This window comes from Wyeomyia smithii, chromosome 1 (genome assembly GCF_029784165.1).
Source record: "Wyeomyia smithii strain HCP4-BCI-WySm-NY-G18 chromosome 1, ASM2978416v1, whole genome shotgun sequence".
In the NCBI taxonomy this organism is placed as follows: domain Eukaryota; kingdom Metazoa; phylum Arthropoda; class Insecta; order Diptera; family Culicidae; genus Wyeomyia; species Wyeomyia smithii.
Genome location: NC_073694.1, coordinates 52,589,584 through 52,650,531, shown reverse-complemented (window position 1 = coordinate 52,650,531; position 60,948 = coordinate 52,589,584). Strand labels below are relative to the sequence as shown.

The window sequence follows — 60,948 nt, the reverse complement described above, 5'->3', positions numbered from 1 at the left end:
TCTGAATATCCAAGTTTTTGTATCAAACTAAGCCCAATGAGAAACCGAAATATCCCACTGTGAACAATTCTAACTGGACACCCATTCTACTCACGCGCTGGCGTTCGTCTCACTGCGCATTCCGTTAGTTCCGTCTTCGAAGGCTTCTGCACCTTCTGCATGAATTATGAATGAACAAAATAAAGCGAATGCACGCACACATTATACCGAATTCTAATAAGAAAACCAGTAAGGGCACGTACCCGTGTTTTTGCGAGAATAATCAGCTGCTTTTGACAGTGGCTTTTGCGCGTTCATCAACGTCGGTTGTTTATTTTATTTTTGTGTTTTATTTCCTAAACTCGTAATGAAATTTGATTCCATCTATCTGGTGGCCAACCTGGCCGGATATGATTTCAACAACGTAATTCTTCTAGCGGATGACGTAAATGCAATCGTGTCGGAGCTTCTGCGGGCGACGGGTGACGAACGGGAATGTTTGGAGCATTGTGAAAAGCTGCTCTTTCTTGGGCACCTGTTGGAACGGGCCCTCGAAGCTAGCCGGCGGGTGGTGAAGAACTACGCTGCGCTGGAAGAGTTGCTACGGGTGAATTGGTGCGACGAAAGGTCCACCGAACAGAAGTGGGAGCTGGTGCAGAGTGCGGCAGCGACAGCGGACGGTGATGCCGGTCGATCGGTTGCGGACTGGGTGGCGAAAAGGATTTTGCTGGTTAAGAATGGCGAAAAGTGCTTGGGCATCGTCAAGGCATTCTATAAAAAGTTTTCCAGTAAAGAAGCGTTTAGAAAAGTTATCGGTGAGGTGCACAAGGCGGCAGTTTGGAAGCAAACTGCTTGGGATTATTTCAATCTAAAAAGTAGTGTGGATCCGGAGATAAAACAACGACTAAACGATGTTCGTCAAGTTAATGGTCTGTCAACCAGTGACCCCAAAGTGATTTTGGAAAATTGTCTTCAGTTGAGCTTGCCATCGCTGGCGAATTTATCCGGCACCAATTCTGTTTGCAATGAACTTCTCAACAAAGCTTTAGCCGGTATCGCAACTCACATCGCAACGGAAAATGATGAATTCATCCATCGACAGTTATGTGCCATTAGAAGAATGACAAAGAACCAAGTTTTAGTTGATCGGTATCAAGATCTTATGAAGGTTCAATCTTTCTACGAGGTAAATGTACAACTTTTGAGGGTGCATCATAAGAAATTGCAAACCAGGGAACTGCTCTACGATTCCAGCACCATACTGATGTGTCATTTGATATACCGTAAAACCCAAAAAGGACAATTCCTAGAAGATTTCCTGAACGAACAGGTTCTGGGGGGAGCATCCAACCTGGAACTGATTCTGGCCGAGATGCAAAACTTCAAGTAAATAATGTTTTGTAAATGATTCACGTTTTATAACGGTGATCCCACAAACACCACGAACTGGAGAACTGACAACGGTTCATTTCGCTCGTGCTCATGACCGGTGAATACGAATCAATGAGCTTTTTGACTGTGAATGACTGCTGCTGGAAGAGGGAGTCATCAGCCGTCAACTTTATACGTGCGTGTCTACCATTGCGGCCGACGCAAGACGTGTTAGTCAAGTGAGGTAAAAATCGGATATTTACAGTGGAAATTAGTACTTTCTTATCGTGGCCGTCTTATCAGTGCACAGGGAAGATACAAACCGGTTTACGGTTACTTCAGGTGGCTAAGAAGAAGTGCGACGTTTTATCGAATTCCTACGGAATCAACATAAAGAAGTAAGTCTTTTTTCTGTATCAAAATGATAGATTCATTCAGGCAGAGACCGGTTTGTTAGACCCTATTCTTCGCTTCAGACTAGTTGAGAACAAACTATTTTTAGCTTCTAAAGATTCGTATTGCGTTTGATCAAGTTGACAATTGACTATCATGTTTTAAAGCGCAAATGTTGAACTTCGTAGCCTCGACAGAAAGTGGTGATGTCATTTTTTCCAGATACTTTTTGAAGGTTTCATTTCCCATACTACATCATCCTCAACCGGGGCTACATTCTCATCTGGGTGGTTTTGCTGGTGGTTGTCGTTGTGAGAATATGAACTTGTATGACTTGAGAGCGCCAGCTTATTTAACACCGACAAACTAAACGACTGCTAGCGGATATTACAATCAATTGTGATGATTCAAGCCGATCAGGTTTCTCCACTTTTAGGTTTTAATTAGCAACTTGTCAGTCCGTGTTTGTTGGTTCCATACAAAAAAGTGGCGAACAGTTTTGTTGTCTATCTGTTTTATCTCTCTAGCCCTTGTTTGGATATTTGTAATCACTTATCAATTGATGAACGGTGGATCTAACTTTGTTAATTTAAAGTCACCATCGAGAGATATAAAAAAGCGTCATTCGGGTACAGTTAATTGATTGTTTGATCAACTTGTCAGCGATCCAATGCTAGGCAAGGTCAAAATGGGGAAGGTTGAGAAACCCATCAATTAACATCGTCAGAGTGATTTCGTGCGCTACAATATTGCGTATCTTCTGGTTGGTAATTTCTCGCAAGCATTTTAGCTCGCAGTTCCGTTGATTAAATTCATGGAAAAGACGAATACAGATTTGGCACGTTTGGTTAGCATCAATACCGGGTTTTCCGGGAAGTTAAAAAATTCAAAATTCAATCAAAATTATTGTCGATTGGTTCTTGTTGGAAATTCGATGTGGTTGTGTCTTGGTAATATTAGATAGATTACACCAAAGAAATTTTGCATAAAAAATATGATTGAACAATGTATAAAAATTTAAAGCTGCATACTAGATCCATTGCCCGACGGTTTTCAACTTCCCGGGATTTCTATTATTCGAATTCTGTTTAGCAGTAGGACTCAATAATTTTGTTGTCTCGAAAAAATTTTCATTCAAATTAAAAAAAAATAGCAAATATTAGTTTATGATATCGAGATCTTGTGTTAACCATAATTTTTGTTTTTAAATACCTGTGACTTGGGCCTGGGAAACTATCCCAGCTCGAAAATTTCTTTGGTCTTTCGATTCAATAAATTGTATATACTTCAAAAACGTTTGGCATAAAAAAAAGTTTCTGATTTCGACAATTTCACTAACTGCATCCTGTGCATTTTCTATCGGTCAAAAAAGTTAAACTTCGACCGATTAGGGGCTCCACTTCCCAAAATCCGATAGTCGAAAATCAAAATTTCCTCATACGATTCCCCGAATGTAACATTTCCCCGAAATTTGATTCTCCGAGTGTGAAATTTTCTCGAAATTTAAAAGTGCGTTCTAAGCAATACTAGGATTTTCCCCCAAGAAATTCGGTTTATTGTTTTTTACGCAGGGTTTTTCACGCGACTGTTTTTACGCGAATTCCGGATTTTACGCGGTTTTTTTACGCGGATTCCGAAATTTACGCATTTTTTACGCTGGTTCTTTTAACGCGGCACGTATCCCCCGCGTAAAAAGCGACTTTGTTATATAAGACAGAACAAAAAGTGACTTTGTTATATAAGACATTTGCACGCATACCAATGCGGTTCTGCGAAGAATCGACGGCCTAGTCTTTAAACCTCACCAACCTTAGGCAATTTACCGGTTCGTATGTCCATACTCATAGGTATGCTCGTACCCATAGGTGTTTACCTGATGCGGCTTTGCCGCATAATCGAGGGCAAGGGACTGTGGTGGCCCCCAAGGCCGGCACTGCTCCCACAGCCCGAGCCGGCCGCCGACTCGCCGTCGTTGATTTTCCAATTTTTACTGAATTTGAGTAAGTTTTCAAGTAGTTATTGTCTTTGAAATTTAGGCCAATATGTTCTTAAATAAACATATCTTTAAGAATAAACATATCTTTAAGAATATTGCATCGATTTTAATGAAATTTTCACAGCAGATGCATCCTAAGTTGTAGTTTCTGAAAATATCAATGTTTGGACAAAAAATATTTTTAATAGTAATTATTTGAAACAATATGTTGAAAAACAATGTTCTGGGGCACTGAAAAATCTGAAAAAAAATCACAAGTATTTTCGACCAAATTTCGAAACTGTCCTGAAAATTTCGAGTTTGTGATATTTTTTGTTCAAAAGATAAGGGGTTTCAAAGTTGGTGCCGCCACGCATTTTCAAGCGAGAAAGGCCCCTAAACCCACCTTTCTTTAGTTTTCGTATCAAAATATGCAGCATATTTACCAAAAGCAATAGTATGGGCGCTCCTGATCCGCTGGGGCGTTTTGTACGGTAGTTCTTTAACTAAATTTCGCATTGTTTTTAGTAAAGTGTGTAGATAGACTGGCGAGTTGTTTGGAGCATTAAGTTTATTGTCTTCGTCGTTAAATCGGCTTAAAACCAACCTACCCCCCCCCCCCCCCTACGTAACAATAAGTAACGCAGACTCAACCCCTCTCCCCCTTTCATGGAAAATGATGCATTATTTTTCGGGAAAATGTTACATTCGGGGAAGTGTTTCATTCGGGGAAATATTTTTCGGGGAACTGTTACTTTCGGGGAAATAATTTTCGGGGAATTGGTACATTCGGGAAAAAATCTTCCGGGGAAATGATCTTCGGGGAATCGGTACATTCCGGGAAATATCTTTCGGGAAAATGGGTTTCGGGAAAATGGTTTTCGGGGAATTGTTATACAATCAAGAAAAACGCTTACTTTTGCGAATAATTTTTTTTTCAAACGGATCATGAAATAAAAAAATTGAAATGTCCCGAAAATAGATGCTCTTGAAATGTTGATCACTCCATGATGCTTAATGATTCGGAATGACCTGTAGAATCAATCAACATAATTGGACGATTGTTCTTAAGAAAAGTTGAAATTTCAAAAAACTCTCTGAAACTTCACCTCGAAGAATAAAAGGATCTTAAACCAATTTTATTGGCATAATTTCCAGTTCACACACACGCACACATTTTTTTATGAAATGCGATCAGAAACATTGATTTATTGTGATGTTACCTGGGTGTCTGCTATATTCCGCACTACTATTTTCAGTAACGCCACCTATTTATCCATGTTTGTGTGTATGCTTTTATCCTTTTTTACTTTTACTGCTTTACGATACAGGGTCTCGGTCCCAATTATAATTCTCTGGAGATATTTCCGCTGTGTGTTCCTATGGCCACTTTTTTAAAAGAGGAACTTATTTTATCAAGAGGAAGTACTCAATGTTATAGAATTCAATGTGCAGGACGGATAAGTGAGGAGCCCCAAAGACCCATACTTGATGTCCTTTGGGCATCCAATTTTGTGTTCAATGTTTGGTGTTCATTCATGCTTCGACACTTTTTTACGCAACCAAATCTTTCTGAGCTACACGCAAAAGTTCAAGCTTTAATCAACCAATGGTCCTCTCAAAACGCACAATAAATGCTCTGGCTTTGCACAACAAATGTATCAAAAGGATAACGCAAACAAAAAACGGGCAACCAATTGAATCGACCTTTTTTAATTTGCCTGTAACTTTGCCTAGACGTTTCTATAGGCAAAAGATGGTTGAATTTTTTGGAGCATGACTCATTTTTGGGAAGCTATTGAAAAATGCTATTTTGGGAAGGTATTGATGGTTACAAATATTTAAAAATAATAAAATGGTTTGTTTAATCGGTGTGATGTCTTCGGCAAAGTTGTGGATAGCAGTTTTGTCTTCCCGAAAAAAAATACACTCAAAAAAATCTTTTTCTACAAAAAAGTTAGTAGAAAAATTGAAAATTATTTATCGAAAATTATTTTTTAAAAATCTATTTTTTTATAAAAACTACAAAATGATTAACTAAACAATGCAACCGGTCCGATCATAGAGATATTAAGAAAAAAAGTTATGATTTTTTGAAAAAAAAATTCTTTTTTCAATTTTTTTTCGGGAGACATATTTTTTTTGGAAGGACAAAATTGTTATCTACAACTTTGCCGAAGACACTATGCCAATCATTCAAACCGTTTTGGCTGTAGAAATATTTTCAATTTCCAGTAGAGCACTCTATGGGAAGGTAAAAATATTTTTTACAGTCAAAACGGCTTGTTTGATTGGAATAGTCTCTTTGGCAAAATTGTAGATAATAGTTTTGTCCTTTCTCAAAAAATGTATTCTGTGAAAAACATTAAATCAATTATTAAAACTGGGATATTTTTTGTGGAACTGCTCAACATTTGCGTAATAAATACATTGACAGAGATCGAAATCAGAATATGTATAATACACACAACATCGTGATGTTTCGGTAAACTTTGGTTTCGGGCAAACGATCAGTTTTGGGGGCACTTTAAAACCGCTGGTACCTTTCGCGAGTCGGTGTGTATCAAAGGCTCATGCATTCCTTATCACCGTCAGCAACCGAAACAGCCAATGGCGAGCCTTGTTACAACAGTATCCACTGACGCTGGTGCCCGTAACTAAATGCAAATGCATAAAACCAGAGTCGTCGTTAAATGCAAAATGTTTTGAACAAACCCAATGTCTTTTTAATTGCTATTGATTCGATGATGTTTTTGAATGACCGGATTCATGATAGTGAATCGATCAGTTCATATTTGCATTAACCTGGTCAATATCATAATCATCAGCTTTTATTACTGGTTGCACTGCTTTAACGGCTGCAGCATTCTGAAAAATTTTACCAATACTAGTACAAATCATCATGGCAATACTAGCACCGGTTAATATTTCATATGTCTACATTGCACATTGCACATTGATTCGCCCATACGCCAAAAATAGGACCGAAGTTTTTTTGTTTCCTGGTTATGATCGATTATGAACCTAAGAATGGGAGGAGAACTGTTTTTGTCTGCCTATTTTGTGAACAGTTCTTTTTTGAGCACGATAAGTGGAGGTGTTTGACACTTGTAAAACCAGCTTAAACCATTCCTCGTGGGTGATGCCATATGGTGTCACCTGACATCTAAACTTTCATTACAGTTCAACAAATATACTTGAGCTTTTTAACGATGAAATTATTTTAATACGGATAGAGAACCGATCGATATTCAACACGCAATAGAGTTTGTGCCAATTGCGCATGTGGTTGTTGAGTAATAGGATTTTGAATATCATTCTTAAACCAATTTTATTGGCATAATTTCCAGTTCACACACACGCACACATTTTTTTATGAAATGCGATCAGAAACATTGATTTATTGTGATGTTACCTGGGTGTCTGCTATATTCCGCACTACTATTTTCAGTAACGCCACCTATTTATCCATGTTTGTGTGTATGCTTTTATTCTTTTTTACTTTTACTGCTTTACGATACAGGGTCTCGGTCCCAATTATAATTCTCTGGAGATATTTCCGCTGTGTGTTCCTATGGCCACTTTTTTAAAAGAGGAACTTATTTTATCAAGAGGAAGTACTCAATGTTATAGAATTCAATGTGCAGGACGGATAAGTGAGGAGCCCCAAAGACCCATACTTGATGTCCTTTGGGCATCCAATTTTGTGTTCAATGTTTGGTGTTCATTCATGCTTCGACACTTTTTTACGCAACCAAATCTTTCTGAGCTACACGCAAAAGTTCAAGCTTTAATCAACCAATGGTCCTCTCAAAACGCACAATAAATGCTCTGGCTTTGCACAACAAATGTATCAAAAGGATAACGCAAACAAAAAACGGGCAACCAATTGAATCGACCTTTTTTAATTTGCCTGTAACTTTGCCTAGACGTTTCTATAGGCAAAAGATGGTTGAATTTTTTGGAGCATGACTCATTTTTGGGAAGCTATTGAAAAATGCTATTTTGGGAAGGTATTGATGGTTACAAATATTTAAAAATAATAAAATGGTTTGTTTAATCGGTGTGATGTCTTCGGCAAAGTTGTGGATAGCAGTTTTGTCTTCCCGAAAAAAAATACACTCAAAAAAATCTTTTTCTACAAAAAAGTTAGTAGAAAAATTGAAAATTATTTATCGAAAATTATTTTTTAAAAATCTATTTTTTTATAAAAACTACAAAATGATTAACTAAACAATGCAACCGGTCCGATCATAGAGATATTAAGAAAAAAAGTTATGATTTTTTGAAAAAAAAATTCTTTTTTCAATTTTTTTTCGGGAGACATATTTTTTTTGGAAGGACAAAATTGTTATCTACAACTTTGCCGAAGACACTATGCCAATCATTCAAACCGTTTTGGCTGTAGAAATATTTTCAATTTCCAGTAGAGCACTCTATGGGAAGGTAAAAATATTTTTTACAGTCAAAACGGCTTGTTTGATTGGAATAGTCTCTTTGGCAAAATTGTAGATAATAGTTTTGTCCTTTCTCAAAAAATGTATTCTGTGAAAAACATTAAATCAATTATTAAAACTGGGATATTTTTTGTGGAACTGCTCAACATTTGCGTAATAAATACATTGACAGAGATCGAAATCAGAATATGTATAATACACACAACATCGTGATGTTTCGGTAAACTTTGGTTTCGGGCAAACGATCAGTTTTGGGGGCACTTTAAAACCGCTGGTACCTTTCGCGAGTCGGTGTGTATCAAAGGCTCATGCATTCCTTATCACCGTCAGCAACCGAAACAGCCAATGGCGAGCCTTGTTACAACAGTATCCACTGACGCTGGTGCCCGTAACTAAATGCAAATGCATAAAACCAGAGTCGTCGTTAAATGCAAAATGTTTTGAACAAACCCAATGTCTTTTTAATTGCTATTGATTCGATGATGTTTTTGAATGACCGGATTCATGATAGTGAATCGATCAGTTCATATTTGCATTAACCTGGTCAATATCATAATCATCAGCTTTTATTACTGGTTGCACTGCTTTAACGGCTGCAGCATTCTGAAAAATTTTACCAATACTAGTACAAATCATCATGGCAATACTAGCACCGGTTAATATTTCATATGTCTACATTGCACATTGCACATTGATTCGCCCATACGCCAAAAATAGGACCGAAGTTTTTTTGTTTCCTGGTTATGATCGATTATGAACCTAAGAATGGGAGGAGAACTGTTTTTGTCTGCCTATTTTGTGAACAGTTCTTTTTTGAGCACGATAAGTGGAGGTGTTTGACACTTGTAAAACCAGCTTAAACCATTCCTCGTGGGTGATGCCATATGGTGTCACCTGACATCTAAACTTTCATTACAGTTCAACAAATATACTTGAGCTTTTTAACGATGAAATTATTTTAATACGGATAGAGAACCGATCGATATTCAACACGCAATAGAGTTTGTGCCAATTGCGCATGTGGTTGTTGAGTAATAGGATTTTGAATATCATTTTTCGAGGTAAAAACTAATTTCTATCCGCGGGGATAGGGTCAAGCAGTACGGGTTTTTAATTGCTTTATCTGCTTATTTTCATCATGAACCTTTAGAAAACCGGTATATTTTGCTATCACGGTGTTGTTTGGAAAGGTGTGTTCTAAACTGTAATCATAATTAGCCGTAAAAGGAAACGCAAAAATGAAGCCAAAGAGCACCACTCATACTAAAATTTATGTAAACTTTTAAATGTGTCCGCTAGCGATACTATCACCAAACTACCACCAAACGAAAGATTCGGGACCAATTGATATTTTGTGTTGAAATATGCGAAGTGTACGAGTTTAATACGTGAGACAATATCAGATTTGTCTTCAGTTGAACTTCTGAAAAGCTTCAATAAGAACTTAAAAAATGTTTTTAATGCTTCATAGTGATTTTTTCGAAGACCGTCTAAAAAATAATTTGGGCACTAGAGGGTTAAGGTTTTTCCAATGGTATGAAAATCAAACTTTGAACACTTTGAAGGTTCACTTAATGAAGCCAGATTGAGCTTAAATTTTTGCTCCGAACCCTTTTTCGAGAAGGTAAAACTTCTAAAAGCTGCTGCATTTTGAAAGTCAATGGTCAAACTTTTTCCCTATATTCTATTGGCACACTATTATGCACAACAGTGGGGATGTCAGAAAATTGATGTAAGTTGGATAATAGCAGTCCCGGAAAAGCTTGTTTCAGTCAAAAAACACTTAATTCTGTCGATGTCAGTAGTTTTCAAGAACACTTTCGTACAAAAATGATTTATGACCGCCCTTGCCATACATTTCGAACCACTGTGCCTTGCTTATCCATGCATTTCCTGCTGTTTAACGAGTGTTTTTCATGCTTAAATATTAATTAATAAATAAAGTGCATTTTTGGCGATTTTGGCTGCATACAAACAATCAGTTGAAGCAGATTCAAAAACAACAATCTGCAACACGTGAAATTTTTTTTTTATTTCGTTTCTCGTTTAGTCCTTAAGACAAACAAATATTGTAATAACGATTTTCATTATTATTTCAGCAAGTTTTTCCTCGAAGGTAATGTTGAGTCCTAATAATCTCCACAGCGTATTTCATATTTTCTTCTTAACAACAGCGTAACATGCAAATTCGGGCTATTGCATCAGCCATATTCCACGTGGACTAGTTTTTGATAATTTTATATCATCTTCCTTTTCCGTGAATAATTTTTCATATATATATATATATATATATATATATATATATATATATATATATATATATATATATATATATATATATATATATATATATATTCATAAAATTTTGTATGAAATTTGGACATTCGCCACCATAAACTGTCTCACGTATAATGTGATTGGCCCTCAAATTGCTTTCCATATTTATAAACCCATTTAAATCGTTTTAGGTTGTTCAAATTTGTTAAAGCAGTGAAGTTCTACTCCAAATTCACTAAAATAATGAAGTGATCGAAGTTACCCCGAAATAACTTCCACCAACCTCCACGTGGTGCCGACCGTGATACGAGTAACCTTAGCGGAGATCGGGTAACCAAACCCGGTGGAAACTTTGGTCGTATGCTGACTGGGAAGGGGGAACGTACGCGGCTGTTTCCACATGTTAGGGGCGGCGTACAACGGCGTCTGATCCGGAGCGGGCGGCTCAATCATGAAACGGGGTGTCTCGCTAGCTATACCAAAGACGGTAGTCCCGTCGCGAGACAAGGTAACGCAGCCCTAGTAAGGCAGCATACCGAATATTAAATACTACGAACAATCCAAATATACATACGGAACGGAATAATCGGCTGTGACTCGTCAGAGCATGGGTAGATATCGTGATGCTAGAGCCGCTGAAAAGAGACTCCATCGCCGGAAGAAACGACAGCATTGGGAGCGTATTCTTGCGGAGGCGGAAGGTTGCTTCTCCAGGCACGATGCGAGGAACTTCTACAAAAAGGTCAACGGAATCAGGAATCGAAACGTGTCAGCCCCTGTCATGTGCAACGATAGGGAGGGGAACCTGATAACCGATAAAACAGGTGGCCAGGCGTTGAAAGGAACACTTCAGTGTGCTGTTGAACGGTGAGGGAAACAGTGGAGTCGCAAGGAGCAGGATGACTATTGAGAATGATGGTCAAGCTGTGGATCCACCATCCATGAACGAGGTGAAGAAAGCAGTGAAAGAGCTGAGAAACTGCAAGGCAAGTCGGGAGCGAACAGCTGTATCTTGCTATCCATCAGATCATCGGATCCATCGAAGAGTGTGGTCTGATGAAGAATTGCCCTCGAACTGGTTGGAGAGTTTCATATGCCCGATCTACAAAAAAGGTCATCGCCTGGACTGTAGCAATTATCGGGGCATAACTCTTGTCAATACCGTGTACAAAATTCTCTTCCGCATCCTGTTTCACAGACTGAGGCCGTTGCAGGAGACCTTTGTTGGCGAGTACCAATGCGGTTTTCGAAGGGGACGCTCCACGACGGACCAAATGTTTACCTTGCGACAAATCCTCGATAAATTTCGAGAATTCAACTTGCGGACGCACCATCTGTTCATAGACTTCAGGGCAGCGTATGATTCAGTTAAGAGAAATGAGTTATGGCAGATTATGATCGAACATGGCTTCCCAACAAAGGTGATTAGGCTGATACGTGCCACCCTTGAAGGTTCTACATTAAGCGTCAGGATAGCCGGACTCGTTCGTGACGTTAGATGGTTTGAAGCAGGGTGACGGGCTGTCGAACTTATTGTTCAACATCGCATTGGAAGGTGCTATACGGAGGGCTGGTGTGCAGAGAAGTGGCACCATCATTACGAAGTCACACATGCTTCTCGGTTTTGCGGACGATATCGACATCATTGGTATCAACCGTAGAGCTGTGGAAGAGGCCTTCGGACCTCTCAGGAGGGAAGCTGCGAGATTAGGGCTTGTCATAAACTCTGCCAAAACGAAATACATGGTGGCTGGCAGAGTGCGTGATAGTCCGTCGGAGGTTGGTGTTGCGGTGGTGCTAGATGGGGAAACATTTGAAGTAGTCGACGAATTTATTTACCTGGGAACATTAGTGACATGTGATAACGAGGTTAGCCGTGAGATAAAGAGGCGGATAGCAGCCGCAAACAGGTCCTTTTACGGATTACGTAACCAGCTAAGGTCCCGCAGTCTGCAAATCCGTACTAAACTTGCACTCTATAAAACACTGATTCTTCCGGTGGCTCTCTACGGCCATGAATCATAGACGCTGAAAGAGGCTGATCGGCGAGCTCTTGGTGTTTTTGAGCGTAGGGTTTTGCGTTCAATCCTCGGCGGCAAACTAGAGAATGGTGTTTGGCGCAGACGCATGAACCATGAACACACCACACACCAGGCATACAAATCGGCGGATATAGTCAAGCGGATAAAACACGGCAGGCTTCAGTGAGCTGGGCATGTAACGAGAATGCCGGATGAGCGTCAAGCGAAGGCTACATTTAGCAGGAATCCCGATAGAGGTCGTCGACTTCGGGGTAGACCCCGCACTCGTTGGATATGTGCTGTCGACGAGGATGCATGCGAAATAGGTGTCAGGGGCGATTGGAGGATAGCAGCCCAAAACCGAGGGACATGGCGACGTATTCTGGATTCGGCACTGGATCGATAATCGGTCTGTCGCCTTAAAAGTAGAGAAAAGTAAAGCACATTCATTTCAACACGTAGAAACTGTATCTAGTAGAAAATTTTCTAGGCTTTCAAATTCAAATTAAACCAATGAAATTACTCTAAGTCGTATGCACTTAAAGTCAAAGCCACTTTTGCTTAAACCAATCAGTTTACTAGTTGATGGTCAATAGGACGGTCCCATGGAAAATAGGCAATTTTTGTCCATTTTTGTACCGCAAACGTTACGTTGTGGCTTTGCATACATACAGCAGCGGATAGCGTTTCGTTCGTTGAAGCAGCAGCAGTAGCGGTTTGTTGCAACAGCATTGTTGCATTCGTGAGTGATCGCGAATTTTTTAAATGATATACGCTAAGATTACGGTAGACTTTCTTCTCAATGTTAATTACTTTTATTCAACACTATTTATCAGTGTAAATCTCTGGAAATAATGTGGTGGCCCAGAAAAAATTCAAAATTGCAACTGGGATCGATTTCATTAGTGTTGGAGATAGTTATTGTGATTGATTACTCTGGAATACAACAATGCAGGTGATGTAACAAACAACCTTATGTAGTTCTAACGTTGGCGGTAAAAAAATTGACTTTTTTGAAATGGTGATAAAAACATAACAGAGACAGATAAATGGGTTTGATAAATTTCCCATGGAAGGTTATTATGTTAGCTTACTTGCAAAAAAATTTTGAGTCCGAACAAAGAAATTTTTTAATTAACAAAATTGTGAAGTAGATCTTACGCTCTAAGTTTGCCCTGAAATCCTCGATAGGACGCAACTTAGGGACGTTGGGCGAGCTCACTAACTTGGGTATCATATCGATATTCAGCCGCTCCATCTCCAACGATCACTTCAAGTATTGGGCCGACGTCAAATCCAGTTAAAACAACGCGTTCTCGACCTTATGGTTTTCCTTGATAAACGACGTAACGTCCGGCAGGCACTTCATACTATAAATTCCCCGTTCACGGCCCGTCTGGAGCGAAAGAAGAGCGACTTTGACATCCCCTTCTCACTGATTGCCAGCCACAGCAGCACCTTCCTGGAGAACTTGGTGTGTGAAATGAACTTTACCTCGGTGCTCACTTCCTGCGTGCGGAAAGTAAAATAGGAAGTGCCCTGCCAGTCGTTGCCATCCGAGGTGAGGCAGGCCTTGTCGTCCATCACCAGGCCACGTCGTGGTTTGCCTGGCAAATCGACTTGACCATCTTATTCAGGCGCTTCCGCAGCGTCATTGCCTGCAGCTCCGAGACCAACGGACGGGACTGCCGCTTCCTGACATGTATGTCCATGTTCGCTAGGTACTTTTTCACTGTTTGGCAGATTGCACCGACCTCCCGGCTAAGCGCACGCAGCGATGTAGCCACTTTTTTCTCGGTCTTCCTCTTCAGCATCCTTCGGAGCTTCTTGTCGCCCTGGGTCGGCGGCCGGCGGCCAAAAAGTGCCGCACGTTGTCCCTTTTCGACGCGACGGGGTACCGTTTTTAGAACTCGCACACTTCAGAACGGAGTAGCTTCACTGTTTTCGCCATCACGGTTAGAGCTTGACTGATAGAGCTGTCATTTTTTTTTTTGCTGACTTATGTGTTATTATGATTGAAGCTGCACAAGAAGTTTCGTCGTGTAGTTTTCGTGAAGTCAAATCCATGAAAAATAGGCAATTTTTGTACGCAAACGTTACGTTGTGACTTTGCAACAAAACCAATCAATTGACGGGAGAATAAATACAACAACAGTGTGGAAGTAAGAAAGTGTATTTGTTCTATTTTTAATTTGTTATTAATCCACATAAAATGATCATTCTCTACCTCAAAATCAAAAATAAGTTCTATTTTGATACCCAATTTCGGTTTATTCTCCAATTTTCACAAATTCAACACAAGAATTTGTTTGGGGCCTTTCGATAAGTTCATGAAAAATAACCCTTCTTGGTCAGGAGTCCCAAAGGAGTGTTTCCCGATTCCAGAATGCAGCTTCAGTGATGGTTTGGTTTGGTGCAAGTGAGGTAAGCTTCCACTGGTTTTCATCGACAAAGGCGTCAAAGTCAATGCGCTTGTTATATTACGGAAGTTTTGGAGAAAATTGTTGCCCCGAGTCTACGAAAACTCTATGAGTTCCAGCAGGATGATGCATCAGCGCATACTATGAACTTGATTCAAGACTGCTGTGAATCCGTGCATACTTGAAGTTTGAAGTTAATGAAGCTTACTAAGAAAAGGGTTATTCCAAATCTGCTGTAGATGTTCACTATGAAAACTACTTTTAAAAAAATAGTTTAACAACCTACATTTTATGTCCAATCCGTCCGCCATTACCACTCGTGGAAAGTTGAACAGTGAGATTAAATTTCTTACTAACGTTTTGATGATACCTTCTTCAGAAATATAACTTCTGGAACAACTTTCGTAGGTACATATGATTGTGCGAAATTGCAAATTTCATTTATTTTGTATTGACCAAATTTTATTGCTATTCCTCATAAGCTTGGACTATAGCGTGCAACCACTCTGCGCTGAAACGTCATCTAAATCGACACTGCTACCAGGTCGGCAATCATCAGTTCAGAACCCCACTTCGAGATTTAACCGGCAGCCGGGTGGAAGCTCACTACCGGCCCATATTCACATCGTACTTCTACCCCTTTTTTGGAAAAAATAGTCCACCAGTGCGGCCGCTATCGTCTCACTATCACCGTTTTTCGCCGTCATCGTCATCATCATTCGTTGGTGAACTACAACAAAAACAACACCGAAAACAATAAACACGTTATGATGGTGAGAGCACCGCAAGCAAACCCCATAAATCCCCCCACTACCATCTTGCTGAGGCAGGTTTGGTAGCAGTTCCTAGCGCGCGCGGCGTGTATTATTGATAATGCGCGTCACATTCGGATGGAAGCGCTTCGCGTCCCCAGGCCCAGTGCTTGCCGTTTCATCGACCCACTCCAGCCGTTTTGGATTAAAAAATAAAAGTTAACATCATCATCAATCGGAATCGGACCGCGAACGCGCTCGGTTGTGCCTCCGGTGGGCGCTCTCTTCGCTAAAGGCTGCCCTTTTTCTATCAGTTCAGTCGATCGTGGTGTGGAAATCGAGTTGCTGCTATTCCTGTTACGCTTTTAGTGGTATTAATTTTAGGTTTGATAAAAGCAAAAAAGGGTGCAATCTTTACCGGCAACGTCGCGCTATGGCGACCATGTGCAGTCGTGTGACGGTTTCAAAAGAGTGTGATTTCATACCAAAATCATCTATCGCTTATCAAGCCCTGGATTACTGTGTTTCGATGTGGATTTGTTATATACCTTCGTGTATTTGTTTTACCCAAATTTCATAACCATGTGATGTTCAGTTCTTGTTGCCGAGAGTTTGGTCGGAAATGTCGGGCAGCAACGTGATAACCAGCGAGACCGAGGGGTCGCCATTCTGTCGCATTGTTGTTTCCTAAAGCGGAACCAAATATTAGAGGTGCAATTCCGCGAGTGTTGTGCAGTGCGGTGCAGTGTGTAAATGTTGCTGTCCCACATTTTCCAGTCAGTCAGTCAGCTGTGGATGTGCGTGTTTTTTTTCGCTAGTTTCGTTGCTTTCTAGAAGGCAGCAAGTCATCCAGCGGAAATTGCCCACGATTAACGCTCGCGCAGTGTCTAGGCCAACTAAGTTTTTGTTGTTTTTCACTCTGTTAGAACGCAAGTGCAAACGGGCAAACGTCACGAAACGACGAGGCATGCTTTTCCGTCAATCGATTGAATATTTAATGTGAAATTTGCACTCCATTATCGATGGTCGCCTACTCGGACGTGGAAGTTTTGTGAAAGCAGGGAATACAACATTGTTGAGTGGGAATAAGAGCATATTAAACAGGTTGATGTATCATAAGTGAACCAGTCTGGAAATGTATTACGAGTGGGCCAATTTTTTTATACGAGTTTAGTTTATTTCAAGTTCATTCAACTATTATTAAACATATAATAATGCAGCGGTAAATTCAAAACTAATAGCAATGGTAAAGATTTTGGTAGAGATTTTACTAAGAATACTACAATGAAAAACAATCTATAAGCTGCCGGTACAGATGAATATAGAAAGTAGCTTTACGAACTAATTTCATTTTTGTCATATGACTTACATTTTAAGTTTAGTAAAGCGGGCAATGTATGCAGTTTGCGAGAATGCGAAATCATCGTGGCGTGCTGAGATACAGGAACACAATAGTAGAGGGTGATTCGACTTTGGTTTAGAACTAGTTATACCTTTCCCAGTAGTTTATTTGGCTAAAACACCTTGCCGGAGACAACGGAGATTGCGGGTTCGAGTCCCGTCTGGACGAGGGAAAATTTTTTTTAAGCCTAAAGTCACACCTTCTATTCTCGTTCATTTTCGCATTCTCGCAAAATGCATGTAGAATATATTTTAACAACGCTGCTATCTCTGGAGTTGGGCGTAAACTGGTTTGAGCTGGCAATCCCAACATATTTTTAATGATTACTTTTACTTTAGACCTGTCGTTTGATCACGAATATTAAATTAGAAGCTACCCGCTAGTTTAAGTTCATATCGAACATCCGACGCAATTTTGAGGATCCATACTGCCTCAAAACACTGTATTATGCTCTTATCTGTCCTGGCTTTGAAAACATAAACCTCGTTTGAATGCCGCACCAGCTGTGCTGGAATTACGATAAACATTTTGATGATAACCTGATAATCCCCACCTTAATTAGACCGCTGTCGTTTGCTCGATATGGATACCTTGGGAGGCCGCTGTTAAATAGTGAGGTATATTGTCTAAATCTTTCCAAAAAGTGCCGTTATGGTTTGCATGATAACTCAAAATCAATTAATCAATGACAATCATAAACTTGTAGGTGTTGTTACTCACGTGAAGTCTTATAAGTAAAAGTGCTTAAAGTCTTAGAAGTAAAAGCATCCACTCATTATACAAATACTTCTGTATGCTAGAAAGTAAGATTGTTTTGATAGACGTAAATGTTTTTATGACTTCCTGTGAAATTGATAGTAATAATGCAACATAAAAAATCAATAGACCTTGAAAATAGCCGAAATTGGTTTCCTCATGATACATTACCCTACATTGCAAGTTCAATCACCTGCACAGAAAGCGAAAAAAAAACAGCGAAACATAGAATGCTTCAACCTGATCGTTGTTCGGTAAGAGATGTCAGTCCAGTACATTAACCAACGTCTCACAGTGAGTAACAGTGAATGAATCATGAACCGTGCATTCTTCGTGGAGTAAAAATCACTAGAGCAATACAAGAAAAAAGTGCTGTTAACGCTATGTGCCTTGGTGGCAAACGGTGGGTGCAAGTGGAAATTGAAGTCATAAATAAGCGAGGAAAGCCCTGAACGAGTGACGTAAAGTGCCTTCTTCTACAAACTGCCCACTACTACTTCCAGCTGGATTCGGGAAGCGAACAGCAAACATGAACAGCATGTATCGAAAAGGTATGCGCGCTAGTGTATCATGTTGGTTGGTTCGTATCATTTTTCGTCGGTTCAGTTTGTGGGAAGGAGGAAAAAAAGAGTGATAAAAAACGGAAGTACGTTAGCACGTGTTTTCATAATATGTAACTGTTGACGGTGTGTTGTTGTTTTGCTTCAGAGCTTTAATGGAGGGAACGTTTTCCCAAAGAAGCCACAAATCAGTAAACACACAGTAAAAGAGACTCTCAGATTTTTGTTTTTCTTTTATTATCGGTAAAATGTTTTAAACGGGTTGATTTAGGTTCAAGCTACCAAAAAGGTACCGGTTTTGCAATACCATGTGAATTTCAAAATTTACGCGGAATGCTTCTATTTTAATTTTAAGCTTTAATTCATTCAGAATCAATTTATGTCTTGACTCTACCCTATCTCTTAGAAACTTTTTCGATTCTAAATGTATACTGCGGCTTGTGAACCTTATTTGAGATTTCTGGATTTTTTATGTTTCAAAGCACATTCAGCGGTATTCTGTTTATTATTATTTTGTTTATATTATTTCCATTTCTATGTCCTTCAAAAACAGTTTTAGTGATTCTGAGCTATATTGGGGAAATATTCTGTTTTGACCTTTGTTTCCTTCAGAAGTGTTTTTTAGCCGTTGTTGCAGCGAATCTGAGTTCAATTTGGGATATTTTTTGTTTTAGCCTTTTCGTGCCTTCAAAACTGTTTTTCACTTATTCTAGGCTCAATTTAGGATCATTTTCGGATTTCTCTGAATTTAAAATGCACAAACTATTTTGAACCTTTTCTGTACTATTTTCTATTTTTTTTTTTGTGTAATATGAAAAGTGTTTTCAACAATTAGTTCAAAATTATTATTTCCATTGGATATTGAAGGGCTGTTCGTGGATTCTAAACCAAATTTAGAATTACATTTTTCTTTGACTTTAACAAGGTTTTAAGGTTTTCAGGGATGTTACGGATATCCGCATCTGTAAACTCAGAACATCCGCATAAAAATTGACATCTACATCCTCGTCCGTATCATCATAAAATATTATGCGGATGTTGTAAAACCAATAGGATATAGAAAAAAATAACTTCGAAAATTGTGTGCTAGGAACCAAAAACCAAACGAAATCTCTTTATTTTAAGTATCGACATCTAGCGGTGGAGAGAATGCATTTTACACTAAAAATTTCATTACACTTATTACCACCTGCTCGTCGTGAAGAATTATTTCTGTCTCTCTTGTTTTCATACAAAACCAAAAAGCGAAAAGACTGTGCGAACTCTCGCCGCACTTTCGTCGAGAGAATTCTTTATTCTCGGTACTGGTACAGAGAGAGTGCCTTTTCATGTTAATCGTACAGTACCACCCGCATACGTGCATCGTTTTTATGAACATTTCTTCAAAATGAATATCATTGTTGCCCGAGTTGAAAACCTAATATCTTGACTAATGACAATCTTTTTTTTACATACCTAATGTCGCAAACATTACTCTGATATGCATTACTCGCAATGTTAGGTCTAATGAACGGTACGAGAGAATTTTTTTGCCGTTAGTCGAGAAATTCGGATTCCAACTCCAACGAAAATATTTAAATAATTCAACTAACTGGTTAAAATGGCTTCAACAGTCGCGGGGTATACGCTCTAAGACAATTTGTTAAGCAATGTTTGAATGGTTGAGAAATTCTCAGTTAATTTTTTCTATTCATGTTGAGTGTGAATGGTTACTGAATTTCTGCCTAAAAAATCTCTTGTATGCGGTCCAGTCTTAACTTGATTTTGATAGATTTAAGATCACCTTTTTATTTGGTCATTGAAGCAATTAAATAATAGATGTTTGTTGCATGCTCATACTATCGGAGCGAACTGTTTCAAAGATGCACTGTAAAATCAACGTAGGATGGAATAGCGAAAAACGAATGCAAAAGCGTGGGCTAGGATTTGCAGCAGAGTTTTGTTCGAAGTTGCATATCTGTTCTGTGTTTGTAGCACAGAAAGTTCCTCAAAAAGTCAAAATCCAAGCAGTAAATCAAGCTTCCAGTAACACATGGCTTCGTACCTTCGAGCCTAATCAGACGATATTTGTCTTGACCTCCAGCAAGTATCCCCCGTGAGCAACTGTTCAGCAGTACTGGTCAGATTTACGACCCGGCTTTCTGACGAGAAACTGATGCAGCCAAACTGATGTTGACTGATGTGAACCGCGATACCCACTTCAGCAACCGCATTCCTATCATATGATATCCGAGTACCAATACCTGTACCCGTACACAAATTTGTATATCCGCATTGCATTTTGTCCAAATCGAGATACAGTTGAATCGCTTTAAAACGACATCGCAAGGGAACGTCGTTATAGAGAAATGTCGCAATAAAACGCATATTTTTTTTATTAATATAGAGCAGAAGGGATCATCGAGAATGTCGCTATAGAGAGATTTGTCGCTATATAAATTGTCGTAATAGAGGGATTCTACTGTATGAATTTCCGTATCCTGATAACATTATCCGCATACGCTTCCGAGAAGTCACATCCGAGTCCGCACCTCATCTGCAGATGTCAGAAAAATGTTATCCATAATATCCCTATGTACCTTTCAGCAGTTTGAATTCAACTGAAGATCATTTTCTACTTCTCTAACGTTTGGGAACTTTTTTCAATGGTGCTGAGCCCAACTCGAAACCAACACCTACCTCAATTTAAGATCATTTTATTTTTCTACCATCACCGGCCTTTAAAAGCATATTTAGTGATCTTTTTCCATCTTGTATTTTTGTACCGTTAAAATGAGCGTTGATAGGTTTTTAGTCGTTAAAATTCCTTTTTCGACCGTTAAATGTGGACTTCGGTTATTCTGAATCGAATTCGGGATCATTTTTATTAACAGCCTTTTCTGATATGTTTAAAGTGTGGGCATTTATCAGCGAAACCCAGTGAAAATTACCCTGTTGTGACATTTTCTGGCTTTGAAAATGTACTTTTAGTGATTTGGAGTTCAATTTGGGATTATTTTCCATTCTTACTTTTCCTGCTTTCATGAGTGCTGTTTAAGGTAAGCTTGAGCTAAGTTTGGTTGTAAAAAGCATTTTTCAGCGATTTTGATTTGATTGTCCATTGAATGTGTTTGTGCTGTTTTCTATGGCCTTTAAACTGACTTTTTTATTTTGGAATCATTTTCTAATTTGGACTTTTTAAGCTTATTAAAGCGCTTTTCCACGATTTTAAATTTATTTTCAAATCATTTATTTATTCTGGCTTTTTGTACTCTCAACAGTAGAATTTTGAGTTCAATTTAAGATCAATTTTTCTTTTGGCCATTTCTAGCCTCGGAAGTATTTTCCAGGGATTTCGAGCTAAATTTGGGACCATTTTCTAATCTTCAATGGCTTTTTTGAGCTCAATTTAAGATTTTTCTCCAGTTGGGATATTTTGGTCTTTTTAAAAGCGTCGCTCTGTGGTTCAACTTGAGATGTGTTTTTATTTTAGCTTTTTTTAATTGTTTACATGCGTTTTAGTGATCTTCTATTTTGGGGCTTTTGGCCTTTTTAGATATTGTGAACTTAATACGAGATCATCATTTTTTACTTTTTCAGCTGTGAATGCATTTCGTTGGGTCATATTAATCAAACATTATAAGCGTAAATCAATAAGTTTTGCCTGAAATGTACAAGATGTCACCGTGAAATTGATACACAAATTTGAGTGGTTTTTTCGCATCGGCAGGCCTACCCTGTCAATCAGCTGTGTTTGTTTTGATTGTGACACATAGTTCACTTATAAGTGATAAAGACAGTGTTTTACTTTTTCAGAGAAAAACAGTAATAGATTCAAGCAGAGAACAAATCAAGATTTTGGACCTTGCTGGAATGAGCATCATACAGATCAGAATGAAGCTGTCACATACAGGAAAATCAAATGATTCGAGGAAACTGGTACGGTTGTCCCCATTCAAAAATTGGACAAGAAACGGACTGTGCGAATTTCGTGGTGCAACGAAAATTTGCCTTTTTTACCAGCACCTCTGAAGATTTGCTGAAGAGGAGTGATTTCACAGGGTTATCGTCCGACATCCTTAGGGGCCATCCACATACCACGTGGACAGCTTTGGGGGAGGGGGGTATGTGTGTAATGTTCAGAAATTTTTTTAGAATTTATATGAGCAGTTGTCCACGGAGGGGGGGGGGGTTTAAATCGTTCAAAATCTGTCCACGTGGTATGTGGATGGCCCCTTACGACGTAACCGGCCCACCGCAACCTATTGACTTTTGCCAGCTGTGCAATGGGATTCTCTTCATGCGCCGTCGCTGTTCTCCGTCGCCCATTTGTACTCCACCGTACACAGTCCGCGACACTTTTCGATCGAAAACTCCTAGAGCGTTAAATTCCTCCGCGAGAAACGTTGTTGCCTCGATTCCGTAGAGCACTATCGGCTTATCAGGGTTTTGTACAGCTTCAAGCTCGTGCGTCTTCGCACTCGACTCGATCGAAGTGTCTTCCGAAGAGAATAGTATGCACGATGCGGATGCGCTGGAGCCTGAATACGTCTCTGGATCTCTTTGCTGGTGTTATTTTCAGCGGTCCAGTGACCCCAAATACGACCACCTCAAGCTCATCGTCTACAGAGACGTTGTCGTACATGATCTGCCATAGATGTTCTCGATCAACTGTATCATAGGCGCCGTGAAGTCGATGAAGATGTGATGTGTAGGCACGAAATGTCTGTAAGATCTGTCTTTCTAGTTAAAGGTGATAGACGACGGAACAGGATCTGTGAGAGTATTTTGTAGGCGGCATTGATAATCGAGAAAAAACAGACGACTCCCTCCATCCACTCGTCTGGCAGTTTTCCCCTCCCAAATTGTGAAAATGGCTCATCGAAGCGCTCTAGCCAGCGCCTCTCTCCCGTGTTTAAAGAGCTCGCTCGGCAGACCGAGCGTTGTTGCCTATGGCTTTGTTGTTCTTCTGCTTTCCGATCTCACAAAGAACTTCATGAAAATCGGGGACTGGTACTTGGTCATCTGCTGCTGGGGCTCCTAGGTTCGTTTCTGCTCCGCTTCTGTTAACTGTATCGCCATTCAGGTGTCCATCAAAGTACTCCTTCCACCTGTTGACCATCCGTGAGAAGGTATCCATCCGCGTCGTTGCACATGTCGGCTTGCGGCACATAGCTTCTGCAAAACAAGTTTACCTTCTCATAGAACCTCCGCGTATCACTGGTACGGTAAAGCTACTCCAGCTCCTCATGTTCACGTTTCTCTTGCTGGCGCTTCTTCCGTCTGAGAATCGTGGTCATGTCGTTCCGTGCCCGTTTGTAATTAGCCTTGTTCTCTCTCGTTGACTTGCCCAGGTATATCGCTCAGGTCCGGTTCTTCTCAATCCCTGCTGCCTCGCACTCCCCGTCATACTTGTCATTTCTGCCACTCTATGCTTCCACTCCTAGCGTCGCCATTGCGGTGTCCCCGATGGCTGTGCGAATGCTGCCCCAGCCGTCCTCCAGAGGTGATGTGCCAAGCCCCTCCGCCGTAGGTAGTACCGCTTCGAGCTGCTGCGCGTATTTCTCCGCGGCCTGGGATTTCCGGAGCTGCTTGGTGTTGAGCCGCGGGGTTTGGCAATGTCGCGCGTGGTATACGGTCGACAGTTTTGAGCGCAAAGATACCGCAAGTAGGTAGTAGACCGAGCTAATAAATGCACCGCGATTGGTGGATTGTGGTGTCTGAGAAGAACGGGCTGTCGATGAGAACATGGTCAATTTGGTTTGTTGTACGTGCTGATCTCCAGGTAGTTTGCGGATGTCCTTTCGAGGATAGAAGGTACTTCGGACTGCCAGTCTTTGAGAAGCTGCGTAGTTCACGTCTTGTATATGTCTTCCCTACCGATCTGAGCGTTCATGTCCCCGATGACGTTCTTGATGTATCTAGGCGAGCAGCTATCGTAGAGTTTCTCCAGCTGTAGAAATAGTAAGGAAAACCCACAGAAATCCAATTTTTTTTTCTTCATCTATGAGAAATCCAATTAAAACGCAACAAAATAAGCGGTGATCAGAGCCCGAAAATATGTAGAGCGCTTCCTTCTCTACATTGGGTCTTCCTTCGTGAGGGCACGATAGTGTAGTTGTAGAACCGGTACCCAGCTTATTTTCCAGCATGATGCCTTACTAGGTCTACGGATACCCTAGTCTTGGGTGTAACTGGCGAGACATCGTACTTCATAATTCAGTCGTCCGCTCCGGATCAGACGCTGTTCGAACCACCCCTAACAAGGAGAACAGACGCTTAGACAAGCTGCCCTCGTAGAAGAGCAACTCTCCTTTCCTGTCAACATACGACCAAGTTCCCACCGGTTCACCGATCTTCCCTTTTTTGCGAGGTGTCCCAGTGTGCTGGGCATACCTTGGACCACACTGGGGTCTATTTCATGTCAACCAGTACGGGTGTACTGTTGGTACGCATTGCGCACCAACCCAAATGTTAACTGAATCTTTTATTTGAACTTAGCATACTGCGTGCTTTATTGATGATCGTATTATAGAAACAAATAAATGTTAACTCAAAATTCATAATCACTCCTAAATGTCCTATTTGATAACACTTTTTTACAGTTTGCTATCCAAGAAGGCAATTGAAATATTCAGGATTTTTATCCTTGTGAATGATAGAAAATTGCATGTTTCACGTTAAAATCAAGACCGGTTGTGTACTATTCGTCAAATAAGATTTAACCCATTTAAGTAAAAGTTCGGACTCATATCCTAACTTTTTGAGTTTGAAAATTAGAATAAAAAAATATATGAAATAAAAATTTGAATTTGCTTTTATTTGTAACATAGGACTAGCAAAAATTTTAATTGTTTTCATTATTCTAATAACAAACATAGCTCTCTCTTGTAACTTTTCAAGAGTACACATAATGTTATGAAATTTCTGATGGTTATCTTAAAAGTGATGAAAAATAGCATGGATATGTTATGCATTTATGGACAAACCTTACTTACTAATAAGGAAACCTATACGCTTACTTATAAGGAAGGGTAAAAAATACAAACAAGCACGAATCAATAATAAGCACCTCAAATTGGTTATATCGAAGTTTTATAGTGCTTGTTTTGTTTGTATCAAGTACTATAAAACTATGATGTAACCAACCCTGTTACCTGGGATATCACTTACTCTCAATAGTGGTAATAGAAGTGCGGAATGCAGCAGATACTCGGGCAATATCACAACCTTTCTGGTCGCAGTGATATGTCTATACAGGAAAAACAATTCGCCTTTTCTGGACTTCGCATCCTACTTAAAGCACAATTTGGGATAATTCTCCTATTTTAACTCAGAAGGTAGTGGATTCGCGATTTATTTTCTGTGGTCGTTTAGCCGAAATCTCGTTCGGTTGGTAAATATCGTGATTAGAAAAACGCGATGTGTACCCCCCAAAGAACCGCGTCGGTAGAAATGCGTTTGCTTCCTTGAAGGCACTCAGAATTAATACCTGGATGCTTTTTCGCGCGCGACATATGCAAAGGACCGCAATACCTGGTGTTGCTTAAACCAGCTGAAGGATGTTTCTGAATTTTACCACCACGGGGATTTTTGGTTGGTTAAAACATCCTTTAATACAAGAAACTTTGAATAATAAATTTCCTAAATTATAAATTTTGCTTACATTTAGTGCCTCCAATTACGTTCACCACGTTTTATACTTGGTTATATTTCAGCTTTAGGTTAGGCTTTGCCTTTTTCTAGTGATAAGCAATCAGATTAACAACTAACTAAATTCTAACAATAGTTTTAAGTATAATTCCTTACCCGAAGTTTAATTTATTTATTAAGTGAATATATTTTAAATCTGATTAGGGGAGGAGTACCAGTTATGGCAATACCTAAAAAATGTACCAGTTATGGCATGAACCAGTTATGGCCTATGGAGTTTAAATGGAGTATTGCCATAACTGGTACCATTGCGCTTATGCGATATAGCCATAACTGGTGCACTTGCCATAACTGGCTCACCTACCCTAATTAGAAAAACTGCGAATAATTTTAGAGGTGCGCACAAACTTGCTGGATCCTCCCAACTTATTAAGACGACACTCACAGAAGATCACTCGCTGAGATGACACGCAAGTTCCCTTGATCCCATCCGATGACAGGCCACGTCCGATCAGCCGTCGATAATGTAGACAGCGGCTCCAGAGGTGGTGTGACTTCTAGGGGCGTTTCGTCTCTGACGTAACACCTGGCAAGAAAAATGCTCTTCGCTTGTTCGTTTTCGTAATAAGCCAGCTTCGCGCGCAACATTATCTGATTTCGCCAACCACTGATGGCCATGCCGAAGATCGTTCTCGATGCTTCTATGATTACATTAAAAAATACGTCGACGATTTGTTCACCGCTCTCCCAGCTGACAAGATTGAATATGTGAGGAACGCTCTCAACGGGTTCGACTCACATATTCAATTCACATATGAGGTAGAAAATAACAACCGATTACCGTGTTTAGATATGGTTCTTATTAGAACCAACGAACAAAAAATCGTGACCGAGTGGTATAAGAAACCTGTCGCTTCCGGGAGAATTCTTAATTTTCTCTCGATGCACCCGCTGGCACAGAAATTGAATACGGCAACCGGTTTTATTGGGAGAGTGTTTCGATTATCGACGAACAAATCGCTCACGAAAAATAAGCAGGTAGTACGCGAGCACTTGCTTACCAACAACTATCCGAGCTCACTGATAAATCGGTTAATCAACAGATTTATCAACCAAAGCACGAATAACGTTGTTGAGGAAGTAAACTCGGAACCAAAAGTATATCGATCTTTGCACCATGTTGACGGCCTCACATCCGCACTTGCACGCAGCATTAAAAAGAACCATGAAAATATCAGTCTGAGTTTCAAATGCGTCAAAACCAACAGACTACTTTTCACGAAACTCAAAGACTCTTCTTCGCATCTTTCAAAAAGAAACGTTATATACCGTATCCCGTGTGCAGACTGCGATAGCTCATACATTGGTATGACTACACAGCTACTGAAGAACCGTCTTGCCGCGCACCGCTCTCTCATGAAACGCTACGAACAGTATAGAAATTCTAGCACTGAGAGGGAGGGAAGGGAAGATGAGTTTAAAAAGACGGCGTTGATGAAGCATGCGATAGAAGTCAATCACAGTTTCAATATAGTCAACACTAGAATTTTAACTTCGGATGACAGGATTCAAGCATTACAGGAGTTAGAAATGTGTTACATCGCATGTGACAGATCCGCAATAAATTATAGAACGGACACGAACAACTTAAGCATCGCTTACTCCGGCACGCTGCGATCTCTCACATGTTGATGCAGACTACTACAGTCTCTAGCACTCTCTATCTCTGTTTTGCAACATTATTTCTCTCCGTTTTGACGCAACATTTCCCGACGGCTTTAATCGTGTGTGATGTGTGTTGGAAGATACTGTGTAAGTGTAGCTCATCCGTTTGCGTTTTTTTAAATTTTGAAAAGTCACAAACCAATTAATATTTTGTATATTTTATATCCATAGTGTAGTGCAGTTAACCTAAAGCAATTTTACACCAATGCACCCTATTTTGACGAGAACTTGTTTGTTTTGTTTGTAAGTTGTGTATGTAATAACTTAATTCGTGTGACTAATTTATGTAAATTGTAAACTGTTAATCGTAGTTGCCCTGAGGATGAGAAAATATATCCTTGAAACGGCGGCTTTGACACAATAAAACGTGTTTTAAAGAAACCCGTGACCCAAATTGCCATCATTGAACCCATTAACTATTTATTGGTCAAACACCGCTTAATCTATGATTACGCGCCTGCTGAAATTTATTTTTCGAGAATATTCGAGTAATAAACAAATATTAAACCACCAGGATGCTTCGGGTGGTGAATTGCACTCACGCGCGTCGCTCGTGTAGACCCACGGGGTCTGACAAGTAAAGTACTCACCGTTCGTCTTCGGAATGAGTTGAATCGGCGCACAACGCTGTCCGATTCAGTCACTTACCACGGTGACATAACCCTTCCTTTCCGTCGCAGTCATGGAGATGCAGAGGTGAACACGGTCGCCTACAACAACGACTGCTACATCTCCTTCCTTTAACATCCTTCCCTACCCTAACAATCGTAAGAACGTGGCCGGTGCCGTTATCGATCCATACCAAACGGTAGCTACTTAATTTGTGTAAACTGAAGATGGCAAACTAATCCCAAGTAGCTATATACGTGGTTCCTTGCACAACTTCACTAGCTCAGATCGATCACAGAGGAGCAACTATGTGCGGTCGTTCAAGCTCAAGCTCAATTTGGGATAATTCTTCCTTTTTAACGTTTTCTAGTCTTGGCACTTTATCGTATTATAACCTAACTGGGGCGGCTTCGAGCTCGTTTTCTAACTTGACCTTGTGGTCTTCAGACACATTTTTTTGTTATTTTGAGCTTAATTTGGGATCTTTCAAGGATTCTGAATTTTCTCCTCTCAGAGATTTGCTAATTTATCTCAGCACTCTGCTAGTTGTAAGAATTGACAAATGATAGCTGGATTTTAATAAATTTCTACATTCTTGGTTTGTTGGTATTGGGTCAACTATAAAGAAGTGTAAAAGTGTTCATTACATAGACATTGCTCGAATTATTTGCACATTCTGTTATACGTTGCTAGTGCTGAAAATTAAATTCATCTCATCACATATTTGAATTTGAACAATGAGAAAATTAAGCTCAAAATAGATATTGTGAATACGCAATAACTATTTGCTAGCAAATTATTCCAGTCAACAGTTGATTTACTAAGTTTTTCTTTTCTCTTTCTCACCCACAAAACCTGCAGTCAGCCAATTGGAGGATGGCGAAAAACCCGACCTAACCGACGACAACCAAAACAGCATCAGCTATCGCAATCATCTTCGTCATTCTCATCCTCATCATCATCAACAGCAGCAGCAGCAGCAATTCTACCTCCACCAACAACAACAGCCATTGCTCTACCAAAACCAACCGCCCCTGGCCGTTGCCGACTCTACCGGTTCTCTCGATTTCGACTACTACGAAGATATGGACGAACGGGACAGCATCTATCTGGACGCTGTGTCCGTCAGTTCGGATGGCACCCAGCGGAAGTCACTGTACCTTTCGCGACAAACCGTGTACCATTCGGCGGAGGAGCTTCCACTGGACTCGGCATCGGTGGTGGTGGACGGTTCCGAACCGATACGAAGCATCCAGGCCACCACCGAAGCACTACTGAATGATTCCCGAACCAACGGTGGTCTACCGAATATGCCTTACGAGCAACCGCGGAGCAGCGCCGGACCATCCTCGATTGTTTCCGGTGGCATCCTGAAGCGACCGGGACTGACAACTAAATACAATGAAGAGGTGGCTACTCGTGACTATTCTCCTCTTCTATCTTCCGCTAGCACTAACATGATCGCCGCTGACCGTAAGCATGTTGAGCCAAGACAGATAGTTACATATTCGCTGTGGAAATCTAGGGTAAAAGCGATGCGTCATTCTTGCCATCATATTTTTTCCTATTTACCCTCACACTTTGGTCAGCATATCGGCTGTCTACTACTAACGTTAACCGCCTCATGGTGACGGGGAAATACTAAACGTTTCAACTCCTAACCGTGCTAGTGGGGGCGGGCACGAACTGAGCGTAATAGAGCGGGAAAGCGGCCTACAATAGATGTCGGGTTTTCACCAGTAACAGGAAAAGGCCACTAACATGACATGATGTTTAATGGTATAATAACACACACTCTGTTGCTATCATTTTCCTGCTCAATGACATGTGGTCTAACAGTTGTAGGTTATGTTTATTTTAGTTTCGCCTACCGTCTGAATAATTAAGTAAACTTTTGTAGTTAGGTAATTAATTTTATCATTAATCACGAACTGATCTGCTAACACATTTTTCTTATTAAATGTTCTCTGCCATATTTTGTACCAGTCACGAACCAGATTACAGAATCTAACCTAGTGCTGATAAGACAGCATTAGATTGCATGCCCAGTTGTCGGTATATATGTTACGTTTATTCCACCACAGGGTTTAATTTAGTAACCACCAGTGCTAATCACTGTCGGAATGTGGAACCGGTATTTTTGTTTGCTGATAACGATTATCACCTTCAGCTGCTCGGCTCTGCCGAACCTCATCCCTTGAAATACAATGTGTTCAAGGTACGGAATGAGTTATGTTTTGACATTAACTGCTGTGAATTCAATTAGTTGAAATATTCAATTATTTTACAGAGAAGTCACTTTTAACAGTGAGGAAGTGATAACGTCATTCGGTATTAAATATTTTGTACTATTTCACATTAACTATTTTGTCATCTGACGTGGATTGAAAAATCCGTTCTTAATGGCTTTCATAGCAAATCATCATTGCCAGTTTAAGACTTTGTATGACTTTATCAACTGCCCGACAAACCTAACAATTATAGAACAGATACCCTATACAGGTTTATTAAAAAGGTTAAAAAAAGCAGCCTTTTTATAGTCTACAAGTGAAGTAAGCAAAGTTGCTTAGGCTTATACACTCACAATGTTTCATTGAACGCTGAGAGGGTGCTGCCATCATTTGGACGAGTAGGCGCGAAATCCGTCTAATACTTTGCCACAAAGCAGATATTTTATTCATTGTAGAACGAATTACAAAAATGGCGCATCATATTAGTATAAAGTTAACATACATTTAAACAAACTCATCGCATTGTATCAAAATGTTGTTAATGGCAAAATTTGCCGTTTTGATTCAAACCCGAACAAAGGTTGGATTTTTTCAGTCTATCATGAGAAACCTTTATTTTTGTTCTCTTGTTTGGACATAGCTAATTTCTGATACGGCAAATTGCAAATTTATTTCCGCTTGGTAGAGTGTAACCATAGTGAGCGGTATTAAGTGAGCGTAAAGAAATAAATATAATGAATCATCGTGGAATTACGAGGAAATCTCAAGCGCTAATTTTCAAACTGTGCCTAAGTATCTACAGTTTTGAGTAAGTCGAACTGTGTAAAGTGATCAAGTTTCAAAAATTTTCATTATTGTACTTAAGATTAATCCTCTTGAGATTACTACGCTACAGATGCAAGTATATTTACCACTCGATTGGTATCCATCTTCAGGCACGCCATACCTTCAAAGCAGAGCACTCGCTCTCCCACCCGGCGTTTTGTTGTGAGATGAAACTCGACCTGAAGCCGGCCGGAGCGAACGAGCGAGAGAAAGATCACGTCTTCTTCGTTAGCAAGTAGACCTGATAGCGTGCAAATCTCAGTCGAAAGAACACCAAGTGGCAGTCGAGTCAAGAGGGTCGCTGCTATACCTATACAAACACTCTGGACAATAATAAATATAATCGCTTGTTGAGTTCAGCTGCTCGACTGCGAACACGATCAGAGATTCGTCAGTTTTTCCCGGTGACAGTGACGGCGTTGGCGGAGCCTTGTGAATTCGACACGCTTAGTGAGAAGAAGCATCAAAATTGAAAGACACACGCCTCCTCAAGTGTGATGAATGAGTATCATTTTTTGGGAAGTAATTTTGGCTGTTCAATCATCTCTGAATTAGACTTGATAACTGGTTACATCCGGAGTCGGATTGTGTCGTGCACAGCAGTTGCATTTGAGGTAGTGTGGGGAAAAAGACGCCAACCTGTCGCTGGCAGGGATAAATTGTGCCAAGGATAAAAGGATTACTGTGTGTTATGTGAGAAGGAAATGGGAAAATTTCCTCCCACAGAGTGAGTGTCTTTCGGCACGCTGTATTCAGCAATAGAACGGTAGAACCGCCCAACAAGTGCAATTAATATTCACACAAATCGTTGAAGCAAGCAGAAGAGCAGCAGGTGCTAATCAAATCGACGAGAAAATGTGCAAAATCTGCGAGGAGCTACACAAAAACTGTAAAGGGGTGCGTGCGTACTCTGCTCTGGCATACATTAGATCACTATTTATGTTAATGTTAAAATTTCCGCTGGATTTTGTGGATGCTGTGTTGAGTTTATAATTAGATTTAGGTTTAGGTTTTATGACGTGCGAGTCGTCTGGGAGCGTGGTTTACTACTCAGATGTTGTTTTTTCGTCTGGGCTAGCGTGTTTAGTGTAGTATACAAACAACCATCCGGCCTGAATATTCATCGTATTTGTGTTGCCGATTCGATCATATGCCGATTTTTTTTTATAATATCCCTTGTTTACTAATACAATTTTCAACAGCTGCTCTAGCGAAAAATTCACATCGAATTTTTACAATCTGGTCTGAGACGGACATCGTTCATAGATTCAGTAAAATTGAACGAAAATTATCTTAATGCATGCGCATTCGTTCGTAGTTCCGTCTGGAACAACATAAATTTATTGTTTATAGGAAGTTGTTTGAAACCCCCTTCCCACAGAGAGAAATCAGATTTTACCTCTTAAAGAAGCCTTTAAACTCTTATTACTCCTCAACTTCTTCCCTTATTGGTACATATTGTATTGCATATTGAGATCTGTATCTGTAAATTTGTTAAACTGTAATCAACGCTTAGTAAGCAAATTTTAAGAACATCATTTCACTACATTGCATTGATTAATTTTAGGAAACTTTACAAAAAAAATCACAAAACTAGAAATGAAATTACATTATTCTGGTCATGCTCTGTAACTGCGGGTCGTTAAGGACGAGAGGTGGCAAAATAAATGGGGCTAGGCAAGTTTGTAAATGAACTGAATTACGTTAACAGTTTCAACGTTACATTAACAATGTTTCTAGCTTGTTGTGTTTTGAATATTTTTTTTTTATTTTTGAGCCTGCTTTTTTGCAAAATCTATGGTTTAAGGTGAAACGGTATTGAAGCAACAAACAGCCGATTTCGAGCCACCACTTCGAATATTTAGAAGCACACGACTCGGAGATAGATAATACACTCCCTGTGAAAACGCTATATTATGTTTGCTTTACCGCAGCAAACATAAAATATAGATTTCACGGGTGGCGTATTAACGGTTACCGAGTCTTGCGCCTTTGGAAAATTCGAAGTGATGACTCGAAATCGGCCATTTTTGGTTTCAACACCGTTTGGCCTTAAAGTCTATCCTTAATTTATCTTTATCTATGTTTTATCTGCGCATACAGATAAAACGTTGCGAGACGGTTCAATCATAAAACACGTCTTGCCAAACATTCAAATCTTCAGACTGAATCCTAAATGAACAATATCGAGACGATAACGATTGTCCGTATCACAACATAGATGACAGATGTTCGCAAAGTGTAGAATGTTTATGTTAATCCTTCAGGGAATTTTGTGTCCATAAATGATAAAAAGTAGTTCTAGCATCTAAATTACTTGTTTGATCGGTATGCAGGGTGGCCGGGAATTTTAAATCAGCGTAAGAAAAAAGATAGAAAACCGCTTCATACTGGGAAAATCATCTATTTGCATGTCTTAGTTTCATTTTGTTCGAGGTTTTTCGTTTTTTTTTTCTGTATAAAACCAAAAAAAAAACAAACAATAGCTACAAAATGAGAAAGAAAACTATTTTAGAGCCCTTAAATTGAAGTGCCATTTAAGAATTAAAAAAAAAAAACAGATACAGCGATCACCCGATTATATCAGTACCCGATTTTATCTGCCCCCGATTTCATCGACCCCCGATTTTTTTTACCTTTTTCACCCGATTTTATCATCATCTAACATTTCATCAAAAAAGGTTCGAAATCCAATTTGTGGTAATTTGTGATTAAGTGGTTTCCGAGAAATTTTCAAAAAACTGAGTCAAGCCATCTTGAAACATGATTTTGCTTCAAATGAATCGGACAACGATGATGTATACATCAATCGAAAGCTCTTAATTTGTGGTTCACGAAAATGTAATTTTAAGATCATAACTACACGCAAAAGTTGGAGTGTGCGTAACCAGATCATTTATGAGCGAAATTAGCGCATTTACTGATTAAAAATGGAACCAGTACAACGCATGTGCGTTGGGCATAACGCATTTGATGCTATAGCGTATTTTGAATGTATTGCGCAGCTCCAAACCACTACACTTATAAAGCATCAGCCGATGTTCAGAAGGTTGGCATCGTTAAAACAGTGCAACCAGCAATCAATACTGATAAGTTGGGTAATGACTCCATTGAAGAAATTATTGTCTAATCGATTCACTTTCATGAATCAGGTCATTTGAAAACATCATTCAATCATTAACAATAAACAAAAACATGAGATTAGTCCAAAACATTTTGCATTTAATTATGACTCTGGTTTCATTCACATGCATACGGTTCTGCGTTACTGGCACCAGCGTCAATAACTTCCGCGGCAACAAGGCTCGCCATTGGCTGTTTCGGTTGCTGACGATTTTTAGGGATGCACGAGCCGTTGATACGCACCGGCTCGCGAAAGTAAAGAACGGTTTTTTGAGCGCCTCGAAACTGATCGTTCGCCCGAAGCCGAAGTTTACCGAGACATTACGATTTTTGTGTATATGATACATTTTCTGATTTTGATCTCTGTCAATGTATTCCTTGTACAACTTTTGCGTTATGCGTATCACGCATTGGTTGTGCGAAGTCAGAGCAAATTCTGTGCGCATTGAAAGGACACATAGGATGATGAAAGCTTGAACTTTTGCGTGTTTGGACAGAAATTTGTGTTTTATTATTCACGGAGCTCTACGTTTTGTTTATTTGTTGTTGACGCTGCTGGCCGCTAGTGGCGTTGGCTGTTTGTGGTGTTTGTCACTGCTATACTGAGCGTCCGTGTGGGGAATATGGTAAATATCGAGATTCGGGGAACTAAGCCAACACCAAGCCAACCAGGCGCAAAATGAATGTGTGTAAATTTGTTGGTAAAAAGGATACCGGTAACGAAAATGTACTTTCTAAGGAAAGCAATCCAAATTCGACTCAAAGAGATGACATGTGATTTTTTTTTCATTAAAAAGTTCGTTGATGTTAAATAAAAACATTCGAGTAAAAATAACAGGTATTTGATTACTACAATTCGAGATAATAATCACAAAACTACGTGAAACATGCGAAATCATGACTTTTCATACTGAATTTACCTCTAAATCAAAATTCGAATCTATGATCTGTGTTTTTTTAAGATGAAATTAAGGGAAAATAATAAGTACCTGATCATTTGAAATTTAAATAAATCTACGTGATAAATGCAAAACCAAGATTTTTAGGCTTAATTTGTCTCTAAATCATAATTCAAAGCGATGACATGTGGTTTTTTTCAATGAAATGTTCGTTCATGTTCAGGAATGACATTTGAGAAGAAATGTTAGGTATCTGATTACTGAAAATGTAGATATTATTCACAAAACTAAGTAAAACGTGCAAAGTCATGAATATTTAGGCTCAATTTGACTGCAAATCAAAATTCAAAGCTATGATATGTGATTGTTTTCCAATAAAATGTTAGTTAATGTTCAGGAAAGACATTTGAGAAAAAATAACACGTATCTTATTGCTAAAAGCCGACATAATATCAAAAAACTACGTATGTTCAAAGCATTTTTGAAGATGATTTTCTGCATACAAAGAAACATCTTAAAATACTCTGTGATTTTTCTTTTTGAAAAACATATAATACATGCGAAACTTTGACTTTTTAAGCATAAGCTCAAGTCGCATCTACATCAAAATTCAAAACGATGACATGCGATTTTTCTTTCAATAAAATGTTCGTTGTTTCTTTATTATTTCCAAATATTTTTTTGCAGAAAAATCCATGTTTTGAATCAGTGCGAGTCGAGCATAAAAAATTTACATTTCTGATGTATTCGTAGATTTGTGAATAGTAACACATTACGGGATTCGATTTACTTTTTTACCTTTACCCAAACTAGATCTTGGAACATTTAGCTGGAGGAAAGGTCCCATTTCATTGGTTTGAACATAGATTAAGAGGCGACTTAAGCATTGAAAGTCATTTTTTATTTTCTACATAGTTTTGTGGATTAAAGCACAATTTTTAGTTATCAGAAAACCTTCACTTCTTCTCAGACCTGTTCCTTGGACACCAACAAACATTTTCGTTCTGAAAAAAGCACAAACATCTCTTTAGATTTCATTATAGAGGAGAAATAAGCATGAATGGTCATGCTCAATTCTTCTTACTTACTCTAATTTCCTAAAAAGAGGTTTAACTGTAAGCGATTGTCAAATAGCCCGAATATCACCCAGTATAGGTATATTCGAAACTGGGATGACTCCACACAACATTTTCCAAAACGGCGGCTTCCGGCTTCAGAAAAAAAAACCTAAAGTGGTATTTGGCCAACCATTTCAATAATTTCGAAAGTGGAACTCCATACGTCGTTTGGAAATCCGATATGGCGACTTCCAGTTTATGTGTGTTCTGTTCTCAAAATATTGACGTATTTAAAGTGATGATGAACGTATAAGATGTGAAATATTTTTTAAGTAAGTTGTGCTAAAGCAGTAATGAATTATAAAAAATGATTCTTAAATTTAAAACCTTTGATCCCGAGCATCGCCGGGAACGTTCAACTAGTGCAAAATAAAGGTAACATGCTCCGCACTGCCTGGAAGTTGACTCGTATGCAGCTCAGCTGCACTGCACTCGCTATTGTGTAACAAACTAAACTGAAGCTGAATTTTCTACACGCAGTCTTTTGTATCGAGTTCACAGTAGGTCTTTGCCATTAGGGCGTGGCCACACAGCTTAGAGAAAAACAAACAAACCAAAACACTTTGTTGAGTCAAAATATGTAGGCAGTAGAATTTATTTCGTCCATGTTATTGTTATCTATGCTCGGGAAGCAAGCCAATAACGAGGGAAATGTATGGAAAAGTTCGATCTTGAAACTTTTCACCGTTTTCCACCATTAAGCAGTAAAGCAACAATGTTGAACATTATATCAAAAAATTGGAACACATTTTATCTACCCACCGACATATAAATGACTAAGATGCATTAAGTCGTTCGCTTGCTATAATCGTTTGAAATCTGACGCAACATTTGCCAGTTTCATTTTCAATTTCACAAAGTGTAATCTAGTATAGAAAACAAAGACGTAGTCCTACGTCAACAAACTTTTTCTCGATTTGTGGGGGCCTGGGGCCGGGCCCCCCAGTCCTCCCCTTAAATCCGGCTTTGAGTATAGCAGTGACAAACACCGCAAACAGCCAACGCCACTAGTGGCCAGCAGCGTCAACAACAAATAAACAAAACGTAGAACTACGTGAATAATAAAACACAAATTTACGTACAAAACACTAGTAATTATGATCTTTAAATTACATTTTCGTGAACCACAAATTAAGAGCTTTTGATTGATGTATATATCATCGTTGTCCGATTCATTTAAACCAAAATCATGTTTCAAGATGGCTTGACTCAGTTTTTTGAAAATTTCATGGAAACCACTTAACCACAAATTGGATTTCGAACTCACAAATTAACCACTAAATATTGGTGATAAAAGAATTAAAAAAAAATTATTTTGTCAAGCCATCTTGATATATGCCATTGCACAGTGTTTTATTTTGGGGTTTTCGTTCGATTAATTGAATAATAGTTCAAGCCATAACGTATATTCATACATTGTTTAGGCCATCAAACAACGCATCTTTTGATATAGGAAAATGGGTGATCAATTCACCTAATAGCTAGATAGAAAATTTCCATCTTCATTTGATTTAGATAGACGCATAGTGTCTTCAGCGAACCATATAAAGTTTTTTTTTTCAAAAGGCACAAAAAATTCCAATTTTCGATCTAACTTTTTCCCACATTTTTCCGAATTTTTAAACCATCTACAAAGTTATCAGCCTTCCAAAAATGCATGTTTTTGCAAAAAATATTATGTTTTATCTATTAAAATAAACAAGCTATTTGCCATATAATAATATTTGTAGGGGTAATTGCACGTCCACCATCTCCAAATCTCGCAATTATTCACAAGTGGCAGTTCCACTGTCAGTTAACCCTCTAGTGCCCAGTGCCGCCTTCAGACGGTCTTCAGTTGAACCTCTAAAAAGCTTCAATCAATACTAAAAAATGTTTATGAAAATCCATAGTGATTTTTTCGAAGTTCGTCTGAAAATTAACTTGGGTTAAGATACAAACTTTCGTCTTCAAAAGTCTGTAGACAGCATCCTCGATTAATTTTTATTTTCAAATTCATCGGTGTTGTTTCAACTACGCCATCGATTTGTTTCCCTCTGTTTTCTGCTTGCGTGTGAATGAAGAGAAGGGAGGGGTGTCAAGTTACCATTGTCATATTTTTTACTCCTAAAAAGATCACTATGTCAAATTTGACTCCATTAACTTGATTAGTTTTCAAGTTACGCAGAAGTTTGTGTTATATTCGTATGAGAGCCCTCCCTTTAAGAAGAGGTAGGGGTCTCGAGCTTCTCTAATAACCTTTTCCGGCTTCAAAAACCTCTACATAAAAATTTTCACGCCGTTTTGTACAGTAGTTTCCACGTCTATAAAGATCAGAGAGACAGACAGACAGATAGAACTGCTTTTCATATGATTGGATTTCTTGTAGTAATTTGAATCGCTGATTTTACGTATTGAATTATTGGTTTACCATCTTTCATAACAAAATATTAATAAAAAAATTCCCGATTTTATCACTTTCCCTATTTTATCACCCCAAACATCATAAAGGGGGTGATACAATCGGGTGATCACTGTATTCCAAACCCGAAATTTGGCATTTTGCATTAAAAATGTGAAGTAGTTCGCAGTTCGTTTAGTCAATCTTTTGAAGTTTTCGTTAAAAAAAAAGATTTTTTTAAATGAGCTTTTTTAGATAACCAATTTCAAATTTTTTTTCAACTTCTTTTCTTAAGAAAAAAAATGATGTGACGTATACTTTTTTTCGGCTAGATAAAATTTTTATCTACAACTTTGCCGAAGCCGTCACACCGATCTAACAAACCGTTTCACGGTGCTCCCACAGACCGTTATTATAAAAAAAATGCACCAAAGAATCTGAGTACACGATTTGATTCGTTATGGCGTCCAGAATCTCTGGTCAAAATTTCAAAATCATCGTACGGTACATTTTTGAGTAATGCCCTTTTGAAGGTCGTGAAGTACAAAAAAGTAATATTAAAACGAAGATACTCCATGTAAAGCACGTTTTTCAACCACAAATTTATGAAACAACTTCCAAAATAGTTTCTACATATTTCAAGTATTATATTTCAAGACATTTACAATTGGTGGAAAGATTTATTTAAAAATCCCACAGTGCACAGTGGCCTTAATTCGAAAAATCGTGATCGTTCTAGATTTGACTATAAAAAATTGATTTTATGTACTTAATGTCTTCAGCAAAATTGTTTCATAGAACAAGGCCTTACTTTTGACGTTTTTGGTTTTTCGATCAATCCACCTAACAGTTAGATAAGAAAAATATTTATTCTAATTTTCAATATACCGGATTGCTTCCTTCAGCAAAGTTGTGGAAAACTTTAAAAGAAAAACAATTGCTGAATACTGCGATGTCCTATCTGTACGTTGGACTCGACAAAATAGAGTTTTTTGTGGAACACCCCTCCTTAAAATCAGTTTTTTCTCTATAATTTTTTCTGTGATTGTCAAAAAAATAAATTTTACAAAGTTTTGAGGAAAACCTAGTTGAATGCATGAATTCTTAGAACATTTTGCATTGTTTTGACCATTACAGACGAAATTATATACAAAAAACTGATTTTAAGTAGGGGTGTTCCACAAAAAACTCTATTTTGTCGTGTTCAACGTACAGATAGGACATCGCAGTATTCAGCAATTGTTTTTCTTAAAAGTTTTCCATAACTTTGCTGAAGAAAGCAATCTGGTATATTGAAAAATAGAAAAAATATTTTTTTATCTAACTGTTAGGTGGATTGATCGAAAAACTAAAAATGTCAGAAGTAAGGTTTTGTTCTATTGAACAATTTTGCTGAAGACATTGAGTACATAAAATCCGTTTTTAACAGTAAAATCTAGAACGATCATGATTTTTCGAGTTAAGACCACTGTGCACTGTGGGTTTTTCAAATAAATCTTTTCACCAATTGTTAATGTATTGAAATATAATACTTGAAATATATAGAAACTATTTTGGAAGTTGTTTCATAAAATTGTGGCTGAAAAACGTGCTTCACATGGAGTATTTCGTTGTTTTAATATCACTTTTTTGTACTTCACGACCTGCAAAAGGGCATTACTCAAAAATGTACCGTACGATGATTTTAAAATTTTGACCAGAGATTCTGGACGTCATAACGAATCGAATGGTGTACTCAGATTCTTTGGTGCATTTTCTTTTATAATAACGGTCTGTGGGAGCACCGTGGTTTCAGTTCTAAAAATATTTGTAATCATCAATACATTTTTTGAATATCTTCTCAAAAATGAGTTTTGATTCAAGAAACGTGAACCAGTAGCACAAAATGGCATCTTTTGCTCATAGAAACATTGCTGCTACGATACATCTGCGTTGTTGAAATTTGACCATGCAGCATTTACCATGTTGCTATCAAGTTCCACGCATAAGTGCACACACATTGCTGTTTCATTCTTGAAACGTGTGTTGAAACATCGAAAATGTTGCAATTGGCTCCGCCTCCTGCGCTTCTTTTGTCATTGTATAAGAAACTGATATGTAGCTGCGACTTAGCTTCGCATAAGAATTTGTTACTGTGATGGACAAAGTTCATAATCGAAACAAATTTTACTGGCGTTTTTGGGGTTTTGACGAAAAACGGAATTCATTTCCAGCAGGCTTGTCCTTTCTCCTCAGAGAATCACCAGCGTGTAAGAGAATATCTTTCACTGCGAAAACAACATCTTTCAGACTGGTGAGCTAATCGAGGCACTTGTTTGGAGAGCAGCAAACGTCTGTATCTGAGAAGCTTGTTAAAAACACCGTGCTGGAATCTGAAATATTGACGCCTGAACAAGCCGGAGGCTTCCTTTATGGCCAGGTTCGGGATTCCGTCTAGTTCCGGTGCCTTGCTCACCTTCGAAGAGTTTGTGATATCAAAGAGTTCTTCGTTCGTAATCCTTACCGCCTCCTCGACCTCTGCCGCCGTCACTCACAGTTCGTGGTGGTTCAACAACGAAGTCAGGGACATGGATCGTGGCGTGGAAATAGTTCCTTAATGATCCGCGCTAACACCGCTGGTGACCTTTACGATGCTGTAAGAGTCACCCCACGAATTCGGGTTGGCGTCAGCGCATAGTCTGTCAAAGCAGGCTCGATTGCTTGCTTTAATTGCGCTCTTGAGCGTAGCTTCTGAAGACGGGAATGCGGTACGACGCTCCTCTCTTTGCATGTCGGTATGCACCCGCTGAAATCTCCGCCTCGCACGAGGGCACGCTCTGCGCTGGTCTGCTATCGCATCAGGCCGCCCTCCGTTTCTAGGTGACCTAATCCTCGGGATCGTGGCGACGTACGCCCGCGATAGTAAAGCAGTTAGTTGATCAGCACTCGGGCGGGACTCCAACCTTCATGTTCTTTTTCAATTACTTCCCCAAATACATTAGTATTAAAATGCGATATTTCCCAGCTGCGGATGGTTGAAGTATTCGCTCTACCTGTCGCTAGTCGCCTCGCGTTGTGATCTACATTATAGCGCACCGACTTGTGGTCGCTAATAGTGTGACCGTCGTCTACCTTCTAGCTCGTGATCAGTCCCGGGCTGCAGAACGTCACATCGACAATCAACTACCCACCGTTTCTGTTGTCAGTGCACTTATCGTAGATGTTAGCCAGATCCAAGTTATGCTTCGCCAATGCTTCTAACTGGTTCCGGCTGCTCCAGCGACTTCCCCACTCGACAGCCTATGCGTTGAAGTCACCTGAGACAACCTACGGCGTTCGGCCCGTCAATTATATTGACATTTAGACCGGTCGGGCCCTTTGCACGACCAGGATCCATACCCGCTCTAAAAGCACCTGAAGCAGACATCGGACTGCTAAAAGGTACCCAGGGGGTATGCCGACCAGCCGACCTTTAGTTTTGCCATCTTCAAGGCGTTCTTTCCTTTCTCTAGTGGGAGTTTTATGGTGGTTACCTGGGTTCCTGCTGGGCCCTTACGGAGGCGAATGGCATCGGCGGTAACCACCACTCCACACGGCTTATCGAAGGCTTATGCAATGTCGCACCCTACGGTAATCTCGTCTAGGTTCTTAAACTGGAGCACCTTTTGGGCCAAGCACCTTTTGGGCTACCGTTTTACACGTAGAGCCCTTTCCCTTTACCTCTTGGCAGAGTTCCAGGATCATCTCACCGGTACGGAACCAACGGATTGTCCTAACATCTGCGCCGAGGTCTTTGAGCTGGGCATCAACTTTCATGGCCTTCAAGACTTCCGCTACTTAGACACATCAGTCTTGAAAATGAGCGCGTCATCCTTACTCTTCGCCTTACCTTTACACGGCTTATCGGGGAGTTTTTCACGCTTGGCCCGCTTTTGCCGCTTAGTGTATGATAGTCCATGGACCGTTACCCGTAGCTTCACCCTTCTTTTCCTTGGGCCGAGGTGGCCCAGTTGACGAGGAAGCCTCTGGGCTCAGCTCCATCAACCGTCTTTTGGTGCTCGCGGGAGCCGTGTCCCCCAGAGACTGCCTTGTCCTCTTTGGCGAGCAAACCTCTGCGAAATTTAACTCGTCCGTTTGCGCTGTTCAATCGCTTTTTCTGGCGCTTGCGTACGCTTTTCCGCGTCCTCGGCCCTCTTCGTTGATGCAGATACGTAGCGACAGAAGACTCTGTATTGAGTCTTTCGACATGTTGCTACGTTCGTCCGTGAACTTGAGAATCTCCTCAACACTCGGGAGCGTATTCATCTGGTTTTCTACCGTTGCACGTTGTGCGTGGCGTGCTCGTCTTTGCACTAACTTTACCGACTCCGGTTGGTGTCGCATTAGGCGTACCAACTTACGCGCCAACCTTCCCTACATCTGATCTGATAGTTTCGGTGGAGACCGTGCGATGTGGTCTCTGGCGAATGGATTAAGCAGCCCATTAACCTCTACCGTCAATTCCTCTTCTGCTGTTGTAATATTCATTTTATTTAAATGGGTCCCTCTCCCAGCCGCTATCCTTGTCCATAGCGGAGTAGTCGCCTATGTGGCCCCATAGTAGCCTATGCTGAAGAAGTGAGCGCCTAATGAGCAACTATGTTGCCCTCGACCAGCGTAAGTCAGAAATAGGAATCTGCTCCTAGAACCAATGACATTTTGACATTTTTTCAATACATCCCATCGCCACCCTAATGCCCCGTGCTGTTCAAAATGGCGTCGACATAAGGAGCATTCTGCAGGCGCATTGTACAGTTCGCTATGAACTGCTTAACAATTGTGACAAAAAGTTCACGGTAAACCATTTTAAAAACGAATATCTATCGGTTTTGACTGTGTGTAATTTTCTGCAAACCTCCACAATAATCCGCCAGAAGGATAGCGAAAGGCCGGGTAGTGAACAGAAAAAACCCTTCTTGTCTTAATCAAGGTTTAAGCCTAGTGGTTTGGCTATCAATCAAGTTGTATACCAGAACGAATGCTTGAACAAAAACACTTTACCTCAAAAAAACAAACCTCCCAGAACAACCACTCGATTCCATTCGAACCCCAAATACGCAACCCACCGAATCCACCTCAGTATCGTCCAACCGAAGATTTCTTTGGGATGGCCTGTAACGGACCTTTGCCAAATGTTAAATTTTTATTTGTTCATTATGAATGTATCTCTATGAAAAATGAAGTAATGTTTATTCAAGTTCATCCACCTTTTTTGACAGCATCCGCTTTCAACTGTAGGATGTTGTAACGCATCGTCATTTCTGTGCGAGATTTCAGCACATTCGACATCCGTGCGCGGATTTTACATACAACGAGATAGCGACCAACATCGATGTTCATTTTTGACGTCATCAGATTATCGTTAGACTGTGCGTAAGCGTTGATTGAAGAATCTGCCCTTAACCCTCAACACTTATATACGGGCCTCCACCGGAATTCTCATTCTGCTGCCTTGACGCCACTATAGTAAATGTGGTAACGAAGTGTGTGCAACGGGGTCTACTGCACAGCAATCCCTTTCGTCGGAATTTGGCCACCAAACCTTGTTGATACTAACAGTAAAAATTTGGTAGAAATTTTCAATCCCTAAGGAAATGAGAAAAATAAAGTGTAAGGACGCAGCATACTAACATACATAACATTTTCTGTAACTAACATAACCCTAACCAAATTTGTACAGCAAACTATGTAACGTTGATCAAAGGCTAACAGACGGTAGCAAATTTGGCCTTTTGTTTCCGTTCCTTTTTTCTTACTTACCAACCAATAACGGTTTTTTTCGGTTTTTCCTCCTAACAGACATGGAACCGCTTCCAGGACGGCAACCGAGTGGTCGACTTCATACTGGCCTTCAATGGACAAATCGCCGACAGGGTGGCAACGCGGAAGCGGGCTACCTACCAGCAAAATCTGATCGCCGAGGGTCTGGAAATAGAGGTGGAAAGTTCACAGCGAATTCATTTCGTTAAGATTCACGTCCCACGGGAGGTTTTGTCCCGGTACTGTGAGATCATGAAGATGCAGATGCCGATCGTCAAGCTGAAGGATCAGGAAAATATCATACCGAAGGATTTTAGTCTGAACAGTATGCTGGCGCGGCTGTTTAGACGACCATTGTTCAAGTTCGTCATCATTGACCGGGACAAATTCCAGAAAAAAGAGTACCAGCTACAGCATGAGTACTGCCGAGAGAAGTCCTACTTGTTTGATGACGAAGCACCGGAGTTTTTTACACCGAGCATCCGAATAGCGGTGGCGCATTTTATTCTAGAGCGGACATATTTTAGCGATAGCGAGGAGGAGAAGTATGATATTGGTTTGCGCAAACTGCTTAATGATGGTGTTTATTTAGATGCGTATCCCCTGCACGATGGGAGTCCTGATCTGCCCGAGCTCCAGTGCCAACGAACGCTACTGCTGCAGGAGTGGGCTTCGGTGGTGCGGTGGATCAAACACCAACCCCTTGATCACATTAAGGAATACTTCGGGGTCAAGATTGCTATGTATTTTGCCTGGCTGGGATTCTACACGCACATGCTAATATCGGCTTCGGTCGTGGGTTTGATATGCTTCTTCTACGGACTGTTAACCTATAGCAGCAACCGAATCAGCCAGGACATTTGCAATGACAATGGTACGATTATGTGCCCTCAGTGTGATGCCAAATGCGACTATTGGTATCTAAATACAACGTGTACTACCTCGCAGTTGGCGTACATTTTTGATAACAATTTCACCATCGTTTTCGCTGTGTTCATGTCTATTTGGGGTGAGTCCGAAATTTAAAACGAAAGAACCGAACTAAGCCCAACTTTTATCCAATTTTAGCAACACTTTATCTGGAAATGTGGAAACGTTACTCTTCCGCCCTCCAGCACAGGTGGGGCGTCACGGATTACTGTTCCCTCGCGGAACCTCCACGCCCACAGTACTTGGCAAGACTGAAAAACAGCAAAAAAACCATCTTCAACATTGTGACCGGTACCCAAGAGCCATCCCCGCCGTTCTGGTCCAAACGTTTTCCCAGCTTTCTGTACAGCTATTCGGTCATCTTTCTTTTTGTGCGTGAATAATAACAAACTCGGAATGATCTTGTCTTTTTCAACATGGCTTCTTTTTTAATTTAGATCATCCTCGCAGTCGCTGCCGTCTTCGGAATCGTGGTTTACCGAATGTCTCTGATGACGTCTCGAAACATTTACGGTACTCCCGATACGGTGTCCTCCAAGTTAGTCCTACTACCGGCAACAGCAGCCGTCATCAATCTGCTCATTTCAACCGTGCTGAATTACGTGTACGACTACGTAGCGGTCTGCATGACAGACAAGGAATATCGCAGGACACAGAGCGAATACAATGAAAGCCTCACGCTGAAGATCTATCTTTTCCAGTTCATCAACTATTACAGCTCGATTTTCTACATCGCATTCATTAAGGGGAAGTTCCCTGGCTATCCGGCCAAATACAACCGGATACTAACCCTGCGGCAGGAAGAGTGCAGTCCGGGCGGTTGCCTGATGGAACTGTGCATCCAGCTGGCTATCATAATGGTTGGCAAGCAGTTGATTTCGCTTATTCTGGAAATTCTGCTGCCATTTCTGTGGCAAAAGTTTCGCGAGTTTCGAAACGTATTGGGCATGGAGTCGGAAGATTCGGAAAGCGGCGAAAAGCTGATCTGCTGCAACCAGTGGACCAAAGACTTCACTCTGATCAGCTGGCATGATAGGAGTTTGTTTGAGGAGTACTTGAAGATGAGTAGGTTTCGCTGGTGATGTGAGTTTTTTCATGAGACTCATTTTAGCGCTCTTTTACAGTTATTCAGTACGGATTCATAACTATTTTTGTGGCAGCTTTTCCGTTGGCGCCCCTGTTTGCTCTTCTGAATAATGTTTTCGAGACAAGATTGGACGCGAAGAAGTTTCTTTTGTACTACAAACGAGCGGTTCCGCAGCGGGTACGAGACATTGGAATCTGGTACAACGTTATGCATGTGCTGGGGAAAATCGCTGTCATCTCTAGTGTGAGTATAACATGGATGATTTTACAACTTGATTGCAGAGTTTGCTATGTTTATCAATGGAAACTCAAAGTTTTGCTCGCCTTTGTTGAGTTAATGAAATTGGTGGTATTTTACGAATCAATTTATGGAAAAAAAAATTTCATTAGGAGAGCGGAAATCTCTCTAAGTAGATTACCACGTGACTCCATCTGTTTTGTTTCAATGGTGACGCTTGGTCCTCGATAGGTTTATATTCAATTACCTACTTATGTTCGGTCAAAGTTCAGGTCTAACCTAGTATGGTCTAACATAAAGCGGTGAAATATTTTTGTAGATAACCTCTAAAAAAATGATCATCCATTCTCTGTGAAATTTCTAGGACAGAAACTCATAACCGAAATTTCGAACACTGTCAAACAAATGCGCAAATTTTGAAGATAAATATACAATTTATAGTTTTGTGTAGTACCATATTCAATGTCTTTAAATATCATTGAAAACTTTCTTTTTCCTTTCGTAGGCATTTATAATCGCTTTTTCGTCCAACTTCATCCCCCTGTTGGTCTACTTAAACGTTGTGAGCGAAAACAGATCGGATACCGGTTTCCTTAACCACACACTTGCCTACTTTAACGTTAGTGACTTCGAGCCGGGAGTCGCTCCGATTGAGTCCAAGTTCGAAAATGTCACCGAATGCCGCTACCAGGAGTACCGCAACCCACCTGGAGTGGAACGAGCATACAAGCGTCCTCTCATCTACTGGCACATCCTTGCGATCCGGTTGGCGTTTGTGGTCATCTATCAAAACCTTGTGAGCTTTGTACAGATCGTAGTAGCTTGGGCAATCCCGGACACACCCGGTCGCCTTCAGGATCAGATCAAACGCGAACAGTACCTGACGAATGAGTTTATCATTCAGCGCGAAAAGCAGCGAACGCAGGAGCGCAAATGCGGCGGAGGTTTGCAGAGGAATGGGAAGCTGCCACTCCGCCAGCAGCACAGCAGTCCCGGTGAGTACGGAGCATCCATTGGATCGATCGAGATAGATGAGGCCGCGGATCCGTATGCGATGAGACACCGTCGGAGGCCTGCTAGTAAGCCGGCAACTGGGGGACACGATCGCTTTCAGGAGTGCGAGATAGTCACTTCCAGAGTATAGATTCTAGGGGCCACGCAGAAGACAAAACAAACGGTTTTGTATAGTGTGACTCCGATTATACAACTCACAGCTACCAACTGTACTGATATGCCTTTTTGGTGTTACTTTTTTCTAATTAATTATAGTGTAAGGCGTGTGCTTTCAGGAAACGCACCCCAGCAGAAATGCTTAGAACAACCGTAGGTAGCCTTAAGAAGAACCAAATTTTTTTCTCTCGAAATGCCAGCCAATTTAGAACAAACCTTTCCTATACTAAACTAAAACTACTAAATTGCATGCACAAACGAAACAAGACGGGCATATATTTGTTATATAAACTTTACATTGAATATGAAATCGGACAAACATTTAAACGAATATTTATTTCTATCAAGATAAAAAAAGAAATGATCAAATAAGTAATGTTAAACTTTATACAATTGACGCGATTAGAAAGAAAAAACGTTTAACTAGCAACACTGTCTCCTGGTGCATCAGCTAAAAAGGTAAAATTTCGTTGCTAAATTGTATTCCTAATGTAAGTCGTGAGTGATAATTTATTTTATATTGGTTAAAAAAAATTGCTGCTAATTTTAGGGAAATAAAATAAAAAAATGCAGAAATGGCACGGTAACAGTGAAGTGAAGCCGGTAGAAGGGCTGTGTGATGCAACACACTGCGCATCCTGAGCTAGAAATCAGCCTGCGGCGAATATGGAAACCATCCCAACAGGTGTGTTCTTGTGTAATAGGAGTAATTCTAATCAACTCTCCTAGCAACTAATTTCTAACTGCTCATTATGACATAGTACAAGATAATCTAGGTACTTCTAAAGATCAAAGAGCAAAGACATGATGTGATAAAATTTTCGTCCAACAATTCGAAAGCAGGATTGAGTGATGCCAAACTGGAAGTTCAAGGTAAAACTTCTCGCTAGCAATACACCAAAATAATACGCCATTACAGAACGATATATTGAAGTTGAATTAACACGATGAATCTGTATTAAAGAAATAAGTTGTGGGTTCGAGTCCCACCTGCTGAACTATATTTTTCGTAGTTTCTACAATCATATTTTCAGTTAGTTTAATTTTCTATCTTCATTACTACATTTACTCCTTAAATTAGAATTAAAAAATAGCATGACTTTGCTTAGAGTCGAAAAAAGAAAAGTAGAAATAACAACAATATAAAAAAACAGCGTTGCTAGGGTTGCTGCTTCACTCCGCAGTTCTATATATGAGTTGACTGGAGTCGTCATACCACCAAATGCCACCAATTTGAAGGGAGGGGGAAGGGTCTGTGTAATGTCCACGGTCCATACAAAACTTTTAGAATTTCATTTTTTCGCGTTTTGTGGCAGTTTTTGTAACGCATGTTTTCTACACGGATTTTAAAATTTGATTGTTCTGTCATGTGTATTTCGAAAAATCACTTTTTTTATGTGGATTTCCTAGAAAAGCTGTTACCCACAGTTTAGTTTTTCATTGTTATTTCAGTTGAAATTTTCAATCTAAAGTCTTAACATTTACTTTTTTCTTCTGGTTTTTATCCGGATTCAAAAATAGTTGTAAACTTACACTGTCGTTTTCTCTTACAAGATTTAAAGCTCTAGAATTATTTTTTGTTCACAAGTTGAGCTGGAATGCACGTTTTGAAAAAAGCAAAACAGTCAGTGCATTTGGATTATGTTCTGAAACTTGAACGAAAGTGGGGTCTAAACCCAAAAATTAGCAGCTGGATTTACATTTTCGTCTATACTGTCGAAAATAGCATACGCTTCACCTTGCGTGGCTACTTGTGGCTAATCGTGGTGGCGTAGGCAACGAGAAAAAAAGTAGGCTGCGATTTGCACGCGCATGTCATGTTTTCGTTCTTTGTTTTTTTTTTTTTTTGTGGGAATAAGTGTTTTGAAAATAAGATTGATGTGCTGAGTGATAGCGGTTTGTTGCTCATTTATACAAATTTGATTGTGAATTGAGTGTCGAAACTGGTTTATTTTATGCGAAAAAAGTTCGTGTTTTGCGGCTCTTGCTAATGCTATTTTGCTGTCAGTGATCGTGTTGGTACTTATAGAAGCTGAAGAAGCGCGCGAAGCTCAATTACAGCGGTAAACGCGTCTTCAGGTTAGTCACTCGATTAATATCGTAATTATTGCTGGCTGCCCTAGTTTCAGTGTTCAAACAAAATGGCTGCACAGGCAAATATACACTAAGATCGCTTTTTACGTGGCTTTTTATGTGTTTTTTCATGCGGTTATTTTTACGCAGATTCTAGGATTTACGCATTTTTTACGCGGATTTCAGAATTTCCGCGCTATTTTTTTCTTACGCGGATTCCGGAATTTCTTTAATCGGATTCTGGAATTGACGCGGTTTTCATGCGCAGCAACCGGAATTTACGCGGTTTTTTACGCGATTTTCTTTTACGTGGCGCGTATCCCCCGTGGAAAGCGAGACATCGGAACATCTGCTGTGCAGTTGTGGTGCATTATTTAAACGCAGATCAAGGTTTCTTGACAGTGGCTGTTTACAGCCCAAAGAGATTTGGTCTTTGAATCCTGGGAAGGTGATTGGTTTCAAAAACCATATTTCACCTGACTGGGAGCGTGTCGGTGCAGGTACCTGATCACTCAACAGCAGTGGTCATTTTATTTTGCAAGGGGACACGTATAACAATTGACTGGGATATATTACAAAAGTTCACATCAATGGACAACGTAATTCTAATTCCCTAACAAAAAAAAATTCCCCCGGTAAAAAGCGATTTTAGTGTATATCATAAAGCTAAGCAAAGCCTTGGTGCTACATTCCGATTCGGAACTCGACCTTCTGTTTTTGTTTATACACAGACTTTCGTAGCCAACTGGTCAGTGTATAGGACAATTGCGGGGCTAATACTACGATCCTATTAACACCAACAGTTTCTCCCAAGCCGAGACTCGAACCTACGACGACTGGCTTGTTAGGCCAGCATCGTACTTCGAGACCACCTGGGAGATACTATCTGTATATCATATCATTGATATATTTACATATTATTTAACATTCCTTAATTATTGTATATACTGGATTGATACAAATGCAATCGAATTTTGGAAAAACTTTTTTTAATGGGGTTTGGGGAGTAATATTCATTCAGAATTCATATGGTGTGTTCTACTACAAACGGTGACATATCACATATCAACACTATTACATATATTTTTTTTAAATATTAATAGTGTTGATATGTGATATGTCACCGATATCAGATTGCTGTCCTAAAGATTTGTTTGTAAATTACCGTTTTATTCTTGAGCCAAAGCCTAGAATTGCTGTTTATACACTTTGATGGTATGTTCTCAATGTACTCCTTGAAAGTAAGATTTTTATCGTAAATTAGCCTCAATACTTGACTTGACAAGATTTATTTCAGATTACACCGTTTATATTAACCACGTGCTTATTGGTGGGTTTGAGAAATGAAACACTTGGCTTATGAGGAGAAATAAATAAATGTGTTTTTGATGTATTGTGGCCCAAATAGGGGCCATCCACATACCACGTGGACAGATTTTTACGATTTTGAATCGTAATCGGTTAGGATGGCTATTGGCGTCGAGCGCTGAGACTTAAGTGCCATGTTAATAGCTTGAGCCTTCGCAGAGAAAAGGCTACAGTGTCGTGGTAGTGCTTTTTGTTTCCTAGGCCGTCGGCAGATGTTGGGAATGGTCGAATTGGTTTTTCCAGTGAACAGATCTGAAGTTCTGCGGACCACTAAGAGGTTCGAAACGTCGCAATCTATTTCTTGCAGACTGTTAGTCGTGCTAGCAGCTTTGGCCATTATAGTGAGTGTAGGGCTAGTGACGAAGATACCGGAAGCGAGTCTGATCATCTGGTTGTGGGTTGATGCTAGTAGTTTCACGGTCGAGTCTCTTCTGCTTATTATTCCTATTCCATAGAGTAAGCGTGATGCGTTGCGGCAGTCTTGCTCCAACGGTGGTCAAAATATTATTGGCCGTTGATTTTCAGAGCCAGTCACAACTAGCAAAATGTCATCGGCGTAGAGAAGAACCATAGACTTCATTAGCAACTCACGAGGAATAGAGTGACCGATTGAACAATGCCTTGTGGAACTCCGTTTTCCAGTGTATGCATCTGTGATAGTTGCCCTGCTACCGTTACTTGAAACGTACGTGTGGGAGATATGAATAATAAATATTGTGCCGTGTCAAATAAATGTTGTGAAAAAAAAAATAAATAGAATAAATTTTTAAAAAAAGTTTCTTCATTATACAAGAAAAGAATATCATTAACTTAATCGTCTATACCAAAACATATTGTTCAATCTGGAAATAATATTCTTTCCTACGAGCACTGGCAGACGAGTCGGACAGGGCAGTTGTTCTTTCGAAGGGGAAATATTACTTTGAAGTGGAAATAATATCTGCTATAAAAGGTGTTCTTGTTCCAGAGGATCATTCTTGTGACGAAGTTCAAAGGAAGTAGTCGGGATGAGCGGAAAGCAGCACGCAAACAAAACTTCGGCGGTGGAGCCGAACACTGGAAAAAAATACCCCTCGGACTGATGGACGGCAGCTTCAGTCAGGATTCGAAAAGACGGGCATGGCGATGGCGATGAAGAGGCTGACGAAGGTTCACGACAGTACGGTTTGATAGAAAGCTGGCCAGTATTTGAATAGTCGTCCTGTTACACGCCATTCTTTCAACGTCCGTAGAATCTCATGCTCCCAGGTCATATGCCTTACGAATATCCAGCAAGGCGATCAAACAGTGTTCGTCTTTGTTCGGTAAGTACCTTTCATACTCCGCGAAATACGTGTCAATTTCATAGCAGGATCGAAAAGCATGTTGTTATTAGTCAAGTCGTCCATTGGCTTTTAGTACCGTAGTTAGTCGCCTATTGACCATCCTTTCGAAGACTATGGATATGCATCTTATGAGCGTATTGGGTCGAAAGGTCGCAGGTCCAGTGTCGGTTGAGTTTGGCTTTGATATTGAATTGACGATACCAGTCCGCCTATTGCTCACCATTTTGCCAGAGACGATAAAGCAGCTCCAAAAGTACAGTTTCAACTGACAAAAACATTGGATACCCGACTGAGTCAGGACCTGTGGATAGACTTCTCCCTTTATCCAGTGCCCAGATGAGTTCACTAAGGGTAAAATCCTTGTTGTAAACACCGGCTGCAAGGTAACCTCCCACCTCGAGTTTAAGTTGGTGGTAATAAAATCGAGGTGGTCGATGAGCTCTTGTATCTGGGCTAACTGGTAAGTGCCGACAACGATACGATAGAAATTCAACGGCGCATTATGATAGGAAACCGTGCATACTCTGGTCTCCGGAGGACGCTCTGATCGAGTAGAATTCGTCGCCGCACCAAGTTAGCCATCTACAAGCCGCTGATCAGACCGGTAGTACACTACGGGCATAAGACATAGACTATGCTTGTGGAGGACCAACGCGCCCTTACGGTCTTCGAGCGGAAGGTGTTGCGTACCATCTTCGGTGGACTGCAGATGGAGAACGGAGTGTGGAGAAGGCGAATGAACCACGACTTGCAGGAGCTGCTTGGGGAGCCATCTATCGTCCACACCGCTAAGATTGGCAAATTGCGGTGGGCTGGGCATGTCGTAAGGATGTCGGACGACAGCCCGGTAAAAATGGTTCTTGAAACCAATCCATCAGGAACGAGACGGAGAGGTGCACAGCGGGCAAGGTGGATCGATCAGGTGGAAGACGACCTGCGGACCCTACGCAGACTGCAGAGCTGGCGAATTGCAGCCATGGACCGAGTGGAATGGAGACGACTCTTACGTACAGCAAGGGCCACACCACGGCTTGGGACTGTTTGGTAAGGTAAGGACCTTTGATAACTTTGGTGTTATGGCGGCGCTTGCCACCCAGTGTGTTGATACCCTGCTACAATTCCGCCGTCGAGCTTGTGCACTACCATGGTACCGCCTTGAGGCCCGTCATTCCGCTTGTCTGTGGAATACTTGCTTTTGCTGACAGTATTCGCTCTGCGAAGGTGTCCAAGTCGACCAAAGCACCGGGTTGGATTGAGCTGGGGATAGCCATTTTTCGCCTTGACATTGCACACTCGACCACCCAGAAAAAAATCCGATAGGGAAGAGATAACTGTTGTGCGTGTCCGGTAGAACTCTTCAGGTTAGTTTAAAACGAGTGGATCCGAACAGAGTGACAGATCGATCGATCGACATGGAGCCAGTAGGGAGGTTCAAGTGAGTAGGAAAATTGTCGTTTAAGATCACGAATATTTTTATGAGAGCGTTTTCGTCGATAAACCGACCGATCTGCACGACAAAATCCCCTTGCAGATTGATATGTGTTGAAGTCTATTAGTGCCAAAGCAGGTTTAGGTAGCTGCTCGAGAAGCTCTTCCATTTGGTCACCGAAGTCTCCTGAGCTAGGCGGGACGTAGATTGAAACCAGTGTGGCAGTTGTGGGTATCTGCATGCGAACCGCCATCGCTTGCAAGGCGGTCTGAATCTGACGTCTTTCGAAAGGGCCAACCTAATGTGTCCACGTGTGGCTGAGACCGTTTTCAACCAGTACCTAGTGTGTAGTCCTTTCCAATGAAATCTGTGAGTAGAGTTCGGGCGTTCACCGAGGTTTCTTGGATGGCTCGTACAGTAGGTTGGTGGTCCGCAATAAAATTTGAAATAACATATTGGCGCGTACACCGCGAAGGTTCCAGTGCAACGCAAGACATCTTTGCAAGGGCCTATGTTGGACGTCGGAAATCGTTCTTTGAATTTCAACGAACGAGCTGAGAATGAAAGAGATTTTCAGCTCCAATCTGTTAACCGTGATTATTGGCTAGCAGCATTTCTGTGATTTCACACACGCTGTATTTCTTTAGCGATGTTCATGCGTTTGGGAGTGTAGATGCGTATATAGTTCATGGGCTTCATGCAATGATTTAGCTCAAAACAGATTTCGATATTAAATCAAACATCTCATTTCTTTCAATGACCGGACTTTCATTGAAAATTGACTCCGGTAACACTGAAGGTCGTTTCAACTTGAGACAGTGAAAATGCTGTTTCTGTCATTTTCGTTTGCAGTGTCGAAAATTTGCAGCCTTGGCTAGAGGATGTTTTAAGTTTTTGGGCTTCGTTCTTGATCGGCAACTGTATTGTGAGAGAGGAGTTGATGTCGCTGCAGATTCTGGGAACATGACAATCTCTGGATCGTGCTTGCCCTCTGCCCTCTCGGAAGGGAATTCGGTCGAGGAGATAGAGATTTGACTAGCAATTGAGACGGCGGACTTGGACATATCCCGTTGTGTATTTTTGTCGATAGTTATGTTGGTCTTACTGCGCCTAGGTCGCTTGACTTCTGTGAAATCCACGTAGGGGTCGAAGCTGTTTCCCCCGAGTCAGCGCTGCTCAGCACGTTGGAGTTCTTGACGACGCCCGCGAGAGTTAGGCGGTCATTAACGGATGATCTCAATGATTTAGCATATTCCGCGCAGGTTTGGGGGAAGTGTACATTCGATTACAGTGTTTGCACGTCGCCATCTGCATGGAATCGGTTTGGAGAGGATCATTTGTAGTGTACGAACGCCGTTGGATACGCTGGGCCAAAAATTCGTATTTGTTCGTATTATTCGTATGTATTCATCCTTTACACCAGTTGATTGTTGTTAATTTTCGATCGAATGCCGTGGATTCTAATCTCAATTGTGCCGTTCTCCAGGGATAGAGGATTGCGGTTAGGGTGTTCCAGCTCGTGTTGCATGCTGTAGCTCTGGACCATGTTCTGGGTTATCTCGGGGGTTTATTAGTAGATTCGGCCGTTGATGATTTGGAGAGGTTTGCCTGGGTCGGGGGATGGTTTAGTTTTTGCACAATAAAGTCAGAGTTGTCGGTGCATTTGAACCTGTTGGGAACTGCCTTAAAGTTGATAACGAAGCCATAGAGGTTTCGTGGCCAGGAATTTTCCGTTATATTGTGAAAAACACACAATCGAAGTTGCTTTTTCTTTTACGAAAATGCTTGTATCGTCACAAAAACAGAGATTTCTCACATCCTGCAGTAAATAAGGAAGATCAGAAGTAAAAATATTATATAAAATTGGAAATAAGAAAAATTGGTCCTCATCTTTGAGGACTGGAATGGCCTTCGAAAACTTTAATGTGGTTCATGAAATGTTCATTTCGCAAGTTTTAGTCACAACTGCAACATGCACGCCAAGAACTGTTGAAAAATTGTAATTTCATAACAATTTCTGCTGTTGATTACTTACCTGGTACACGCTATGTACATCGATTTACAGTTCAACAAAGCGGGCATTAACTCAAAGCCGTAGCTACTCCGTTTCGCGTGGTGGGGCACAGAAATTTCACTGTTTTTTGTTAAAGAAGTAATTTAAAAGCAATACATTTAGCTTTAATATACATAAGCTAACCGAGAATATGTAAATAGGTTAAGTATTCGCTTTATTTATACGAATTAGAAAAATTTCGCTAGGGGCAATGCAAACCCGTGAGGGGGCTAAGCCCCCCCCCCCCCCTAGCTGGTACGGTAGCTACGGGCCTGATTAACTGCAGCATGGATTGATTGTTGTAGGTAGTCCATCTTCTCAGGAGTGGGACTAACCAATTCACAACTGGCTAACTTTTCTGTTCCAAACACGAAAGTCTTGTTGCTTTTTGAGTTTGGAACACTACCTGGAAGGATAGTAGCCTATGAACGCCTGGTGATACCTGCACAGAAAAAATTGTCTATAATTAGTTGGTTTCGGAATTTGAAACATTACACACTAGCTACAGGAAATGCTGGTGACGCCTATATTGATTGCCTAAATAAATATTATTGACAACCTAACCGGACAATCAAGGACATTAGATTTGTGTTCACTTCCATTTTTTTTGTATTCAAAGAGGCTTTTCCTAATTTGGCATTCGCCTCTGCTCCACAATTTACACATTTAAATCTCCTAGCGGTCTCTTTCACGGGGTAGATGTGCTTTGTGTGAGAATAGTCACCACAAATCGTATATTTTGCTGCCTTATGGCAGTTGCGAGTTTTATAAACTTGGCAATTCCGGCATTGCGTGAGATTTTGAATTCTCCCATGTCTCTTGAAGTTTTTCCACTTAAGTCACACGTGAAACAAACATAAACACATGCTTTTTCTAAATATTTTAAATTATTTACTTTGGTACGATCAAAATGTGTCAAGTGACTTAATTTGACTCAAGTCACTTTCCTGGGGGATTCCAGTAATTCTGTAAATTATCTTAAATTACACTCACGGTCTGATTTGATAAACCCTTCAAATTAGTCTTAAACGGTCTCTCGTTTTGGTATCATAAGAATAAAATTTGTACATCTCTTCAGTCAGATACTGTAAGAGATGTTTATGGCATTTAAAAGATTTGGACCAAACACGAAATCATGACCGTAACAATAAAGCCGTATGTACAATTAAATAAAACCAAGTAGCCTGTGATTTGTTACCCTGGAGTAGGCTGATTTCCCCTACAAAAAAGAAAGAAAATCGTGCAAAACTCCGTCTAATCACGTGGCATACGAGGACAGCCTGCCTTACGGAAACAGAATCCCACCGCAACGCAGAACAACTCTCGCGTAATTCAATCAAGCGGCATTAATGCAATTGATTAGCTTTTGATTTGCCTCGCTTTTGATTTGGTGCTTCGATCGATCATTCCCGATCAGTGTGGATTGAAGTGTACCGCAGTTTGGATCGTCTCTAGTGCGATGTCTTCGAAGCAGATTCGCCACCTAGGGAATCTGTCGCCCCAGGAGCGGGAAAGTTTCGTTCAGTCTTTCGATTGCGTCATTTTTGATTGTGATGGTATTTATCAATTTAATGAAGTATAGAATGATATAACTGAATCAAATTGCACAGGCGTTCTGTGGACCGTTTTCGAACCCATTCCGGGAGTCGCTGAAGCACTGGCAGCCCTACGGGCCCAAGGTAAAACGCTCCGCTACATCACCAACAATGGCGTACGATCGTTCGAGCACTACGCAGCTCAGTTCCGAACGCTTGGCGTTAACTTGGAGGCATCAGACATCATACATCCAGCCCTTTCGGTGGTTCGCCACCTTCAATCAATCAACTTTCAAGGATTAATCTACTGCATCGCAACGGAAACATTCAAGACGGTTCTCCGAGAGGCCGGCTATGAACTGCTCGATGGTCCGAATGATCCACTGGAGGAGTCCTTTAAAAAAATTGTCGCCACCATCAACGATCACGCGCCGGTTCGGGCAGTCGTTTTGGATACTGACTTCAACATCAACTATCCGAAGCTTTTACGGGCGGAGTTGTACCTGAAAAACGACCCCGACTGTCTGTTGATCGCGGGTGCGACAGACAAACTGCTGCATGCCAAACGTGGGTTCATTCTGATTGGTCCGGGCTTATTCTTGAATGTGCTGGAACAAGGAACCGGAAGGCAGGCAGTTGCGTTGGGGAAACCAGGCACAACCTTGGCGGCACAGGTTTTAGATCATTACGCGATCGAAGATCCGCGCCGAGTTCTCTTCGTTGGTGACATGCCCGAGCAGGACATGCTGTTCGCTACTCGCTGCGGCTTCCAGAAGCTGCTTGTGCTGTCCGGTGGAACCAATCTGGACGACATGCTGAAGCTAACCGATCCGGAGTGTACTCCCGATTACTACGCCGATAGTTTGGCCGATCTCGGAAAATTGTTTGAATGAGTATAGTTTCTTTCTAGCTTGTACAAACATAGCGATTACACTGAGAAGAATATTTTTCTGTATTTCATACTAGATCCGTGAAAATACATGCTTTTAGAACCCACCAGCATGCGGCATACCGGCGGATACAATGATCAGAAAATGCTAGTTTTTTGTTTTGTTTGGTTTGGTAAATAGTAGATGAAAATGTAGTTAACCTACGGGGAAGGAGGGGGTATGCTTTATCTTCTTCCATTAGGAATTGGAGTTAGGAGGGGATGTGAAAACCAGTTCTTTCGCTCTCATTTTTACTTACTCATTCTCTGTCTTAGTAGAGATATAGGCTCCTTCTTGTTTTTTTTTTCATCACAGTCTTGTTTAGTGTATGAGTTTAGTAAAGCGGGCAATGTATGTAGTTTCGCGGGAATGCGAAGATGAACGGGAATAGAAGGTGTGACTAGAATTAGAAAAAATTTTCCCTCGTCCAGACGGACGAGGGAAAATTTTTTCTAATTCTAGTCACACCTTCTATTCCCGTTCATCTTCGCATTCCCGCGAAACTACATACATTGCCCGCTTTACTAAACTTAAAATGTAAGTCAATATGACAAAAAATGAAATTAGTTCGTAAAGTAGTGTATGAGTGTTTTTTTTTCTTTAAACATTAAGTCATAGACAGTATGGTGCTTTCAATATGTGCTATCAATCATTGTAAGATTATTTGTGTGTGTATGTGTTTTTTTTCTCTCTCTTATCCTCATGCTAAAACTTTGGCTACGCCTCTACTACATATGATGACTAGTTTTGCTTTACGATTTCGATAGTTTTTAGTCCACATTTCGGTAGAGTATTCAGTGCGAAACACAATAAGATGACAACTGCTTTGTTAGTCGTGAAAACATCCTGCTACAGTATATTCTATTGGGCTTAGTAAAATCATGTCCGGGCGCTTCCTCTTTCTAGAACACCTTTTTGGCTGGTTCCGGAAAGGCTTCCCGCGCCGGTATAAAGCTCAGCATCATAATGTGCCGCGCGTAGGCCTTAGTGTTGCGGAACAGCGTATCCGTTCCGTGCAGGCGGTCGAGTACGCCGAGTATTCCGAAGCATTGGTTGAATCTGGAAAGAAGCGATGGAAAGTGGGTTGGAGAAGTAAGTACAAAGGGGATACTCACTTCAAATGGTGAAAATCGTGCGCCTCGGGACTGGGGAAAAACGGCAAATGGTAGCCCGAGTGGGCATTCAGCGTTGACAGAATCACCAGCGTGAACCACAACCAGGCAACAGCGACATGGCTGCCGAGCATGAAGATCCCCAAAAATGGCGGCACCAAGTTGCTGAACACGTGCTCGATCGGGTGACAGTAGATGGCGGTGATGGCGATCGGTGCCGTCCACTCGTGGTGCTGCTTGTGGATGAACTTGTAGATGTGCCGGTTGTGTAGCAATCGGTGGGCATAGTAAAAGCCAATTTCCTCGATAAAGATACAGAATGCCAGCTCGGCTAGTACCCAGTGGAAAGTAGGCAGCTCCCGGAGATCATTCAATCCACGAAATCGCATTGCCTGGTACATTAAAACGGCCATCGGAATGCCGACTACGGTTTGATTCATTAGTACCGTGGCAATAACCTTCGCCAGCCGCTTCCGGTCGACCGGTTCGTTTTTTCCAGGTTGCATCTTATAGCGACGAATGCATGCCGGTTTGCAGGTCATATCGAACATCGTGTAGATTCCACCGAAGAACCAGTAAACGAACATGGTGAAAATAGTTGTGCTTAGCACCCACAGAGTGGCGGGATCTTCACCTGAAGTATAAACATGGGACACAGTTAAAAGTGGGAACAAGTGTTCCCAAGTAACAAAACTGGTTCTATCAAAGTTTTATAGCGCTGTTTTGGCTGCATTGAGCGCTATAAAACTTTGATAAAACCAATATTGTTACTAGGGTTGCCATTATTGGACTAATTACCGGTAAAATCGATGAACCGATCCCATTGCGACTGCCAGAGCTCCCCAGAGGCACCCCAGAAACGTTGCAGATGCCTATATTCGTAAACACAAGTTAATTATTTCTATCGCAGCAACCTAAACAAGAATTTAACTTACCAGGTTAAAGTGTTACGGAAGGCGGCAAAGCCTACTAGAAAAATGCTGACTATGACGAGAAAGCTGTACAGCGACGAGAGCA

At 40.5% G+C, this 60,948-nt stretch overlaps 3 protein-coding genes across 11 annotated transcripts in view; 2 read left to right on the top strand and 1 right to left on the bottom strand.

Annotated features, from left to right (window-relative positions):
• The first annotated feature begins 293 nt into the window (after positions 1 to 293).
• Positions 294 to 49,108, top strand: LOC129726855 (anoctamin-1-like). 8 transcript variants are annotated; one of them, XM_055684070.1, is made up of 8 exons: positions 294 to 1,594; positions 1,654 to 1,748; positions 29,191 to 29,855; positions 44,723 to 45,692; positions 45,752 to 45,984; positions 46,051 to 46,678; positions 46,738 to 46,943; positions 47,443 to 49,108. In XM_055684070.1, exons 3-8 carry the CDS (start codon positions 29,415 to 29,417, stop codon positions 48,079 to 48,081), a joined length of 3,117 nt encoding a protein of 1,038 aa, XP_055540045.1. In that variant the 5' UTR covers positions 294 to 1,594; positions 1,654 to 1,748; positions 29,191 to 29,414; the 3' UTR covers positions 48,082 to 49,108. The 8 variants fall into 8 exon arrangements, with proteins under 8 accessions (XP_055540045.1, XP_055540036.1, XP_055540027.1 ...); XM_055684052.1 differs by lacking the exons at positions 294 to 1,594; positions 1,654 to 1,748 and adding exons at positions 15,875 to 16,016; positions 17,988 to 18,354 and having other exon boundaries at positions 29,191 to 29,738; XM_055684016.1 differs by lacking the exons at positions 294 to 1,594; positions 1,654 to 1,748 and adding exons at positions 15,875 to 16,016; positions 17,988 to 18,354.
• Positions 49,109 to 57,556: 8,448 nt separating this feature from the next.
• LOC129717571 (uncharacterized) lies at positions 57,557 to 58,925 on the top strand. The gene is made up of 2 exons (XM_055667563.1): positions 57,557 to 57,911; positions 57,966 to 58,925. Exons 1-2 carry the CDS (start codon positions 57,815 to 57,817, stop codon positions 58,781 to 58,783), a joined length of 915 nt encoding a protein of 304 aa, XP_055523538.1. The 5' UTR covers positions 57,557 to 57,814; the 3' UTR covers positions 58,784 to 58,925.
• A 569-nt stretch (positions 58,926 to 59,494) lies between these two features.
• The window catches only part of LOC129717570 (fatty acid hydroxylase domain-containing protein 2), a 3,594-nt gene continuing 2,140 nt past the window's right edge, over positions 59,495 to 60,948 (bottom strand). For both annotated transcript variants that reach the window (XM_055667560.1, XM_055667562.1), the window contains exons 2-5: positions 60,867 to 60,948; positions 60,730 to 60,803; positions 59,935 to 60,565; positions 59,495 to 59,878 (exon numbers count right to left, since the gene is read on the bottom strand). The exon at positions 60,867 to 60,948 is cut by the window's right edge and continues 166 nt beyond it. In XM_055667560.1, coding sequence (XP_055523535.1) covers positions 59,722 to 59,878; positions 59,935 to 60,565; positions 60,730 to 60,803; positions 60,867 to 60,948 — 944 coding nt within the window. In that variant the 3' untranslated portion in view covers positions 59,495 to 59,721. The remainder of the gene's footprint in view (positions 59,879 to 59,934; positions 60,566 to 60,729; positions 60,804 to 60,866) is intronic.

Coding starts and splice junctions, on each gene's coding strand:
- LOC129726855 (XM_055684016.1), top strand. CDS start 18,333: ATGAACAGCATGTATCGAAAAG. Junction 18,355..29,190: donor GAACAGCATGTATCGAAAAG/GTATGCGCGCTA, acceptor CAAAACCTGCAG/TCAGCCAATTGGAGGATGGC. Junction 45,985..46,050: donor ATTCGGTCATCTTTCTTTTT/GTGCGTGAATAA, acceptor TTTTTAATTTAG/ATCATCCTCGCAGTCGCTGC.
- LOC129717571 (XM_055667563.1), top strand. CDS start 57,815: ATGTCTTCGAAGCAGATTCGCCACCTAGGGAATCTGTCGCCCCAGGAG. Junction 57,912..57,965: donor CGTCATTTTTGATTGTGATG/GTATTTATCAAT, acceptor CAAATTGCACAG/GCGTTCTGTGGACCGTTTTC.